General features: G+C 48.3%; 2 protein-coding genes and 1 pseudogene across 2 annotated transcripts in view; all 3 read right to left on the bottom strand.

Moving 5' to 3' along the window:
- Nucleotides 1-5,726: 5,726 nt before the first annotated feature.
- On the bottom strand, nucleotides 5,727-45,555 carry TGM5 (transglutaminase 5). The gene is made up of 13 exons (XM_031668989.1): nucleotides 45,546-45,555; nucleotides 38,505-38,684; nucleotides 38,153-38,398; nucleotides 35,346-35,464; nucleotides 32,286-32,414; nucleotides 31,540-31,717; nucleotides 14,056-14,194; nucleotides 12,376-12,479; nucleotides 12,030-12,269; nucleotides 8,621-8,989; nucleotides 7,909-8,069; nucleotides 6,696-6,829; nucleotides 5,727-6,481 (listed from the first exon to the last, which is right to left on the bottom strand). The coding sequence occupies exons 1-13, from the start codon at nucleotides 45,553-45,555 to the stop codon at nucleotides 6,328-6,330; spliced, it is 2,163 nt and encodes a 720-aa protein (XP_031524849.1). The 3' UTR covers nucleotides 5,727-6,327.
- On the bottom strand, nucleotides 44,941-47,090 carry LOC101013944 (annotated as a pseudogene).
- An 8,388-nt stretch (nucleotides 47,091-55,478) lies between these two features.
- Nucleotides 55,479-66,395, bottom strand: part of TGM7 (transglutaminase 7) — a gene marked incomplete at its 5' end in the record, with an annotated part of 15,418 nt that continues 4,501 nt past the window's right edge. The window contains 7 exons of the mRNA XM_021940298.2: nucleotides 55,479-55,822; nucleotides 56,070-56,203; nucleotides 58,300-58,460; nucleotides 58,813-59,139; nucleotides 61,084-61,326; nucleotides 61,747-61,850; nucleotides 64,028-64,166. Coding sequence (XP_021795990.2) covers nucleotides 55,663-55,822; nucleotides 56,070-56,203; nucleotides 58,300-58,460; nucleotides 58,813-59,139; nucleotides 61,084-61,326; nucleotides 61,747-61,850; nucleotides 64,028-64,166 — 1,268 coding nt within the window. The remainder of the gene's footprint in view (nucleotides 55,823-56,069; nucleotides 56,204-58,299; nucleotides 58,461-58,812; nucleotides 59,140-61,083; nucleotides 61,327-61,746; nucleotides 61,851-64,027; nucleotides 64,167-66,395) is intronic.

Genomic DNA, 66,395 nt, shown 5'->3' with positions numbered 1-66,395 from the left:
CGGGAACCGCGCTAGGTGCCGGCAGGTGCCGCCGGGAACCGCGCTAGGTGCCGGCAGGTGCCGCCGGGAACCGCGCTAGGTGCCGGCAGGTGCCGTCGGGAACTGTGTTACGTGCCGGCAGGTGCTGTCGGGAACTGTTAGGAACCGGGTTAGGTACAGCAGTAAATTAGATAGACGCGTCCCTGCCACCGAGGAGCTTCTATTCCAGCAGGGGGAGACAAACAATACTAAGCGTATACGTCATTAGCTATTTCTCTGTAGTGTGCTAAATGCTGTAAAAGAGAAGTTTGAGTGCTCTCGGACCTAGGTGTGGAAGGTCAGGGTAGGCTTCTCTTAGAAGGTGATATTTAAGCTGAGAAACTGGGAGGATAAACAAGAGTTAGCTAGGTAATAGGACAAGGGTTGGCGCCAGAGGAGAGAGAAAACAGCACGTGCACAGGCTCTAAGGCAGGAAGCAACAGAAAGCAGGTCAGTGGGCCTGCATCACAGAGAGATGGGGAGAGGTAAGGCAAGGGCTAAATCTTGCAGAGTTGAGCTGAGAATTTTGGATTTTATCCTCAGAGCAGTGAGAAGCCATTGAATGCTATTTGAAGCAAGGGAGTAACACAATCAGATTTGCATTTTTAAAATACTGGCTAATATGGGGGAAATGATTTAGAGGGGGCAAAAAGGGAAGAGAGATGACAAATAAGAGACTAGAGTAATGGCTCAGGTGAAAGATTATGGTGGTCTACTCCAGGGGGTGTTAGTAAAGCTAGACATAGGCTGGTCATGGTGGCTCACACCTGTAATCCCAGCATTTTGGGAGGCCAAGACAGGCAGATCACCTGAAGTCAGGAGTTCGAGACCAGCCTGGCCAACACAGTGAAACCCCATCTCTACTAAAAATACAAAAATTAGCTGGGTGTGGTGGCCCGTGCCTGTAATCCCAGCTACTCAGGAGGCTGAGGCAGGAGAATTGCTTGAACCTAGAAGGTGGAGGTTGCAGTGAGCCAAGATCACGCCACTGCACTCCAGCCTGGGCCACAGAGTGAGACTCCATCTCAATACAAAAAAAAAAAAAAAGAAGATAGACATGGACAGATTTGACGGAGATGTAGGTTAAATGGCTATGACGTGCTAATGGACAGAATATCAGGTGGAGGGCAGAGAAGAAAAGATATTCAACATGACTCCCAGGTGCAAATAAGTTAATTATGCTGGCACATTGCTTTACAAAGCACTTTTGCATACATTATCTTGTATGATCTGAACCTCAATCTTGTAAACTACAATAAGGGATCATTATTCCAATTTTACTGATGAGAAAATAGGTTCAGAGAGTTAACATTTATTTTGGTGAATGTTAGATCAATTAATATGCTGCCTCATTCCAGAAAGAATTTAAGACTAACAATGAAATATGGTATTGCAGAAGAGCACATTAAAATGATGCAAATGATGAAAGAACAAAGAAGGTGCCCAAACAGAGCCAAGGACGAGGCTAAAAGTGCACACTATAGCCTACCTTTGTGTTCCACACACAAGAAACTTACCTCTAAGCTCCAGAAGGGAGGGTTTCCCAACATCTCACAGCTTATCGTAAAGCCTAGACTCCAACTGAGGTCTTCCAACTCATACCCCACACATTTGATTTCACATTAGCCTTGATCCAAGCCACCGCTGAGAAGGTCTCTCTATTCAGCCTTCTTTTAAAATCTCTCAAGAATTTCTGTATCTAAATACAGCAGACTAGCTTGTTACCATCCTCTCTATTGGGAACAATTAGAAAAGTTGAATGGGCCGGGCGCGGTGGCTCAAGCCTGTAATCCCAGCACTTTGGGAGGCCGAGACGGGTGGATCACGAGGTCAGGAGATCGAGACCATCCTGGCTAGCACGGTGAAACCCCGTCTCTACTAAAAAATACAAAAAACTAGCCGGGCGAGGTGGCGGGCGCCTGTAGTCCCAGCTACTCGGGAGGCCGAGGCAGGAGAATGGCGTAAACCTGGGAGGCGGAGCTTGCAGTGAGCTGAGATCCGGCCACTGCACTCCAGCCTGGGCGACAGAGCGAGACTCCGTCTCAAAAAAAAAAAAAAAAAAAGAAAAGTTGAATGAAATGTTTAAAATATCTCTTTGAAGGCATCAAGGCAGTGAGGACTTGAGGGATCAAGATCTTGGGGAGAAGAAGAGCAGAGAGTGAACTTGACACTGGCTGCCACTCTTCCATCTGGGGCATTTGCCCATTCGTACGTCATTGGCAGATAAGAGCCTGAGAATCTGGCAGGCTAGCAGGGTTTGAGTTTGAGGGTCATCAAGGATAAGGGGCCCCAATAAACACCCCAGGCTTTCTGTTAGGACCTCAGAAGGGCTATGCCCCAGGAGTTGAGGTAAGTAGGAAATAGACTAATCCTTATAAAAGGCCGAAGTCGGCCGGGTGCGGTGGCTCACACCTGTAATCCCGGTACTTTGGGAGGCTGAGGTAGGTGGATCACCTGATGTTGGGTGTTTGAGACCACCCTGACCAACATGGAGAAACCCTGTCTCTACTAAAAAAAAAAAAAAAAAAAAATTAGCCAGGTGTGGTGGCCCATGCCTGTAATCCCAGCTACTTGGGAGGCTGAGGCAGAAGAATTGCTTGAACCCAGGAGGCAGAGGTTGTGGTGAGCCAGAGATCGCGCCATTGCACTCCAGCCTGGGCAACAAGAGAGTAACTCCGCCTCAAAAAAAAAAAAAAAAAAAAAGGCTGAAGCCTGGTTTTATATATATCTCCATTATGGCACTCTCCCACTATCCTAACGTCTTACCAGAAAGAAAATTCTCTGGAGGGTATTAGCATTATCCAGAGCCTGACATTATCTGTGATCACAGAGTTCTTTCTCACATTCCCACAGATTCATTCAGCATCCCAGCTCAGACCTTCTGCTAACATGCTATGCCAGGCACATGACCTGCTGCCCCTCAGGAAGCTCCAGGCTCTCATGGAGGCTGAAGCCAAGCCTATCCTCTGGGGTTGGAGGAAAGCTGAATATGTCTGAGATCAGCGCTCTGCAATCAAGTTCTTTTTGTCTGTACTCCTGAAAAGGCAGCAGCCCCAAAGCTGGCACCAAGTGGTTCCTGGATACTAGAAAATCGGGTCTCAGGGACAGGTAGAGAGGTGGTACCAGCTGCGCATTAGTTGGTTGAATGCTGGTCAGCGGGCAGATGGTGAGGAAGAAAAACTGAACAGTGGGGCTTGGAGGGCCAGGGACTAAAGGAGGAGCGGGCTCTGGGAAACAAAGTGTGGCTCTTGCTGCTGCCTGCCCTTTCCACACAGCCACCTCCCACCTCTCCAGTTATTCACCAGGTTGGGGTGAATAAGAGCTTCTGACACTTCCTTGAACTTCAGGCTAACGTATGACACTAACAAAGACACCTGTAGGACCCAAGTACATGCCTATGGGAGAACTGGGCAGTGTGACATGGTGGGAATTTGGAATCAGACAGACTTTGCTGTGTGGTCTTAAACTAATTACCCAATTTCTCTGAACTAGATAAAGTCCTTTTATCTCATGATTGTCCTTTGAATGCAAGCAAAGCCAAAACTAGGTTTGGTCAACTTAAAAAAACAAGAGTATGAAGGAGCTCCTAGATTGACGGGAGAGAACCAGACTCGGGAGACCAGTCTCCTAGACTCGGGACTAGGAGAAGGATGGACTCCAGGGCAGCTGGAGGGACTAGGCAGCAGGAACAGAAGCTGGTCTGTCTCTGGGTCTTTGCTGCCGAGACGGATGGACTCCAGGTTTCTCCTTTCTCTAACCCACTTCACTCTGCAGTCGAAGTCCTGGGAGAAGTGTCTGATTGTTCCAGCATAAGTCGCATGCCCACCTCTTGGCCATGGGTGGGCAGAGTTTCTTCACTGGCAGATCCACCAAGGATACACACAATAAGGAAAAAGAAATTCCTTCAAAACCCCTTTTTGCCTGGAGCTGAGCTGAATGTTGTCAGAAGAAAATTATACTGAGGGCCGGACGCAGCGGCTCACGCCTGTAATCCCAGCACTTTGGGAAGCCGAGGCGGGCAGATCACGAGGTCAGGAGAACAAGACCATCCTGGCTAACATGGTGAAACCCCATCTCTACTAAAAATACAAAAAATTAGCCGGGCGTGGTGGCAGGCGCCTGTAGTCCCAGCTACTCGGGAGGCTAAGGCACGAGAATGGTGAGAACCCGGAAGGTGGAGCTTGTAGTAAGCCTAGATGGGGCGACTGCGCTCCAGCCTGGGCGACAGAGTGAGATTCTATCAAGAAAGAAAGAGAGAGAGAGAGAGAGAGAGAGAGAGAGAGAGAGAAAGACTGAGTTCCACTAGGGGTGGGGTATGAGGGGTTGTGAGGTTGTCCATTGGGAATGGGTTGAGGAGAACCTTATTTACCCTGTTTATTGGTCTATTCCCTACACCTAGAACATTCAGCACATTAGGAACTCAAAAAATGTTAAACGAATGAACGAAAGACAACCTTTGCTGAAGGGGGCCAGCCCCCCACACCTGTGGGCGTTTCTCGTCAGGTGAGAAACGAGAGACTGAGAAAAGAAAGAGACACAGAGACAAAGTATAGAGAAAGAAAAGTGGGCCCAGGGGACCGGCGCTCAGCATACAGAGGACTGGCCCCTAGTAGAAACTCAGTAAATCTTTGTTGAATAAAAGAATTCATGAATGTGGTGTTAAAACCAGGACTCATTAAAGAGTCCTAGGGTGCAGTTCCTGAAACCTTCCATGTGCTTCAGAGGTCATTGTGTCTGTAAGATGTTGCTCTTTCTGGTGTTTTCCTTAAACTATTTCTCATGATTGTCAGGTAATAATTATAAGATGAAATAATTTTAAGTTACTTCCAGTTCCCTGCCAGTAGCTCCTGGTTCTCAGCCCACTCTCTCACAGGACTATTTCCCTACTTTCCCTAGTTCTTACCACATGCCTTTCTATCCCTCTGATTAACTACACATACCCTTTGGTTTATACATACTGGAAGTCTTTATCTTCTTTATTTACTGTGAGTGTATTTAATGGGAAGCTGTCTCAGTCACGTAGCCAGTACTGAGAGAGCAAGTGCATCATGTCTTTCTTTGTGCAGAACTTTGTGCAGTGACGCAAGAGGAGATAATGCTCAGAATTGTTTTGTGTTCAGTAGGACCCAGAAAGGGTGGAGTTTGCGTGACCACAAATACAGGCTGCAACTAATAGAAAACTCTGAGAGTATTCCATTCCCCACTCAAAGTCTACCTCATTGTGTTATTCAGCTGGTTTTATCTCCCCAGCCAACGCATGGCCATCCAGGACCACAGTGCATCGGTGAGTTTTGAGTGAATAGGCTGGTACTGTTAGGACTGAGGGACCTCTTGGATGTGATGTGGGAAAGGATTCAAAGGAAGGCCAAGGTTGAAAGGTCTCCCAGGATTTTTTCTTTTCACCAAGACACAAAGATGGTAGGTAGGTAGTATGTAGAAATACCTGTGAGTTTTTGGCTTTTCTAACTGGATCGTAGCTGATGGTATCTCACTTATTTGTTGACGTGTCCATTGTTTATCTCCGCTGCCTCCACTAGAAATGTAAGCTCCATGAGGGCAGGGACTTTGCTTTGTTTACTTTGTACCCCTACACTCAGAACCATTTCTGGCATATGCTAGGTACTTGATAAATACTTTTTTGAATGAATGAATAGGAGACTCCAGCATCCAGGGAACAGATAGGAAAGTGATGATTACATGGGGCAAAGGAGAGCAAGGTCTGAAGTTTATTCATACTAGGGAGTTAGCTATTGCAACAACACAACGACAGTGAGCTGTTCAGCCTGTCTTTTTCTTTCCTGGATATCTGGGGCAGGGGGCAGTAAGTCATGGCCAAGTCCTACCAGTATCCTCTGACCTCTGTGCCAAATCATGCTTCTGGATAGGAGACTGTGGAATCCCTGGAATCTCTGGACGGGACACAGTGGAATCCCTGGGCCCTAAAAAGAGTCCAGGGGAGCTGTGCAAATGGTCCAGGGAAATATCCATCCATAGACATTTCCTACCTGTTCTCTGGATGCTGGAGTACCCTACTCATTCATTCAAAAAATATTTATTGAGTGCCTAGCATAGCCAGAAATGGTTCTGAGTGTAGGGGCACAAGGTAAATAAAGCAAAGTCGCTGCCCTCATGGAGCTTACATTTCTAGTGGAGACAGGGGAGACAGACAATGAACACGCCATCCCCTCTGCTGCTCTCGCTGGAGCCCTGTGAAGCCTCTGTTGTGGTGGAGAATGGCGCAGCTCGCATTTGAACTTGCTCCTTTTCCTGAAGCTTGAAAGGCACACGTCCGGCGCGTTGCTCCAGAATTTATAATGCAAAGTCTACATAAACATTCCTGTAACCCTTGATGTCCTTAAACTTGTTGCTTCTCATATTAGCTTGGATCTGCCTTTGGCCACTCTTGAAGGGGACGGTCTCCAGAATGATGCTCGCTTGATGTTGGGGTTTGAGGACTCCAAGGCTGCAACAGAGAATGCAGCATGCCAGAAAACCACAGGCATGATGATGACCCCGGAGCCCTTTTCCACCCAGCTTCCTGAGTGCGAGGGAGTGCTTCCGCTTTCCCTTCCCCAGTGTCGTGAGTCTGGCCCAGGAGCCCATGTCCAGGGAGAAGGATAGTGCTAATCTCACGGAGGGGAAAACAGAAGAGAAGGCTGAGCACTTGCAGCACTTACAGGACTTTCTGCTGTTTCTTGAAGAGGCCACTTCCTTCCACGGTCAGCACACAGTCCTCAACCTGCTCCGAGAGGGGGTTTGAAAATATCACCTGTATGGAGAGTGGCTGGTTCACAATGGCTGCTCCTAGAACCTAAACAGACCAGGAGGGGAAGGAGAATTAGTTCTCATTCCCCAACTCATGAGACATTTACGAAGGGCACTGTTCTGTAAGGTGGCAGGATACGCCATCCCCGAATATGCCACTTTGGCATAAGAATTACTTTGAGCTGAAGACAATTGAGAAGAAGCAGATATAAGAAAAGCTCTCTGGTTGCCCCTTATTTGCCTAAAAGCAGGACATAAATTTACAAAGGTGTCCCCCCTCCCCTCTCTACCAAGAAGGACAAAGGCTGATCACCAGAGATGACTTCAGACCTTTATGAGCCTGGAGAGGGCACCAGAGGAATCTACACAACAGACTTCCTAACTAAGTTGTATCTACCATGAGTTTCCCATGTATTTGCCTTCCCCAAATTCGCCACCCCTTGAGATTCAAGGTCCTTTCCCTTTCTCTTGTCACTTCTCTGAAAACATATTGCTTCTTTGCTAAGATGCCATAAAAGCCCAAGTTCCAGCCAAACCTTCATGTTTCCCCACCAGAGGGGGCTCCATGGGCTTACTTAACAGGGTCTAGGAGGCTGGTTGGCCTTGGGGAGACAGCACGGGAAGGAAGGGAGCCCTTGAAATCTTCCCACTTGGAAGATCACAGAATGTCAGAGCAGGAGGGGTCCTCAGAGGCCACCTACTCTAATCCCCTCTCTGACAGTTCAAGAAGCAGAGGCCCAAGGCCTTGTCTGAGGATGCACAGTCAAAAAATGGCAAATCTGAACTGACTTTCAGACAGGGCTCTCCCCCGACCAGAGACCCTCCCATCTGTGCTCACTTTCCTTATGTTGAACCATGGGGAAGGCCAACAGCAGGAGTGGCACAAGAGGGATCTCTTCTGTTGTCCATGGCACCTGTTCAAGGACCCATCCATAGGGCCTCTAGTGGGTGGTACAAGAGGATGAAGATCTCTCAGACAAACATTTCCCTCCTGGGGCACCAGAAGAGGCAAAGGAGGGAGAGGATGCTCTCCTAAGCAGGCCCAGGCTGCCCTCTCACAGGGCTTCACCCGCTTCCCACCAGATCCAAGGGGCCCCACAAGCCATTTGCAGGACTCCTGCCTACATTAATCGTGATGCTCGGATAAGATAAGGTGATGATCTTGTTCACCAGGATTTTCTCGGGACTGCTTTTCTCTTCACCCAAGGCACTGATGCGGATCAGCTTGTCTGTTGACAGGTACTGGCTGTACTGGGAATAGGAGATTTTGCAGGGGTAGGTCTTTGCTAGAGAAAGAACACAAGGATGGGGTGAGAGAAGCTGAGAAAATCAGCCAGACCTGGGTTGGACCTGGGGTCTCTCTTCCACAGAGAAGAGAGAGTCAACAAGTACCAAGTCCCGGGGAAGCAGGTGGCAGCTTTTCAGATGAGGAAATGCGCTGGAAAGAGCCAAAATAGCTGTCCAAGGCCATTCTGCTAGGAAATGGGAGAGCTAAGGCTCCAACCAAGGTCTCAGAGACTCAAAATCTCAGGTTTTTCCTGCAAAACCGGCTACTTTTGTTGGGGTGAGAAAGGAGGAGGAAGAGAAAGGAGGCAGAGAGGAGATACTAGGAAGGAAGGAAGGAAGGAAAGAAGGAAGGAAGGAAGGAAGGAAGGAAGGGAAGAAGGAAGGAAGGAAGGAAGGAGGAAAGAAAAGAGGGAAGGAGGGGGATCATGCCAGAGGGGACAGTAGGAATCACAGTGTCTCAGGGGTCTGTCCCCAGAACCCTGTTGGCTGGCTTGACCGCACCGACGTTGCCAAAACCGACTCTGCGGACACAAACTGTGCACATGCGTACCTTCTTTAGGAGAGAGTGTGATGAACGCTGTGTCCTGCCAGAATGGGGACAGGGGACTGCCATCGTGCAGCAGAGACTGGGCACTCAGGTTCACTTTGAGGTCCTTGAACTGAGAGGACATGTTGAGGGCCAGCAGGACAAAGCATATATCTTGGCCCATGTTGGGTGGGTCGAGCAGCTTGAATTTCAGGGAGACTTGGACCACATCACTGGGTCGAAGGGAAGGTGTATGCAGGCTCCGAGGGCTGTCCCGGCTCAGTGGGGTGGGCCTGGAAGGTTGCAACTCTGCTCCTCTTCGGGAGCTATGGAACCTTCCAGCCTTCAGCTTCTGCAAAGCCTTCAGAAACACCTGCCTCTCCTGGAGGGAACCTGAAGGTGGGGAGAGCGCAGCACCAGCTGTGACTCAGGCTGACCAGGGTACACCGAGGCTGAGCACCATCCCCCACCCAGTATCTCCACCACCAACTTCAGGCCTTCACTCCCAGTAACAAGCACTCCCTCCACTCCTCATGTGCTTTCCCAGGCAGGCTCTGCTGGCCACTTCACACCCATCCTCCCGTATCAACCACAAGCAAGGTGTATTACCATTACCATTTTTCTTCTTCTTATTCTTCCATACACAGATAAAGAAAAGGAGGCTAACAGAAGTCATGTCACCTGCCCGAGTCACACAACTAGTAAGGAGCAGAGCCCAGGCGGGAGCCAAACCTGCCCAACTCTAAAACCTGTGCTTGTGACCGCTCAACTCTATCCTGATGTCCTCAAGGGAAAGACAAAGGCCCACAAACGCAGAGAAATAAACCTCTTAAAGACAGCAGGGCATGGTGTGATTTCCTGCTCCACAGCCAGATTATTGTTCAGGGATAGACTAATTCCTGGAAACTGAGAGAAAGGAGCAGCACAGTAAATAAGTAAATACGTATGAAAGGAGGTCTAGGTGTGCGGAGTTCCCAGAGTGGCCTCAGCTTCCCCGCTCTATCCCGGGGGTCCCTGTGGGCCGCATGTGCAGGAATACTTGCCCACGCCTCCCTTATAATTCCAGAAGCTGCCTTTGTTGAGTACTTACTCCCCCCAGGGACCAGTTCTACCCCTTCAATGCATTTGCCACAACATCCTGAAGCAGAGGCCACTTTTATACCCTTGCTCTGCGGGTCGTTCTAAGCCCAGTTCCAGACAAAAGAGAACCTGAAGACATTTGCTTCAGTAAGAATGGGCCCAAAGGCTGAGTGCAGTGGCTCACACCTGTAATCCCACCACTTTGGGAGGCCAAGGAGGGTTGACCACTTGAGGTCCGGAGTTTGAGACCAGCCTGACCAACATGGTGAAACCCTGTTTCTACTAAAAATTAAAAAAAAAAAAAAATTAGCCAGGCGTGGTGGCAGACACCTATAATCCCAGCTACTCGGGAGGCTGAGACAGGAGAATTGCTTGAACCCCGGAAGCGGAGGTTGCAGTGAGCCAAGATCACGCCATTGCCCTTCCAGGCTGGGCGACAAAGCAAGACTCTGTCTCAAAAATAAAATAAAATAAAATAAAATTTAAAAAGTGTGGGCCCTGATAGATGGGAATCCGATTTAGCGCATCTGCGGTCTGTGCGACCCCAGACCCTGCCAGGCTGGGTGGGAGGAGACTGAATACTGCTGGCCCAAGGAGCACCTGAGCAGGACACCCGGGCCCACCGGGGTATGGCTCCAATCCCCCTGAGTCCACAGGGGACCCTGTGGGCCTCTGTAGAAAATGCGGTCACAGCCCCGCCCATATCCCCTTGGCACTTGCCATTTCAGTGCCCACAGACCCTGCTTCTCAAATTACAGCCCCTGCAACTCTGTCTGAGTCTTTCTCTGCTACCAGAGCAGACTCAGCTCATGCATGGGGCGGGCCAGAAGTGCGAGAGAATTTACATCCCCTAGGAACAGCCCTCAACTCATGACCGACAGGAATTGATGGATAAACACCCTAGACCCTGTGCCTGTCTGGTGCGATAAATCTGCAGTGTTGTTCAGCACTTCACACCGAATCAGTGATAGGGTTGCCAGATTTAGCAAACAAAAATACAAGGCAATTTAATTTGAAACAAACAATAAAAAATTTGGGACATCTTTTTTTTTTCTTTTTCTTTTTCTTTTTCTTTTTTTTTTTTTAAGAAATGGAGTCTCACTCTATTGCCTAGACTGGAGTGCAGTGTTGCCATCATAGCTCACTGCAGCCTCAAATTCCAAGGCTAAAGCGATCCTCCCATCTCAGCCTCCCAAAGTGCTGGGATTGCAGGTGTGAGCTACAGCTCCTGGCCTGGGACATACTTACACGAAAGCATTATTTGTCCTGTATTTTTCCTGGCAACCCCACGCCCAGAGCTCCCAGCCAGCTGTCACTGTGCTTGAAAATGTACCCTTACATCCATTTCCTCCCCTTCCCTGTCTCCCTTCCTCACTCTGCTACCAGCATTTCCAGGATAGCCTCAAAAATAAACCACTTGTATTTGAATGCTTGCCTCAGGATCCATTTCTGGGGCAACCCAGCCAAGATGAGGCCAAAGGCCGCAGGGAGAGGGTGGTGATGGCACTGCTGGGCTGCGTTCAACACTCGCCCCCTACTGCGAATCCCCTTTCCAGGTGGGGAATTCTGGAGCCTCCCTGTGTCTGTCCCCGAGGCCCATGTAGACGAACCACAGACACCCACTCATCAGTACTCCCAGCAACTGCTCAGCCCTCCCTGCCGCCCTCTACCCACCCTGCCTTGCGCCTGCTCAGATCCTCCCCAGCCAGATCACGCCTCTGGCCCTCACCCCGCCTCTGGCCCTCACCCTGCCTCTGGCCCCCATGGACTGGATATTTTTGCCTGGTTCCCTGGTAGTTGAACGTAGTGGCTGGCGTTTCTCAGTTTCCCCAGGCATTCATCTATACCGGATTAACACAGCCTCCCTGTGGCCCTGCTGCCAGGGCTGTCACCTCAGAGTCAGCCTCTGGTCCTGCCAGCCCCGCAGGGAGGAGGGTGGGAGTGAACATCTGGGCTCGCCTCAGCCTGTCCTCCAAAGACTCAGTGAAACACAATGAATTAAACAATACCCTAAATAAAATAAATGAATGGCATAGTGTTTACTAAATTCCCTGCCGTCTTCAGTGGGAGGCTGATTTTGGGGCGGGAAGCAGGGGTGAAGGATTCATATTCTGTTTGGGCTCCACAGTCCATGCGAGTGCCTTGTGGCGGGAGCTCGCTGGCCTGCAGGATGTGGGGTGGGGGTGTGACGAAGAAGTGAGGCCGTGGGGCCACCCCAACTAGGGCCTCAAAACTGAACGGCTGAGGCGACCGTGGGGCTGGGTCCTGCCTCTCAGATGCTCTCTGGCTCCCCGGGGTGGGGGAAGGTGTCTGCAGGACTGGGGCTGTGAGTAGGGCTGGCTTACTTACTTACCTTCTTCGTACTTGTAGTTCTCTGTGATGTCAGCCCGCTCATCACTCTGGATGCTCTTTGTGCTGATAAAATTGCCAACAGAACTCGTGTCCTGGTGAAGTTTCTGCTCCTTCCCTCCCTGGACGAGCCAGGACATGCAGTCAGCATTCACCATCGAAAACACAAAGGGCGTATCGTAGTTCAGGTCCACTTCTCCTTCTTTGATGGCTCTGACAGAGGCAGGGCCGCAGCAGTAGACGCCTGAAGGAGAACAGGGGAGCCTCGGTGGGCCGTTTGTTGCAGGGCTGGGCAGGGGTGGGGCACTTCCCATGGGAGCGGGTCCTGCCTTTCTTCTGGAGAGCCTCACCGTTGCTCATCTCCTGAGGTGTGGCGTCCAGCACCTGCCAGCCTCCATATCCAGGGGGCAGATCCTTCCGGGCCATCCAGCACTCATTCCAGACATGGAAGTTCCTGTGCCAAACAAAGCCAAGGGAGACGTTGTACTGCTTGGTCTTTCTAGAACAAGGCAAGGGATGGATGAGCAAATGAACTGTTGGATAGAAAGAGAGACTTAGCACACACAGGGCTTGAAACCTCTGTGGATAGCCAGGCACGATGGCTCATGCCGGTAATCTTAGTAGTTTGGGAGTCTGAAGTGACAGGATTGCTTGAGCTCAGGAGTTCAAGATTAACTTGGGCAATAAAGGAAGACCTTGTCTCATTAAAAAAAAAAAAATTAACTAGGCATCGTGGCGTGTGCCTATAGTCCCAGCTACTTGGGAGACTGAGGTGGAGCCTGGGAGATCAAGGCCGCATTGACCTCGATCAGACCACTGCGCTCCAGCCTGGGCAGCAAAGCCAGACCCTGGCTCAAAAAAATGACTAATTAGTGACAGGTCTTCCTCTCGTGGACCTCTGTTTGCCTCCCAGAAAAGAGTTTCCCTCTGTGGACTCAGCTTGTGAACAGAAAGTGAAGGCTTCCAGAGTCCACTGAAGTTAAAAATCCTTCACTGTCTCATCAAACAGTCTTCGTGGCCCCTTTGTGTGTGTTGCTGACTCACAGAGGCAGTTGCCGTCTTTGTATTAGGAGGTAAGGCCGTCCTGTGGTCAGAACTGTTGGCACTCAGGAAACAATACTCCAAAATGAAGGGCTCAGAAGCAGAAGTGTTTTTTTTGGACCTTTTCCTGTCTTCCTGTCTTCCTGTCTCTCAGTCTCATTTACCCCCATGGCTAACCATAGAAATTAAAATCTCTCTTCCCCAAGGTGGGAAGGTCATGGAAACCAGAACCCCTTTTCCCCAAAGGCAGTCTTAAAACCTAAAAATATTACCCTGGCTTTCCCTCTGCCTTTGTGTATAAGAATTGGCCATAAAAATTTTATCTGACCTACCTTGTTTGACTGTAGGTCAAAAGACCCTCATTCTAGAGAGGGTTCTGCCCCATGTTGGGAAGGAAGGAACTCACGCTCAGAGAGGCCAAGCAGAATGTAGACAGACAGGGCGGGTTTCCCCGCTCAGTCTATTAGCATTAGGTCATACCATTTGTCCAAGCATATTTCTACGTGGCTGTCCATACTCTGTTAGATTAAGCATAAAGATGGACAATTTCCCCTGTATCTTTGGGTCTTCATTCTGAAGGCTCCTGTGTATACGTTAATAAATGTGTATGCCTTTTCTCCTATTGATCTGATTTTGTGAGTTGATTTTTTCTTTTGTTCAAACAAACCTTCAGAGGGCAGTGAGGAAATTTTCTCCAGGCCCCACAGAACCAGGAGGTTCTGTGAAGGAGGTGACAAAGATGAAAACCTCAACCCGGAGCAGAACGTTCTTATGATGTGAGACTTCTAAACCCCAAATGGGCTTTGTTCAGCTGTCTCCCAGCTGAAGATTGGCAAGAGGTGTGGGGGCAGCCTTGGCGTTGCGGGGGGCGGGGTGGAGGAGGTGAAGGGGAGGGAGCAGACTCACGGACATCGTCCTGCCCTTCCTCCTGCCATGGGGCTTGGCTCTGATGTGTGGCCCTAGAAATAGGTTGAGAGGTTATTTCTCACCAGATAGTATCCTTCTTCTTATTCCCCAAAATCCGGCCCGTGTTGTCATAATACTCGTCTATGATCAGGTTTCCATCTGTGTCGTGGCCAGAGTCGAAGTTGGTGATCACACGGGTGGGGATCCCCAGGCACCTCATCACTGCAAAAGGGCAGAAAAAAGTCACCTGTGAGCTGTAGATTCCAGACCTGTGTATTCCTGGACTTTGGGGCCTGGACCTGGAGAAATCTTCCATCCGTCATCTGCAGGACCGTGCTGGAGCTGTTTGGAACACTGGAATAGTGATATTTCCAACTTCCCTCCCCACTTCTGGAGCTCATGGGAGAGATTCTATGCAAAGGTCGGGATGCTGACTGCTCAGACAGGCACTGCCTGAGCCAATGAAGTCTAGCAAGCTGTGAGATCTGCTTACGCCACGAGAGTGCGACAGGCATGCCTTTCCTTTGGCAAAACTCAGAGGCCCGACTCAACTGCACTTCTCTTCTGGCCCTGAATCTCCATCTTCAAGCCACAGCTGGAATTCTATTCCTTTCTGTGATTAGGATGATTGCTCGAGACCATCAGATTCTCAAGCAAAACATTCCGTATGATTTTTCCTGGGTGTATGATCTTGGAAGCCTCTCTAGGAAAGCATCACAGATCAAGCCAACAAGGAAAGAAAACCACGTAACAAGAGCTTAGAAGAGTGAGAGTTTCTACCTCGTAGAGACATTATTGAAAGAAGGCAGAGTGCTGTCTTTATTCCTGGGGGCCATGCATTCTGTTTGCCAGCCAACTCCCTTTCTTTATCCTCTGCCGTATTTCCATTCTGTGCTTTTTTTTTTTTTGAAGTCAAAAAATCACACTCCAGCCCTAGTTCCCCAGGGAATCTCGGCTCACTGCAACCTCCGCCTCCCGGGTTCAAGTGATTCTCCTGCCTCGGCTCCCTGAGTAGCTGGGATTACAGGTGCACACCACCACACCCGGCTAATTTATTTTTATTTTTATTTTTATTTTTTTTAGTAGAGATGGGGTTTCACCATGTTGGCCAGGCTGGTCTCGAACTCCTGACCTCAAGTTATCTGCCTGCCTCGGCCTCCCAAAGTGCTGGGATTACAGGCGTGAGCCATTGCGTCTGGCTTCTGTGCTCTTTTAAGTACAAGAAAATCCCACCATGAAATGCTGTGGGGATCCCTGTCCCTTCATGTCCAGCAATGACAGCCCACTCAATTTAATAATGACAATAATAGTATCTACCAGCTGGGCATAGTGCTAAATGCTTCACACACATTATCCTCAAGACAACGCTATATGACCACTACTATTATTATCTCCATTTTGAAGACAGAGAATCAGAGGCTAAGAAAGCTTGCTACCTTGACCAAGGTCACACAGCTAAGAAGAGGCAGAGCTACCACTAACATCCTGGTTTCACTGCTAAGCTTGCAGTCAATACCGAGTCCAGCTCTCAGTAGTATGCATACAGTTCAGCATCTTAGTGTTTCCACCTAATTTTATATCCCAAGCATTTTCCTCTATTATCAAATATTTGCCCAAAGCAAGATTTTAGTGGTGATTACTTTGAAACATTTAGTTGGTTTTCAGTTTTCCCCCTGTTGTAAATACTGTGATAAATACCTTTGTAGATCAACATCTCCCTTCCTCTGGGACATATTCTAAGGGGTAAAATGACCGAGTCAAAAATATGGTTATTTCTAAGGGTTCTTCACACACACTACTGTCATTTCATAAAAACTTACAATTTTTAGTTTAAACATTTAATTGCATACAGATTTTAGCTCACCCTCTTCTTATTCTGCACTTTGACACAGAGCCTCTCCAGGCCAGGGTGGCGACAGGCCTCTGGATGGGACCAGAAAAGGGAGGGGAGAAGCCCAAAGGGAGCCTTGAGCTCGCGTGGCAGGTCTGAACAGGGCTGAAGAACTAGGGCAGGCAGTGGGTAGAGCTGACTAAGTGGGTTGTAGGTGGAGGTGACACAGGACGGCTGCAGAGGTGAGGCTGAAGGTTGAAAAGCTGTCACTGAAGGACCCTGAGACAGCAGGGAGACAAGAGAGCAGCATTGCAGAGGCACATTTATGCTAAAAGTACAGTCAGGAGGGTGGATGATGCTCACAGTAACAAGAAAATGTGCCAAGGAGGAGGGCAGGGAGGCAGAGCAGGGAGCAAGCCTCCCCCTGCCCTTCACCCGGATGGACGAGTTCATGAGTGGCCACCTGAAGGGTCAGTAGTGGTGTCAACTCCTGCTAAACATGACTTGATGAGCACTGTCCTACCCTAACACAAGCAACCGATCCTGAAGCACTTTGAAGTTCTCTGAGACCAGAGTACGAGGCTTGTGATGAACTGTTTACAAGTCTGTCTTCCTAAGGGCAGGGATTGTGTGTTATTCATCTTTCTCATTACTCAGCTATTAATAATACAGGGCAAGGCCCATTTTGCATCTTGCTGCATCTTTGCTGGATGGATGGATGGATGGATGGATGGATGGATGGATGGATGGTGTCTTGTGAATCTTTTGCCTGTTCTGGTGATTTCTGAGTTCAACACACCACTATCCTAATGGCCGTGTGATGCTTTGGGTACCAAGCTCAACTGTCCGTAGAGCATAAGCTTTGAGTGGTGATGGATTTGCACTGATCCAGTCTCACCCTTTGCTCATCATGGCTTGTGAGAGGACTTGGATGGGGAGCAGATTGTCACAGTAGAACAGAATGAAGTTACAGAGGGGCAAGAATGGTTTCTTACATAGGGGGTGAAGCGAAGGCATCAGCTTCAAGGCACTCAGATCTGTGCAGCAGAAGCTGTGCACACGCATGTTTCCAGGGGCCTTGCTCCCTCTGTCCTTCTGGTTCTGTCCTCCTACAAAGAGCTCATCCCGACTATGGCTTTCTCTCCCACTTGTGTGCCCAGGACTCTTGAATTTGAATCTTGAGCCTGTCTGGAGACCTTGCTGTCACTGAACACATCCCTCACTGAACTTACTGTCTTCCAGCCTTTCTAGTCAAGGACATCATCATCATAGGTACCAGAAATGGTGCCAAGCACAGCGCGGGGATTATCTCCCTTAGTTCTCTTCATGCCCATATGATTATCCCAACTTTAAAGATGAGACACCTGGAGCTTAGAGAGGTAAGGTCACATGGCAGAAAGAGAAAAGCCAGGGCAGGACATAAACCCACGTTTCTCTGATCTCAAAGCCTCTCATGCTTTTAACTGCAGGCCACAACACTGCAACTCCACTGGACATCCCAGCCACACCTCAGTCTCAATGCACCTTCCTCTGTGAAGTTTTCACCAATGACTCCACACCACACTCATCCCTTCTCGTGCCCTCACATAACCCTGATCACCTGTGTCACACATTTCAGCACTGGATTTGGCTGTCTGTAATTTAATGTGTCTGTCTTATCTTGTCTGCCAAATTACACATCCCCCTAGAGTTGAGCTCATATAAGACTTTTCTTGCATTTCTACATTCCTAGTACAAGGCTGGGCACAGGGTAGGTGCTCATTATATTCCTGTTAAAGTAAGGCACCTTTAACCTGTTCCTGCAGACTCTCAGTCCTGATGACTCACAGCTTGACGTGAGATTTAGGTGACCTGTCACTGATGATTTTGAGGGCTCTGAGTCCCTGAGTCCCTCGTAAAAGAGAAACCCACGTGGGGAATCTGTGCTTATGGACATGCATACACTACATGCACATGCACTGATGCAGTGACAAGTGGGCAAAGGTGAATGAGATCTCAGAGTTGGGAAGGGGCCACAGAGTTATCAAGGTATATCACTCTGCATTCTCAGCATCAGCAATTACATTTCTTCATTCAGCCATTTAGTAGTCATTCAGTGATAAGTGATGAGACCAGGTAGTCAATTAGATGAAGAGGATACAATAATGAAAGACATTCCTGCCTTCAGGGAAGATAACTCCACTTGACTGGTAGTGGACCATGTCCTAATGGTGTATTAAAATGATGAGGATGGGGCCAGGCACAGTGGCTTAGGCTGGTAATCCCAGCACTTGGAGAGGCCAAAGAGGGAGGATCGCTTGAGCCCAGGAGTTCGAGACCAGCCTGGGCAACGTAGTGAGACCTCACCTCTATAAAAATAAAAAAACATAGCTGGGTATGATGGCGCTGTGGTCCCAGCTACTCAGGAGGCTGAGGCAGGAGGATTGCTTGAGCTCAGGAAGTTGAGGCTGCAGTGAGCCATAATGGCACCACTGCACTGCAGCCTGGGTGCTCCAGCCCGGGTGACAGAGTGAGATCCTGTCTAAAATAAAATAAAATATCTAGTATGTTTCAGGATTGGCTGTAAAGTTCTTTTTGCTCCCATGTGGAAATGTGGCCCTAATTTTACAAGAAAAATTCAGTGGAAAGTTAGAGTTCAGTTTATTGAAATGCATTCAGTTAGCTTTACTGCCACAATCCCACGGCTTTTATTGAGAAATGTGGCCAAAACTTAAGCTCATAGAGCCCAAGTAATTGAGTGTAAATGTGATGACTTTTATCACCTTTTAGTTTCTCCCTGAATGCATTAAGCTTCCAAATGATAAATATATCACTTTCTGCTCTTTATCCCATGCCTTTAATCGTCCCTTATAACCAAGATGATCATATTGCTTTGGTCTTTCAGATTTGCTATCACTAGATCATATTTGAACTGTTCTCTCTCTCACCTGTAATGGGAAGGAAATGAAATCTTATTTGTTTCCTTAACAGTACCTTAAGTATGCAAAGGTATACCATCTGTTTTCCACGATAATCTCCGGTCTTCTAGCCTGCACTAAGACAAGGCCCTACCAAAATTATTTTTTGATAAGGGGTTGGAGGCAATTAAGAACTGAACCCTAGTCATCAAAGTGCAATAACCTGTTACTCAAGAAGTACAAATGAGCACTGTTTGCAGAGAAATAGGACATGGAAACAAGGATATCAACCTTGAAGGAGCAAAGCGCAGCATGTAGGACCTGGGTCATGTATTAGCTGAAAATGGCAGCGCAGAAGGTGGCAGTGGGCAGTTACCATGGAGTTGTGAGACCTGCTCTGTGGCTCTGTGGCACATTTGTAAGGGTTATCTGGGTGTGTGTGGCGGGGGGAGGGTCTTAAATGGCAAAAAAGTCCCCTTCACAGTGAGCAGTACAATCACTCCCTCCATCCTCACACAAGTCAGTCTCCTGGACCAGTAGAGAAAAGACAAAAATGTCAGCTGCTTATGCGGGGATGGACAATCAGAAGACTGCTTTAAAAGGCCTCTAGTCCAAATGTTTAATATTAATATTTTGTATCTAACTTCCAGTTGCAAAATACAAAGAACAGAGGCATAAGATGACCAACAACACAGTGAAGCCCTCAGGTAAGTCTGAAAGGTAGAGTTGTGCAGGACAACTGCCTCAGTGTCTTCAACCAAGTCACATATTGAATTAAAGTATCTCTTTGATATTAAAGGAGACACAGAGGACATTGCAACCAGGTGCGATGTTTGGTTCCTCATTAGATCCTGGTTTGGACAAACTGACTGTACAGACACAAACTGTAGCCTTGCCCCCACCACTTCATGCTGGCAAAGACTGAACCATCTCAGCCAGGCATCAAGGTCAATGTCAACCGTGATAAGTCGTATCGACGGCAGGTACCCCTGATATTATGTGAACAGGAAGCACTACTTTTGTTGTCTTCCTTCTCAAAATACATACTTCTAGTATGATCATGAGGACAATAATAGACAAATCGCAATTGAGGGACTTTCCAGAGCAGCGTCCAGGCCACCACACAGGCACGGGAAGCCCAAAAAGAACTCAGCAGTCTTATCGAGTTAACGAGATGAGATCACAATTGCGGGAAGCCTAGAGGGCTGAAATTTGCAGGGTGGAGTGTATGCAGGGGAGAGAGCTGAACAGAGAGAGTATTCCAGAGATCTGCAGAGGGGTCTTTCAAGTCTTTGGCTGAGTGGTGATCTGTGCAAGCATGGGGATGAAATTCCAGGAGGCCAGATAAAGCAATAGAGCGGAGAGGCCACATAATACATTGGGCATTTGATAAGAGTCTTCAGAAGAGGCATGACTTAGTAGTGGGGCTAAATTAAGCTTAGGGTAAAGACTGCTCTGGAGCCATTAAGACAAAGCTTAAAAGCAAACCTCAAGGAGTTCGAGACCAGCCTGGTCAACATGGTGAAACCCTGCCTCAACTAAAAGTACAAAAATTAGCTAGGCATGGTGATGGGCATCTGTAGTCCCAGCTACTCAGGAGGCTGAGGCAGGAGAATAGCTTGAACCCGGGAGTCGGAGTTTGCAGTGAGCCGAGAGTGCGCCACTGCACTCCAGCCTGGGCGACAACAGAGAGACTCTGTCTCAAAAACAAAAAACAAAAAACAAAAAGCAAAAAAACCTTCAAAGGCTCAAATTAATCTGCAAGGAATTTATTATTGCTGTACCACACAAAGTCCTTTAAAGGAATAAAACAAAATTCAGTTCTTAACAGCATAACACAATAAAAAATGGGTAAGCATGCAAAGAAACAGGAAAATATGACCCATATAGCCTGTAAAAAAAATTAATCAATAGAACCAGATTCAGAAATGCCAGAGATCATGAAATTAGCACAAAGTGATGAATCATTCATACTCCACACCTCAGCATCATGTAATATACCCACATAACAAACCTGCACAGGTGCCCCCTGAATCTAAAATTAAAGTTGAAATTATTGTTTAAAAAGCTGATCTCAAAAAAAAGGAGACAAGGACCTCAAAGAGCTATTTTATATATTATAAATATGCTCAAAGTGCTCGAGAGGAGTTATAGAAAAACAAGAACATAACGAGAAGAGAAATGGGAGGTAAAAAAAAAGACTCAGTCAGATAAAAAATACACTGGCCTGAAAAAATAAATAAAAGTAAAACTATATACATATGTATATAAAAGACAAATACAATACATGAAACCAGCACCATACTGAATTAAATACTGCACAAAGATAATAATATGTTCTTTTGTGAAAACACATCCAACTACAGTGCTACATATTAAACACATGAAAATGTTTCCCTATCATGCAGAGAGGCGAATAGAAGTGGGCTATGAGAAAAAAGGGGGAAATTAATTAATTAATTTTAATAAGAAGGGCCTTTTACAAAGAGGGGCCTGAGCAGACCAATTATGGTAAGTGCCATGAAATGAGGAATATAGTTAACTCTAAACGTTCCAAGGAAGAAAGGAAATAAAAGGGGAAAAAAGTAGGAGAGAGGGGAACTGAAGTTTCAGGGATAGCTAGAAACAACTTATTTATTTATTTTTATTTTTATTTTTGAGACAGAGTCTGGCTCTGTTGCCCAGGCTAGAGTACAGTGGTGTGATCTTGGCTCACTACAAGCTCCGCCTCCCGGGTTCACGCCATTCTCCTGCCTCAGCCTCCCGAGTAGCTGGGACTACAGGCGCCCGCCACCACGCCTGGCTAATTTTTTGTATTTTTAGTAGAGACAGGGTTTCACCGTGTTAGCCAAGTTGGTCTCGATCTCCTGACCTTGCGATCCACCCACTTCGGCCTCCCAAAGGGCTGGGATTACAGGCGTGAGCCACCGTGCCAGGCTGAAACAACTTTTGAATAAGACCCCGCCAAACCCCTGGAGCCCAAGAGGCAGAGATTAAAACAGTACCAGACTAATTATAATAGCTAACATTTAGATAAAACTATGTGCCAGACATCTTTCTATCTAGTCTCCATGTATTAGTCAACAACCTTACGAGGGAACATTCCATGCTATCTTATGTCAATGGAAATCAATGGAAAATAAGGCAGGTTTGTGTTTAGTCCAGGGCATTGCACAAAAGAGTTTGAACTGGGATCTAAGAAAAGGTTGCGGTAAAATAATGCACCAGGGCCTTGGCTGCGGTTCCTTCTTTAAGATGTAAGGGTAAAAACAATAAGAACAAGAGTTACTGTGTTGAAATGAAGATGAGATACTTTATAAAGGCCCCTACATAATTGAGTTAGAAAAATCTTAGATAATATCTAGCTCAGGGGTTTTCAAAAAAGCATTAAGCAGAGGACCCTATATGCAAGCCTATCATAAGTGAGGATTTGATATATCAAAGACATGCAAGTTGGGTTGCTTTAGTTTAAGAGGAGGGCCCAGTCACAGTCCCAACCAGGCAGCCTCCCATCTCCCACACCCTTTCCCACCTCCCCTTCCCCTTACAGCCCCTGGGACCTTGGACCCTATTTTACAGAAGAGGGATGGTGCTGTACATCCGCTTACAGTCATACATTAGTACCTCCCAACCCTCAGCCCAAGTCATTGCTCTCCCCTACCCCACTTCCAAACCCACGCAGTTATGGGCGAGAATAGACCAGGCATATCCCAGGATGCCTGGCTTCTTCTCAAACAACTTTCTTGAGATACAATTTGCATGCCGTAAAATTCACCCTTGTAAAGTGTACAGTTCAGTGGTTTGTAATATAGTCACAGGTTGTGCAACAATCTCTACTGTCTAACTCCAAAACATTTTCACCTCAGAAGGAAACCTCATTACATTAGCAGTCACTCCCAACTATCCCCTCCTCCCAGCCCTAAGCAACCACACTCTACTTTCTATCTCTATGAATTTGCCTGCTCTGGACATTTCATACGTATGAAATTATACACTAGGTGGCTTTTTCACACCTGGTTTTTGGGGAGTTTTCAGGTAACAAAACATCACTGTTCCCTCTGTTCTCTTGCTATCGTGCAAGGCATGCAGGCTACTTCCCAGACCTCAGCCAAGGGCTGAGGGTTCTAACTTTGTCAGAGAGTGAACGGCCAGAACGGGAAGAGCCTGAGAGCCTAGAGCTCTAGGGTGCCCGGCCCTGGGTACAGGAAGGGTAGGCCAGGGAGTTCTCTAAAATTCTCAAGTAACAGGCAACTAAATGGATGCCAAGGACACAGCACATCCCCAAAAATTATAACCTCATCTTTGATGCATACAAAGCCTCCTTTTGTGGTTTTTCTATGGGAAGTTGAAGTCAATGTGTCAACACGTAGAAAGGCCACCCGGGGAGGCAGGGTCAGATGTGAGATGCACATCTGAGTCAGACCAGAGTCCCCAGGTCTTTAAGCCTGCTTCCTCATCTGTGAAAACGGCTATAATGATGCTGACTTTGCAGGTGGAGGTCAGATTAGTAAAGCAGAAGCGCCCAGTGTTCCTGCGGACTTAGTGCTGGATTAATGGCAGCTACAGCGGGGCCGCTCATGAGTAAGGCCTGATGGTTAGTGTTTGGAGAAGGAAAGCGGACAAGATGGAGGAAGGTGAATCGCGATGGAGCAGTCCCTGTTTCCGGGTTCTTCATCACAGATTTTCCCGCCACTCGAAAAGAACCAAATCAACTGAACATGCAGAATGACGCTGCCGGGGACACCGAAATTCAAGAAGCCACTCCTACATACACACACGCCCCAAACTTCCTCCCCCTTCCAGCTCCTGTAAGCATAAAGTCCACTCGGGCCGGGTAGGGCCGGGCGTGGACTTCTGCCCCTCAGATTTGTGGACCGAGAACATCACCCGAGCCACTTCCTGGCCCCCACACCTGAGGACCAGTGAACCTCGCCTGAGAGTGTATGCATATTTGCAATAAAAGACTGCCACTTTCTTAATGCATTCTTTGGCCTCATGTTTAATTACTTAGTTTCTAAATTAAGTTACATTACATTAAATTAAAACAGTTGGTGCCGGAAACCCCACCTGGGAGGACACCCTTCAACATCCCCTGGGGTCTGAGGAACCTCCTCCCAGCCAACCGCTCCCAACCCAACCAGCCACCAACAACAAGTGTTCCGCTTTCCACTGGTGCCGCCTGAGAATTTCTTCTTCGGTGAGTACTCCCTTTGTTAACAACTATCTCCAAGCCCGCTTCGTGTCCTGGCCTAGAGTCGCTACCAAGGACGAGCTACCCTGTGGAGGTGGTGCCTCAACCCGGAGACGCCCCGGGCTCCTGAAGTCCTCACCTCCGTTAGGTGGCCCAGGAGCCTCGGTTCCCAGCAGCGCAAAGGACGCTTTGCCACTGCGTGAGGTCGGTTTTACTTGGTGGTTAAACAACAATTTCACAACTAAAATCCCTAGGAACACCCCCTTTAGGGTGTCTCCTCCAAAACTTGGAAGCCTTTGCATTTAGCCCAAGATTTAAACTAAAGCGCTAATTTCTCTCTTCCACTGTGGCATGGCCAGAGTATAAATTAGACAACCAATCTCAATGGCCACCACATGGCACACTTCTGATCATAAATATTCCACAGATCTTCTAATTTCTGCCAAAGGCTTGGAAAGTGGTCAGGAGATTATCTATGTCCAAGGCTTTGGGACTTGCGCCTGCACCTTGTGCCCAGTGTTCAATGGCCTGTGGTCTTGTGCCAAAACCCAGCCCCTCGCCTCCACACCACAAGCAGAGGGAAGATTCTTCTTCCATCTCAGACGAGGCCGACGGCGGGGCACCTCCCTCCCAACCTACTAAAACTTCTCCCTTATGCTCCTCCTACCGCCTCTCCCTCAGCCACTCCTTCTTACCTCTCCCCATTTCCCCACATTCGCTTCCAACTGACCATGGTATGCCCCCACTAGTCAGCCCTCTACCAGTCAGCCTGCCCTAACCCCACCGTCAGCCTGCCTCAATCCTACCCGACTGGTCAGTCTGTTTCAACCTCCCCTGTTAGTTTGTTAGCTCCCCTCCCAGAGGCTGAGCTTCTGCATCAGTTAGAGTCCATGTCCCTTTTCCTTGACAGGACCTTTCCAAGATTGAAAACGGCTCGGCCATTTCTCTGCTAACCCCACCCTGTATTCCAAGGAGTTTCGGCTACCTATGCCAGGTATATGATCTAACCCTGGGTATGACTTATAGTCATTTTGTCCTCCCTCCCTAAACTCCAGAGGAAAGAGAGCGATTCTGTGCTCGGCCAGGCAACATGATCAATGGTGACGCAACTGGATTTCTCACTGTCCTGTTAGGGAGAGATGGCTGTCCCGTCCATAGAACCAGATTGGGACTACTAACCACAGCAGCCTGCTCATAGGAGAGACATTATGGTTCAAACGTCTCTTGGGTCGGGTATGCAGGCAGCCTCTAACAAAGTGGTCAATTTTGATAAACTAAAGGAAATTATCCAGCACTCAGATGAGAATCCGGCTTCCTTCCTAAATCGCCTTACAGAGGCACTAGCCCAATTTACTCGGCTAGATCCCACCTCCCCAGCCGGAGCAGCTGTCCTAGCCTCCTATTTTATCTCCCAGTCAGCCTCAGATATTCGAAAAAAGCTAAAAAAGGTTGAAGATGGGCCTCAAACCCCCATACAGGACTTAGTAAAATTGGCCTTTAAAGTTTTTAACTCCAGAGAAGAAACAGCTGAGGCCGCAGAGCTAGACAAGGAGAAAAGAAGGGCTGTGCTTCAGGCACAAGCTCTAGTGGCTGCCCTCCAACCAGCGTTGCCCACTCTGCCGGCAGGGAAGACACAGGGCAAGTCTCCTAAGGGCGCTTGCTTCAGATGTGGAGACTCCAAGCATTGGGCTAATAAGTGCCCTCAGGCAAAGGGGAGTCTACCGTCCAATCCTTGTTTCAAGTGTGGCACAACTGGGCATTGGGCCAGTAAGTGCCCAAATCCTCGCTCGCCTACCACGCCATGTCCGGTATGCCATCAGGAAGGGCATTGGAAGTCTGATTGCCCCACTGTCAGGACGGGCCCTGCGCCTCAACGTGGTGCCTCTCCTCAAAGGTCGGAAGGCTCCTTCCAGCTCCTACACCTCGACGACGAATGACGGTGCCCTCACTCGGAGACCCCAGTCACCCTCGCCGAGCCCAGGGTAACGCTACAGGTAGCGGGTAAGCCAATTTCTTTTCTCATCGATACGGGGGCTACCTACTCAGTTTTGCCATCCTATGGTGGACCTAGCCAACCCTCCACTATTTCAGTAGTGGGGGTAGACGGTAAGCCATCTAACCCTCGCCAGACCCCAATGTTAAACTGTTGCCTGGATTATGCATATTTTGCCCACTCTTTCCTCATCATGCCCTCCTGTCCCACCCCCCTCTTAGGACGAGACATCTTAACCAAGCTCAAGGCTTCCATTAACCTGCCCTCTCATCCCCTCCCCAGCTCCAACATTCTGAGAGGTCACTTCCCCACCCTACACAAGGAAATTCGGAAGCCCCCTCAGCCCTTTCACCAGGCGACCAGGTTTTACTCAAGGACCTGCACGCAAAAGGCCTTACCCCTAAGTGGAAAGGTCCATACACAGTAATCCTTACCACTTCCACAGCAGCCAAACTCTTAGGCCACAGTTCTTGGGTCCACCTTACTCAACTAAAAAGAGCCCCGCCCCCTCAGACTCAGTGGCAGTCCACTGAACTGTCACCCACCCGTCTGAGAATAACCAGACTTAATACAAATTAAATGAGCTACGCTTTTCTGAAATTCTCCCGCTTTCTCACTATTCTCCATCTCAACTTAACTGAATTTCCCCTCATAGACCCTCTAGAAACCTTCCTTCCCGACCCTTCCCCTGACCAGTAGGTTTCCCAACTTTTTACTCTCATAGAAGACCTAGCTCGGTAAGGTGCCCTTTATGATTTCAGCAGTGTTAAACCTACCCTCTACACCTTTGTTACCACTATTATGGTTCACCCTAATTATTCCTGCTAGCCTTACTAATCCTAAATTTGTATGGAGATTTTCTATAACTGAAACCTGGTCTACTGGCAACCAGGCTCACTCACAAACGCAAGGTACTGCAGATTGCTCCCCCCAGGGCTGTCAAGATGCCCTCCTCCTTAACTTTCACCTGAGTTCTGTCGGCAACTATGACCACCCAGTCATATGTTTCTTGTATGACCAAACAGAGTATAACTGTAAGAACTACTGGCAAGAAACCAACCTGGGGTGTCCATACAACTATTGCAACATGCATGAGATAGGTTTAATGTGTGCAAATGGCATTTGCACCCCCAATGATCGACCTTTTGTAAGAAATAGAACATCAGGAGGATATATTCTTACTATTAAGGATCCCTGGGACCCCCGGTGGGCTCAGGGAGTTAAAGGTGGACTATATGCAACATCTTGGTCCTCATATCCCACCGCAACCCTCCAAATAAAGAGAGTATACGTGCAACAAGTACCCGCCCCTAAGAGTAAACAAGTAGATCCTCCTAAGAGTGTACAGGCCCTACAAAATTTAACCTCAGTTGTAAAATCTCATGAACAGAAAATACAGAAGCTGTTAAGCCCCCCAAACTCCCCTAACAATGAGGACCCATTCTCATGGCTAACACTTATTCGCCAGGGACTTAACTTAACCCAGGCTGCTGGAGTAAGGAACCTCTCCCACTGCTTCCTTTGTGCTGCACTCGGAAAAGCTCCCTTAGTGGCAGTCCCACTACCAACCGCTTTCAATATCACCACTGACTCTACCAGCTCTTCTCAAGCAACATCCTTGCCTCAAGTCCCATTATACCGTAATCCACAGAGTCAAACCCTTCCTTTTTGCTATTCTACTCCAAACTCTTCGTGGTGTGATCGCACACAAGCTCCCAGCAGGACCCAGACGGCCCCCGTTGGTGGCTACTTTTGGTGTAACCAAACTCTATCTAAAACTCTTAACCATGCCTCCATCACCCAGTCCCTTTGTGTTCCGGTATCTTTAGTGCCTAGCTTAACCCTATATAGCGAAGGAGAATTAGCTGAACTAGCTTCCCAGCTCAGCTCCAGCAATAACATCCAAAAGCGGGCTGTTTTTCTTCCCTTAATTATTGGGGTTTCCCTAGCATCGTCCCTAGTAGCCTCAGGACTTGGAACAGGGGCCCTCACCCACTCAATTCAATCCACACAGACCCTCTCCACTCAGGTCCAGGCAGCCATAGAGGCTTCAGCTGAAAGCTTAGCCTCTTTACAACGTCAAATCACCTCAGTGGCCCAGGTAGCAGCACAAAATAGACGGGCATTAGATCTTCTTACTGCTGAAAAAGGAGGAACGTGCCTTTTCCTAGGAGAGGAGTGTTGCTACTATGTAAATGAATCAGGCCTGGTTGACACCAATGTCAAAACATTAAACAAAATCAAAAAGGAGCTTCAACAATTTAACGCCCCCTTAACCCCCGGACCACCGGTATGGCTGCTGCCTGTAGTACAGCAGATGCTTCCATTCCTAATTCCCATACTAATCCTCTGTCTTATGTTATGTCTTGCTCCCATTCTAATAAAATTTCTCCGAGCCAGGGTCCAAGAGATCACCCGAGTCACCTTCAACCAAATGCTCCTGCATCCCTACACCCAACTGCCAACCTCAGACCCTAACTACGCCCCTTAACAGCAGGAAGCAGCCAGACAGACCACGGCGCCCTAAATTCTTATAATCAATAAGAGGTTGGACTGTTTGGGTGAAGGAAAAGGGACAAGATGGAGGAAGGTGAACAAGATGGAGCAGTCCCTGTTTCCGGGTTCTTCATCACAGATTTTCCCGCGCCCGGGAAAAGAACCAAATCAACTGAACATGCGCAGAATGACGTCAAGCCGGGGACACCGAAATTCAAGAAGCCACTCCTACATACACGCCCCAAACTCCTCCCCTTCCAGCTCCCAGGCATAAAAGTCCACCGCCGGCAGGAGCCGGCGTGACTTCTTCGGCCCCCCGCATTTGTGGACCGGAGAACATCACCCGAGAGCGCCAGCGCGACTTCCCTGGCCCCCCACACCTGAGGACCAGTGAACCTCGTCTGAGAGTGTATGCATATTTGCAATAAAAGACTGCCACTTTCTTACGTACTTTGGCCTCATGTTTAATTACTTAGCTCTCCTAAATTAAGTTACATTACATTAAATTAAAACAGTTAGCACATGGCTTGAAGAGCCAGCCAGACTCGGGTATGAGACCGACTCCGCCACTCAATCTCCTCTTCTGAAAAATGGAGATGGTAGGTCCCATCTCATAAGGTCATTTAGGTGATCAGACAAGATGACCCTAACTGATGCTTCCTGAGCACTCACTATAGCCGGGCACTATTCTAAGCACTCTCCAGTATGAAGTCACTCAATCCCTTCAATAATCCTGTGAGGTAGGTACCATTACTTTCCCCACCGTACATCTGAGGAAACCGAGGCACAAGTTAAATGACTTGACCAAGGTTACTCAGCCGATTAATGGTAGTGCTGGTATGCAACCTCACGCATCTTGCCTCCAGAGTCCACATGCTTCTCTGCTACCCTAGGCCATCAGGGTTTTAGCACAGTGTCTGCTGACACAAAGGAAGTCCCCAGTAAACATTAGTTACTGTGGCTATGAAATAATAACATATATATTTTCAAAAAACATGCTTTGGGAACTGTTTGAGGTTAAGGAGTTTGACTAAATCTTTAATTTTAACTTTAGTTGAAGACAGAAGCTGGGTCTTACCCATCTTATATCCAAGAGCTCTTGGAACACAGTGAGTCCCTGGTGTAGAATAAGGACTCAATAAGTATTGCTGGATGAAGGAATGAGTTTTTCAAACTGCTGTATTTATTCATATATAACATGGTAACTCTTTTGGGGAAGGTTGGTGCTGATTGAGCTACAGGTGACCGGGCCACGTTTGACCTACTTTGACCAACCCTTTGTTTTCCAGGCCACTAAAGGGCCATGATTCTCACAAACATGTTAATTGGTCTACTGTCATTGCATAATCTCCATTCACTGGCTCCACTTCTCTCATCAAGCAGTTCCAGACAACCACACCCGACCAAACCTGGCTCACTCCTTCTACACACACATACCTGGCCCATTAGATGTTAGGCTTTTCCACACACTGGAAGGTTCCCTCTCTATCTTATACAAGATCTAGTCTCTACTTGTCAGTCTTGTGCCTGCTTCCTGAAGGACTCAGACCTCTCACTTCACCAAAATCTTCATGACTTGGAGTTTCAAAGCTGTGGAATTCCTTGTTTCTTACACCTGGGCACTCAACTCATCCAACTCAACTCAATCAACTCAAGAGCTGGCTCTGCAGCTGCAGAGGAGTAAGCTTGGGACTTACTGATCATTCTCATCAACTGTGCAAAGTCACTCTCTCTCGGTGGCAAAGCCTCCTCGTGCCCTTGGACAGATGCCTGGGGCTCTCTGAGCTTCCTTCAGGGAAGTTGCATTCTTCCAACAGCCCAGAGATGAGCCCAGTACATACAAGCACACAAAATGCACTAAACCTTGTCACACACGAAATTCCACCCGGAAGGCCTGAGCCCCCAATAAACACCAAGTTATGGGCAGATCTGGCACTCCTGGATCCCCCTAAAGAGTCCTGTGAGTGAAAACCTTGCTTGGCCTCTCTCCCCAGCTTAACACAACAAATAACCTTCTGATTGCCACCCTAATCAGGATGCACAAGCCAAGAGGCCAAGAGCTGGCCTGGGTGTGGGGCAGGGCAAGGGTGAGGACCCGGAGCAAGCACTTGGCCCTGGGTGAGGCAGAAGGCCTCCTCCTTTCACCTCCAGTGTGTGACTCATTTCCAAGTATCACCCACCTCATGATTTCCTCCTTATCTCCTCCTCTTGTCACCCACAAACCAACTTCCATTTGCCGTCTTTTCCCCGTATGTATTTTTCAGTTTTTCCTCTACTAATGTAGTATCCATTCCTTATCTGAAAAGCTGACCTCACATTTTCTCCCTTCCCCTAACCCTCCGACCGGAGTAAGGCTATCAGGCCCTCAACAACTCCAAATTCAAGGTCATTGCTTGGGCTGCCCTCTTGCTCTGGCCCCATGGCCCACACCACAGCCCTGACTCATGTTTCCCTTCCATGTACACGTCTTCATTGAGCCCATTCTCTGTGCTCAGAAAGGACACTAATCAGTTTGTAGTTTCCCAATTACTTAGCCTCTCATCTCATTTCTGTCTTGAACCTAGACCGTTCCCAGCCAGGCTCTTAGGAATATGCTGGTAGGTTGCCTAAGCTCAGAAGAAGCAAGGGTGTCAGGCATCCTGGGACGTGTGACTGTCACTTCAGAACCATGGTCTGACATAAGCCCAGATATGTGCAGTCTGAGGTCCGTGATGAGACATTTTATTTTTTATTTTGTTTATTTATTTTTTGATAGGGAGTCTCACTTTTGTCACCCAGGCTGCAGTGCAGTGGCATGATCTTGGCTCATTGCAACCTCCGCCCCCTGGGTTCAAGCAATTCTCCTGCCTCAGCCTCCCGAGTAGCTGGGATTACAGGTGCCTGCCACCGTGCCCTGCTAATTTTTGTATTTTTAGTAGAGATGGGGTTTCACCATCTTGGCCAGGCTGGTCTTGAACTCCTGACCTTGGGATCCACCTGCCTCAGGCTCCCAAAGTGCTGGGATTACAGGTGTGAGCCACCGTGCCTGGCTGACACATTTCAGAGGGGGAAATGTCCCTTGGTGTGAACCGTGTGGGACTGGGATGGGAATGGTTCAGAAGGCTCATACATGACCTGCTATACCTCTGACCTTTTCATGGGGTCCTTTCTACCTCCTACCTGTGCACATGACAGCAGCAAAGACCCAGCACTGCCCATAGCGCACAGGCTGGCAGCCTGTGGCATACCACTGCTTCAGGATGGCCACGCTGCCCGTCCACTCCGCAGGGTTGGCACCATCTGTGTAATTCTCACTCCAGTTTCCATTGAGCACCCCATTGTCATCATTGCTGTTGATCTGAAGAAAAGCCATATAGAGAAGTGTTAGAAGCATCCATTTCCTCAACACGTCACGTGTAGTCTGCCTTGGAAGAGCCATGGGCCTGAGAAACAGAGGAGACACTTTAACAGCATTTTGCTGCGGACTTACAGACTTGCTGGGGAGGACTAAGGATGGGTGTTGACTCTTCTGACTTTTGCTCCACTGTGAATTAGTTTATTATTATGTTCCTATCCACCCCTTACCCGTGTCCTCCCATCCCCTGCAAAGCTGGAGCCTACCTGTGAGACCTTTAAAAAACACTTCAGAAAAGAGGAAATTTAGAAACAAGAAGACCGTTTCGCAAACCAGAACTACACTCACCCTTTCTCAAAACAGGTAATTTGGAATTCATAGAGGTGAGGACCTACACCCAGCTATTTCAGAGCTCGGTTGAGAAAAGTTGTCACCCACATTCTGGCGTCAGTCTCATCCAAGATGGCTTTGCCAGAGGGTCCCTCTTTCACCCACTGCAGGGGACAACTGTGGGTGGGCAGGGCTCCCGCTGCACAGCTTCACCCCTCCCCGGGCACACCAGGGACCTCACCATGGCACACACCACTCTGCTGACGTAGACGGGGCTTCCCCGCAGGGCACAGTCTGTGGCTGGGTCAGTCTGGAAGTGCAGGCTCTTGTCCAGCAGCTTCAGGCAGATGTCTATGATTTTCTCTTCAAACTTCAGGGGGAGAAGCCGAGAGGGAAGGCACCCATGCTTGTCACATGGGAATATGTAAAAAGTAATGACTTCCCCCCTCAACCCCAGTGGAATATAAACTCCTTGGAAGGTAACTGTGTCAAACAGAACAGCCATGAATCTCCTCCCATTCAGGTGTGGGGTTTCAAAGCTCTAGGGTCACAATTCAGCTGGCGTGTATGCCCTGCACACCAAATCCCTCCTCTTCACTCCAGATGACTGTTGCTACTCCTGGGTTTTTCTGGGGTTTTCCCCAGTAAGTCTGACCGATTGAAAAGGCTCCGCCACTCCTCTCAATCCCCACACTCCTAGAGCCCCAGGGGGTGTTCTTACCAAAACCAAATCCCCCTGCTTCCACACTCACCTGCTGACCCAGCTTAGCACTGGCAGCTGCTGCTGAAGTGAGGGTGCCAACCTGCCATGGCACCCGTGATTCACTGGGGCTCTAGGCTGACTAATTACATGTGAGTTAGGGAATTTCCCACCCAAGGTAGGCTGGCTCCTCCTGGTCCTTCAGACTTGGTGTGAATGCCACTCTGTTTGAGGCCTTCCCTGAGCCTGAGCCTGCTTTAGCTCCACAGCCCTGGGTATGTCCCCTCCCCTCATGAGACTCGGCTATGTGATATAGTCAAGTCTGTCTTTTCCTGCCTGAGTCTCGGCACTGTTCCAGTCCAGTTCCCTTCACAGCTCTGGACCTTAGGCCTGGCACGGTGCGCAGCACATTACAGGAACTCTGTACCTCCTTGTAGAACGCGTGTAAAAGAGTGCATTCACTCCCGTGCAACACTGGGCAACACGCAGAATTAGGAGGCTTCTCTGATCAATCTTCCCCAGAGGATAGTCTGATCAGCTCGCTTTTCTGTTTTACAATTTTCAAAGGCCCCCTACAGCTTAGAGAATCAAAGCTCTGACCTCCTTCAGTAGGCACATAAGTTCCTCCCAGACCTGGCCCCAACCTATCTCTCCAGCCTCAGGTCTCAATAATCGCCGTCCCCACCCCCTCCATCCCCACCATTATTTCTTCAGCAACACCAAATTCCTGCACTGGGCCGAACCGTTTCCCACCCTCATGTCTTTGCTCATGCCTTCCCTCTGTCTGGGATGTTTTTCCCACCATCCTTCACTTGGCTACCTCAGTTCAAACATCTCCTCTCCCAGGAAGAGTCCATGATACTCCCATGCCCAACCAAGAGCTCTTCCCTTGGCTCTCAGAACACTGTGCCCCTATCTCTCAGTCTTTATATATTCCACTGTGTGATAAGCGACCTGTTTATGTGTCTGAGTCCCCGTTACACTGTAAGATCAGGGACAATGTTGTATTCATTTTCATATATCTAGCACTTAGCACCCTGCCTGACACTGAGCAGGCAACCAATATACACTTAATGAAGAAGAAAGACAGAAATAGGCCGGGTGCGATGGCACACACCTGTAATCCCAACACTTTGGGAGGCCGAGACGGGAGGATCACTTGAGCCCGGGAGTTTGAGACCAGCCTGGGCAATATAGTGAGACCTCGTCTCTGCAAAAACTAAAAATATTAGCCAGGCGTAGTGGGGCATGCCTTTAGTCCCAGCTACTCAGGAGGCTGAGGTAGGAGAATCACTTGAGTCCAGGAGGTCAAGGCTGCAACGACCTATGATGTCGCCACTGACCTCCAGCCTGGGTGACAGAGCAAGATGATGTCTCAAAAACAAAAACAAGACAACAACAAAAAAAGAAAGACAGCAACAGAGGGACCCAGGGCTGAGAGAGCAGCAACCCCTCACTTCTGTTTCTCACAGATGGCAGCCAACTCCTGTCCAGGTCTCTCCATGATGCCCAATCTGCCCATGTTGAGTGAGGACCGGGGGTGTGAGTTGGGGCCAGTTGGGACCGCTATCTCTCGTCTTGGCTATAGCCAACCCTGGGCCCAGGCTGGGGCTGGAAGGACACATGTGTTGGAGTTCTATTTGGGCAGGTCCAGGGGAGAAATTCATATCAAGCTGAGACAAGGCTCCATGAGGATCCCCAGGGTTTCCCAGCTGACAGCCTTCCGAGTGGCCGAGAGCTGATCCCTCCCTCCCACAGTGCTCTTGGCGTGGGGCTCAGCCTCGAGAGCCCTCTTCCTTGCCTGGCGCTGGACTTCCTGAAGCCCCTGCTGCAGGCTGAATTTGAAAAGAGAGGCAGGCTTTTAGAAAGGCTGAAGGTGCAGAGCATTGCAATTAATATGATGTTATTTTTACATATAAAGTAGCATTTTAGAATGTGTGTAGAAAACAAAATGTAGAGGAACATACACCAAGCTGGTGACAGTGCTTGGGATGACCTTCATGTATCCATTTTTGTAATGTCTCTTTGCAAAGCTTTTTAAACAGTCATGTATTAGCTTTCATAATTAAAAAGATATCTCATCAAAAAGACACATAAATAGAGAGACAATAGCCACGGGGAGGGAGATGCATTGCTGCTCATCAGTCCTGCTTCTGGCTGAAACATTCAAGGGCAAGTTGTCCTTGGTGTGACAGAATTGATGCTAGGGTCAGTCACCAGGGGTTGTGAGGATGAAGTGAGAGAGTGGAAAATGGGACCCCAAAGGAAAAACAGTTTAATGAACCCAAATGCCATCATCACTGACGTGGTGCTTATCATGCCCTCCGTCCTCACTCTCATGCTCAGTAGAATTCCTGGGTAAGGGGCCTTTAACTGCCCTTTCCCTTAGCTCCTGTTCTCCAAATCAGACATGATCAGCAAAGGACAGACCCTCCCACTCCCTGTGGCTGCTCCTTGGGCAACCTGGGCTCACAACACACATCTTCCTCGTGCCATTTAGTGAGCGTTGGTCAGCAGTTCTAGGTGAACCTCACGTGCGCCTTGCTCCCTCTCCCCACAAGCTCAGGGCCGGGATGGGCCATAAGCAGGGCTGAGACTCACCTGTCCGTAGTTCCAGGGACACGGGCGGATCCAGTTCTTGCTGCCTTGGTAGATGAAGCCATAATCATTCATGACATACTCCTGCCTCTGGGGCTCACTGTCCAAGTAGACAGCATCCTCTAGGAACCAGAGTGGGAGGGCACGAAGCAGAAAAGTCACCTTTCCCTTCCTGCCCTATTCTCATCCCCATAGTCCCAGAGGAAACGGCTCTGGAGCAAGCGCCCCTGGCGACACCAAGAGGGGCACGAGGCGGTGGGTCTTAGGGAGTCCACGCTCCCAACACCACGAACAGGCTCAATATGAACACGAGGTGGAATAACAAAAATTCACCTTTGGTGGAATTTCTTGGTTTACAAAGCACATTTACATCCTATCCCCATTTTAAGGTTGAGGAAACAGGCTCAGAGTGATTAAGTAAATTGCCCAAATCACACATCAGTACAGAGCTGGAAATTGAACACAGCCCGCTGGTTCCATATTCTGTACTCTTTCTGCTACACTAATCTTGGTTGGAAGAGAGCAAACCAGACCTTAAGGGTTGGCCTTGACCTCATTATTCTTTTTGTAGGTATTTAATCTGGGCAAAGCATTTCATATGTGCACAAAGATTTAGACACTAAGCTGTTTGTCTGAGTGCTGTTTGTGCTACTGCAAAGCTGGAAACCACCCACCGCCCTATTCTTGGGGAGTAGTTAGTTAGCTTTGGTACAGCTCCACCGCGGAATTCCATACCGTAGAGACGTAAGGCAGCAAAATCGTGTACATGGACGTGGAAATCTGTATGTGATACATGAAGTCTCTACAGACTATGAACCATGTTTACAGCACGAATGTATATATATACACATACATACACATGCTGCCCATATGAACATGTGTTTGAAGCCGATTCAAAACTATCTTAATATTAGGTTGGTGCAAAAGTAATTGCGATTTTTGCCATTGAAAGTAATGGGGCCTATCTGAGGGTGGAGGGTGGGAGGAAGGTAAGGATTGAAAAACTACCTGTTAGGTAATATGCTGATTACCTGGGTAACAAAATAATGCGCACATCAAACCAAACCTCTGTGATGTGCAGTTTACCTACATAACAAACCTGTACATGTACCCCGAACCTAAAATAAAAGTTTAAAATTATCTTTTTAAAGTTAAGAACAAACAAAAGGCCATGGGCGCAGACGTCCTCCTCACAGGGTTCTGGAACTGTCTGGAAGTTCTGCCTGACCCTGAGGGAAAGGTGCCCTCCTCAGAGGCAGCCTCAGACACAGCCTGATAGGAGGCTGGTGCAGGAGGCCTCATTGCTGAGATGTATTTTATTGAGGGTTTGGGCCAGTGTGGCGAGAAGCTGCAGGTTTATGCTTGAGACCACACAGCCCCCTCCTCTCAGCCAGGGCCAGCAGTGGCTTGAGCTATAGGGTGAGGCTTCCCAGCCAATACCCTCCCGTCCTGCAGCACCAGAGGGCACTTCAGCCCCCGCCAACCCTAGGCCCAGTGTTGGGTCTCCCCAGGGCCTGGCACAAGCTCAAGAGAGAAGGCCCCACCATTAACGCTTTTCTCCCCACTGCTCAGAAGGCCCTCAGAGAGAGAGAGAGAGAGAGAGAGAGAGAGAGAGACAGAGACAGAGACAGAGACAGAGACAGGGAAAACAGTCGACTGGCCCTCCTGGATCCCATGGCAGGGTCTCTCCACCTGGCTGATGGGTGAGCATTCTGAGCCATTCAGGGACAGGGAAATGGGAAGTGGTTAGAGGCGTTAGAACCCAGCCAGGCTCTGGGTCCTGATGTGACCCAGGAGGCCTCCTTGGGATAAGGCTGGGGGAGAAGGTAGAAAGAGAGGGAAGATGGGAAGGGGATCGTCCCCGAAGTCAGAAGCCAGACTTGGGAGTCTGGCCTCTGCTCAAAGGCACAGCAGATCCATTCTCTACCCCTGATCCCTTCTGCCCACATCGTGTCCTTGTGTCTGCCTAGGTATCTAGCCCTGTCCCCAACAAGATTTAGAGGTCAGGGCTTGAGAGACAGGTAGTTTGAGAGATTCACTGTGACTTTGTTTATAGAAGAAGAAGAAGAAGAAGAAAAAAAAAAACTGGAAACAGCCAAAATGCACATAGAGGACTAGTTAAAAATATCTAGTGCATCCAAACAGTGGAATAATTGTAGCTGTTAAGAAGAATGCTCCGATAGGAAAATGTGCCCAAAGTTGAATTGTTAAATTAAAAAAAAAGAAGCTGGAGAATGGTATGTATTACGTAATCTCACTTACACTGTGTGTTGTAGAATCACACACACACAGAGGCGTACGTATTCGATTAAGCACAGAACACTTTGGTAAAACTACAAAAGAGAATGTTAAAGGTGAATGGAATCTGGAAGAATAGAACTGCTGTTGAATGGAACTTAGAGACTGGGAGGCTTTACTTTTTACTTTATACTTTTCTTTCTTTTCTTTAAACCCTTTCCTTCATTCCATAAATACTTAATGCAGTGCATTCATTACTTTTATAATGAGGAAAAAAACTCTAGTTAACTTAAAAATATATGATGAAGGTAGATGTTATTCATGATCAAACTTAATTGTAACAGTTTTTCTGTTTAAGCAAAAATGATTTGGTTTATAACTTGAAAATTCTAAATAAGTAAATGAATAGCAAGGTTCCGCCCTAATTGGTGGTGGTTGGGGCGGATGCTGAGTGCAGGGAATTTGGGAGGCTCTGGGTGGCCCGGGAGCCGGGTCTAGAAATCCCTGAGTCTGTCTCTCTGGCAGCACTGACAGAAGAGAAAGGAGGGCCCCGCATGGGCACCCTGCCTTACCCGGGCACCAGGGATTGAAGAGCAGGATGAACTCCCCGAGCTGGTAGGCCGTCACAGACCCCTGGAAGGAGTCGATGTGGATTTTCAAGAGGTACCGACCCACGGCCGCCGTGGGAGGAGCGCACAAGCTCACTTCTGTGGAGGTGGCCCCATTGGTCTCCAGCCAGGCGATCCAGGGACTGGGGCTGTGATGGCGTGCCAGGCTGAACACAGCCCGAGTCCCCAAGGCCAGGTCTGGCAGTGGTCCTAGGAGGGAAGTAGAGCTGAGGCCCTCTATGGCGACCTCCAAACCCCCGAAAATCCCCTCCCAGACACACACAGTTAGCCCCTGCGAGCCAGCTGGGGTTCTTACCAGTCTCAACCACGAAGATGATGTTGTCCAGGCCTGGCTGGAAGCCCCGGTTCCTGAAGTACAGGGTGAGGTTGAAGGCCTGGCCCCGGCGAACAAGGAGGTGGTCAACAGTGATCTCTTCCGTGTGATGCCGCACATTATTTCTGGAGCTCTGGAGGTCTGTGAGGGCCACTTCTAGCCCTGCAATGGGGCAGCCAGGGTTAGACAAAAGAGTGGGGTTGTGGAGCCAATCCTACCTACCACTTACTAGTTCTGCAAACTTGAGAAAGTAACTTAGCCTGAGTCTCAGTTTCCACATCAGTAAAATAGAGTCCGTAAGATCAGCCTGCCAGGGTGAGGATGAGGATTTAATGAGGTTCCAGGCACGCACATTTCTCTTTCTTCCTTCCTCTCCTCTCTCTCTGACCCTCTATCTTCTTCTCCCTTACACACTCCGGAGGGGCGTGGTTTTCTGCCTCTGTCCAAGTCCTTCTGTAGACCTGGCCAAGTCTGATTGCTCCCTTCAGCCTCACATGGCTTCAGATTCACCCCAGCATCCACTTTCTTGGACTCAAGTTAACAGTCTCACTTGCCCCTGTACTAGCCTCCAGGTCTGGGGAGCTACTCCTTGGTTTAACTGCCCTGGGGTTAACTTTCCTTGGACTAGCTGCTCTTCTTTTTTTTTTTTTTTTTCTTTTTTGAGACGGAGTCTCACACCATCGCCCAGGCTGGAGTGCAGTGGTGCGATCTCAGCTCACTGCAAGCTCCGCCTCCCGGGTTCACGCCATTCTCCTCCTGCCTCAGCCTCCCGAGTAGCTGGGACTACAGGCGCCCGCCACCTCGCCTGGCTAGTTTTTTGTATTTTTTTAGTAGAGACAGGGTTTCACCGTGTTAGCCAGGATGGTCTCAATCTCCTGACCTCGTGAACAGCCCATCTCAGCCTCCCAAAGTGCTGAGATTACAGGCTTGAGCCACCATCGATCTGCTGGCTCTCTGACCACCACAGGCTGTGTGCTCAGTGCCCTGGGAGCTTGGATGCTGATGACAGTCAAAGAAAGTTCCATTCCTAACCTTCTGGAGACTCTGCTAAAACACAGACTGACCTCACTAGTCTCTGCCAGAAGGGTCTGTGTTTGATTTTTCCATGTTTAACCATGGTTCTGCCACGGTCCCAGTCACCTGGTGGGCTCACAGCCTTTAAATCACCATTGGCTCACCCATCTCCTTCTCAGCCTATGCCCATTCACATGTCACTAACTCTCTTCATGCCTGCCATTAAAATATCTCTGGTGTCTATCCATCCCTTTCCACATTCACATAATTCCAATGTCTTCTCATACCTAGTGACAGTAATAGCCTCCATGAGGTCTCCTGCGTCCTGTCTCTCTCCCCATCTCCCATCTCTTAATGCATTATCAGATCACCTTTCCTCAAGACAATTTAATCATGCCATTCTTTTGCTTTACAAGTTCTGAGATCTCCTACAGTCTGTCATATAAAAGGCTCATTCCTTAACTTGACACGACTTTTCATACTTGGCCTTAGCTTATTCTTGCATTCTCACTTCTCATCATTCCCAGCATTGGCCCTCTCCTCTAGCCAATCTATCACCAAGCAAATCCCTGTCTTTGTATTTGCTGTTATAGCCCCAACTCAGAATGGCCCCTTACTCTCTAACCAAATTCCAACTCTCCTCCGATACCCACCTGCTCTATGAAGCCTGCCTCAATTGGCCAACCCTTCTTTCCATCACCTACTGAGCTATACACTTAACTGAATCGCTCACTTGCTTAATTGATAAGTTAATTTACATGCCAGGCTCATGTGTTCATTTATATAAACATGTAAGGATTAGGATGAGGTGTTCAGATGTTTTTCTTTTCTTTTTTTTTTTGAGACAGAGTCTCACTCTGCCGCCCAAGGTGGAGTACTGTGGCATGATGTCGGCTGACTGCAAGCTCCGCCTCCCAGGTTCACGCCATTCTCCTGCCTCAGTCTCCCGAGTAGGTGGAACTACAGGTGCCCACCACCACACCTGGATAATTTTTTTGTATTTTTTAGTAGAGACAGGGTTTCACCATGTTAGCCAGGATGGTTTCGATCTCCTCACCTTGTGATCCACCTGCCTCGCCCTCCCAAAGTGCTGGGATTATAGGCATGAGCCACCACACCTGGCCCCAGATGTTTTTCTTAGCTACTTTTTTATGTGTCTGTCTTTTGCCTCTAGATATAAGCCAATAAGTACAGAGACTTAGCTGCTTTGTCTTGGTTGTATTTAGACTTTTTAAAAGTGAACCAATGCATTCAACAGAATCCAACATTCTTTCATGATAAAAATACTCAACAAACTAAGAATAGAAGGGGACTCCCAGCTAGGCGCAGTGGCTCACGCCTGTAATTCCAGCACTTTGGGAGGCCGAGGCGGGTGGATCACAAGGTCAGGAGTTCAAGACCAGCCTGGCTAAGATGGTGAAACCCCATCTCTACTAAAAATACAACAATTAGCTGGGAGTGGTGGTGGGTCCCTGTAATCCCAGCTACTCGGGAGGCTGAAGCAGAGAATTGCTTGAACCCGGGAGGTGGAGATTACAGTGAGCCAAGATCGCACCACTGCACTCCAAAGCCCACAGCCAATACCATACTTAATAGTAAAAGACTGGATGCTTTCTTGCTAAGATAAGGAACAAGACAAGAATGTCTGCTGTTGTCACATCTATTTAACATTCTACTAGAGGTTCTAGCTAGGGCTATTAGGCAAAAAGGAAAAAAAAAAGAAAGAAAGAAAGAAAGAAAAGGAAAAGAAATCAAAGACAAACAGATTGGAAAGAAGTAAAATTGTTTCTATTTACATGTGACATAATCTTGTATATAGAAAATCCTAAGGAACCCACCAAAAAAAAAAATAGAATTAATAAATGAATTCAGCAAGGTTGTAGGACACAATATCAATATACAAAAACCGATTGTATTTTTATACATTTGCAAAGAGTAACCTGAAAATAAAATTAAGAAAACAATTCCATTTATAACAGCATCAAAAAGAATGACTTAGTAAATGTAACAAAAGAAGGGCAAAACCTATACCACAAAACATCATCGAAAGAAATTAAAGAAGACCTAAATAAATAAAAAGACATTCCATCTTCATGGATTGGAAGGCAATATCATTAAAATAACAAGTTTTTCTACAGATTCAACACAACCCCTAACAAAATCCCAACAGCCATTTTGTAGAAATTGACAAGTGGATCCTAAAATTCATATGGAAATACAAGGGATCCATACTATCCAGACAATGCTGAAAAGTGAAAACAAAATTAGAGGAGTGGTACTTCTTGATCAAGGCAATGTGGTAGTGGCATAAGGATAGACATATAGATCAGTGGAATAGAACTGAGAGTCTAGCAAGACACTCACATTTACAGGCAATTGATCTTTGACAAGGGTGCCAAGACAATTCAATGGGGGAAAGAATGCTCTTTTCAAAAAGTGGTGCTGGGACAAGTGGATATCCACATGCAAAAGAATGAAGTTGGATGCATAACTCACACCATTTATTAAAAATTAACTCACAATGGATCAAAGACCTAAACATAAAAGCTAGAGCTATGAAACTCCTAGAAGAAAACATAGATGTAAGTCTTCGTGATCTTAGACTAGGCAACAGTTTCTCAGATATGACAGCAGAAGTACAAGCAGTGAGAGAAAAACCAAATGAAGTGGACCTCATCAAAATAACAATTGTTTGTCTTCGAGAACATTGTCAAGAAAGTGAAAAGAACACCCACAGAATGTTAGGAAATATTTGTAAATCATATATCTGGTAAGGGACTTATATCCAGAATACTTTTTAAAAAATCATATAACTCTACAATAAAAAAGACAACTCAAATTTAAAATGGGCAACGGACCTAAACACACATTTCTCCAAAGGAGATACGCAAAAGGCTAATAAGTACGTGAAAAGATGCTCAACATCATTAGTCCTAGGGAAATACAAATGAGATACCATCTTGCCTCCACTAGGATGACTATAATAACAAGTGTTAGTGGAGATGCAGAGAAAGTGGAATCCTCATACATTGCTGATAGGGTTGTAAAATGGTGCAGCACTTCGGAAAACAGTCTGGAAGTTCCTCAAGACATTCAACAAAGAGTTACCATATGACCTAACAATTCCATCCCCAGGTATATACCCAAGACAAATGAAAACACGTTCACATGATACCTGAATAATGATAGCAGTATTATTCATAATAGCCAAAAAGTAGAAACAACTCAATTGTCCATCAACTGAAGAACAGATAAAAAAAATGATATGTCATACAAAGGAATGTTATCTGGCTGTAAAAAAAGAATGCTTAACATACCAAATATGGATGAACCTTGAAAATACTGTGCTAAGTGAAAGAAATCAGTCAGACATAAAAAGACACATATTATATGATTATATTTATATGAAATGTCCAGAATAGGCAAATTCATAGAGACAGAAAGTAGATTCGGGTTTGCTAGGGGCTAAAGAAAGGTGGAATGGGATGTGACTGCCAATGTGTATGGGATTTCTTTTTGAGGTAACAGAATGTTCTGGAACTAGATAGTGGCGATGCTTGCAAAACTTTGTGAGTATATGAAAAACCACTGAATTGTGGACTTTATAAAGGTGAACTTGATGGTATATGAATTATATCTCAATAAAGTTGTTATAAACAAATATGAACCAAATTGTACCAAAATACCCTAAGTATTAAACTTTGTCTTAAGTCTCTTTGAGTGTTTTTGATTACTTTAACACACATCTTTTTCATAAACTAGTTTTTCATTATAAAGAAATTAAGCATAATGATCAGCATATTGTAGGTACTCAGATTTGCTAGGTTGAATAGAATTCTCTATCTTTTGCAAAATCACCCTGTACTTATTTCAGATTTCAGATTTAATCAACATCTTATTGAGGGCCTATCTACTATGTGCCAGGCACTGTGCCAGGTATGCTAGGACAGTTATCTCATTTAATCTTCATCGCATCCTTGGAGGGACAAAATGTCATGTCATCCACACTTGGAGATGAGAAAACTAAGGTTCAGGTGGGTTAAATATCTTGCCTACGGTTAAACCAGATTCCTGAGCCCAGTCCAGTGCTCTTCCCATCACCCAACAGCTGTTGCCCACTGTTGACTTTCACTCATGATCAAAAAAATGTCCACACCCACTGCCAGCTAAGAAAGCACTTGGCTTTTACCTAATAGTGGAAAAAGAAGCTCACCCCTTTTGGAGACCAATTGATTAGACAGCACTAACTGGCTGCAGTTCAGGTTGGGCACATGACTCAGGCTACTCAGCAGGCATGGCAGCATCTGCCTGGCAGCAAGTGCTGGGGCAGAATTCCATCCTCTAGAGACATCCTGGGCCATGTTAATCTCTGCCTAAGACAGGGATGACTCTTCAGCCCAGGTGCCATCTATTCAAATAGGAGGTTCATTGGCTACTGGGCATATGTGTTTTCCTTGAGGTGAGAAGAGAATTGGGTGAAATGATCAGGAAATAAACAGAGATTGTAGAAAAACTTTTTAAAGTAAGTGATCTTCGTAGTTATCCTAGAAAGACACTCCCACATGAGCACACAGAGGCATGGATAAGGATGTTCCTTGCAATATTGCTCGTGTAACTGGAAAATTGAAAGCAACCTAAATGCCCATCAATAGGGGACTGGATTAGAAATTACTTGCACTGATACTATGGGAAAAGTTGAGGTAGATCTATAGGTACTGACTGGTATGGACAGAGCTCCCAGACATACTGTGTAGTGAAATAAATCAAGTTGCAGAAATATACATACAACATGATGATACCATGGATATACCAAAAAAGACCACACATGCTAATCCTATGTATTACATTGAGTAAATATATGTCTGAATGTAAATGTGCAGACAAAAGACAGGTAACAGTGTTCACTCTGGAGATGAGGTTGCCATTGGGGATGGCAGGCAGAGGACTATAGTCTATAGTCTATAGATAGACTATATCTATAATTATTGATTTATTTTACTCCAACTATGTATTCCCATCTTTGTTGTGCAGTTAAAAGTTATGAAAATTTTAAAACAAAAATTTAAACACTAGAAGTAATAAATATGGGGCCAGGTGCAGTGGCTCACGCCTGTAATCCCAGCACTTTGGGAGGCCGAGGCAGGAGGACCACAAGGTCAGGAGTTTGAGACCAGCCTGACAAACATGATGAAACCCCGTCTCTACTAAAAATGCAAAAATTAGCTGGGCGGGGTGACGCGCGCCTGTAATCCCAGCTACTCAGGAGGCTGAGGCAGGAGAATCGCTTGAACCTGGGAGGCGGAGGTTGCAGTGAGCTGAGATCACGCTACTGCACTCCAGCCTGGACGACAGAGTGAGACTCCATCTCAAAAAAAAAAAAAAAAAAAGTAATAAATAAAGGTAAGGCTGTTACAGTTGTAGAGGAAGTTGAAAGCTTATTCCTCTGAATGATTTCAACTGATGATTTAATCTTCATAGCAGCTCTTTCCAGAGAGACGGGGATGATATAGCGAGAAGGCTGGCGATGGGAAGATTAGCTAAGATAAGAAATAGACCCTCGGAAATGGAGGAGAAAGAGAAGATATGAAGATTCAGAGAACTTAAGAGCTGGAAGACAATTTCAAGATTGTCTGATCCAATCTCTCCTTTTTCAGGCAAGGGGGTTGGAAACTAGAGGCAAAGTGACCGTCCGATGTCAAAGGGTCAGCTAGTAGCTGAGAAGGACAGAAACCCTGACCCCCTCATCCCTGGTCCTGCCCTGTCCCACCTGGCTATGGAGGCAGGCATGTTAGCATGCAGCTGTGTGGCTGTGTTTACCTGTCAACCTCTATGCTGGTGGTTCTCAAGCCACCGATGAATACTGAGGTTTCTGCGGTTCTTGCTTTTCCTGACTCAGTTCTGTATTTACTTCTTTATTTCTCTGAATACACCCTCCACCCCTTGACTTCCTACAGTCTCTCTCTGTCCTCTTTATCCCTGAACTCCAGTGGCCACAGGGGCTTTCCCTACCTTGGGCCATGGTGGCTGCCTCCGGTTCCTGGGATGCTCCCCACAGAACAGCTGGGCGGTCTGGAGCTTCAGCAAACTGGTGCCAGAGTGTCTGCTTCCCCTTCCATTGGAAGACTCCAGGAGAACCGAAGGCGGGGCTGGACTGCTGCACTGCCACCTGATTACCAAGCAGATCACAACTGGTTTGCTCACTTGCCCTCGCGTTTTTCTTGGCGGTGTTGCTGGATTGAGAGGAGGTGTGGAAGCTGGTGAACTGTCACAGCCTTGTGCCATGTAGGCCTTTGATAGCTCTTGAGCAATAGGGCATTCCCAGGCAGGTGCTGTGCTGTGGTGGAGAAGTCAGGAGGGAGAAGCGAGCTGATGGGCCTGCCAGAGGGATGCAGGGGGCTGCTGGAAGTAGCATCAGGGTCCCAAGACTCTGCTCACACCGTAAAGCACCTCACTGAGCTGAGAACCCTGCTAGGTAACCAAGGCCTTTCTCTTATCCTGAAAAGTCACTTCCTGAACATTAAATGCAAACAGAACCACTCTGTCTGGATCTCCTTTAATATGATTTCACTGTACTTAGCTTCGGCAGTGGCATTGTCTTGTGTGAGACCTGGCAGGTCCAGGACAAATCACAAACAAAAGCAAATAATTACAAATAAAATAGAGGAAGAAAAATTGGGAAAATTTGTGGAGGAGGTTTGGAAATAGGTGAGAGGGCGGGAATGCAGGTGAGCAAGGGCCTTGATCCTAGGAAGAAAGGCACAAGCCCTTTCGTAGGGAGAAAAGCGCAGGTGGAAGGAGAGAGAGGACAGGAGAGGGAAGGGCTCTGCCTGTGGAGTGGGTGGGACCCCCGTGCCCACCCTGTCTTTCTGTGCCCTGGGCACTTCTCCCCACATCCCCTGCTTTGTGGGTCCTTCTCTCTTGGGAACCTCATTCACCAGCATTGTCCTCCCTTCTGTATTTTCAATTCTCTCTGTCTCCACTCAGCTTTTTTAAAAAAAATTATATAATTATTTTTATTTTTAATGTCCAGAATGTGTAATATAAGGGCCAGAGCTTCTTCCTGGACTTAATTTTATAAATTCTTGATTGGTTGGTGAGACCAATAGGGATACTTTTTCTTGTCTAATTTGGTGTCTGGGAAAGCTTCATTCAAGTCCTTAGTGGACTGATCAAATGGAATTAAGTTCCTCATCTTCTCCAGCTGTTTCTCATACTCTCCAACCCTGCCTTTGAGAGAGACACCCACTCAGCACAAGTTTTCCCATCTTCTTTTTCTTCAGCATCCACCTGGGCAGTATATTTATGCTCTGGTACAGGAAACTTCAGGGCATTAAGCTTCTTCTCAAAGTCATCCACCAAGCCTGCTTTGGCCACATTGGCCTTATAGTAAGCCCAGTCAATAGCTGGTGGATTCTCAGGTAAAGTAGCCAGCCTGGAGGTGAAGGTCTCATTCCAGGATTTCAGGGAATTTGCAGTGGCCTTTTGGTTTCGGGGTATCGTCTCTGCAAAAGCTACCCAGTCAATGGTTTTTAGAGCAAGTTTTCACCCAGCCATCCTGGTATCCTTCACCGACCCTGGCAGCCCATGGTCCACACTCCACTCACCTCTTATAGCTTATAGGGTATATGTGCCCAAATGCAGTTCACTATTTTAACACAGCACATCCACCTTCAACTCTCATCCCCAGTTCCCTGGCAGCCCCTGCCCTTTCTCTCAACTCCACTTCTTGGCCAAGCTCCTTGCCCACTGCTTTGCCTCCCACCACCCCTCACCCGCTGCGGGCTGCCTTCTGTCTCACGGCTGCCTCGACACCACACTCATCTCCCCGCTCTGAAGGCTGGGCACTGGGCGCCTTTCCTGCTCTTACATTGCAAGGCCTCCTGCAGCCCTGCCGGTACTGACCACTCCTCCTGGGCTGAGGAGACTTCTCTCCCTTGGTTGTCTGCCTGTCTCCCCATCCACACTGTCCTCTTCCTCTCAGTCCCCGTCACAGCTTTCCTTCCTCGAACTGGTGCCTCCCAGGGATCTGTCCCCATCTCCTCTCTTCTCACTCTACTGGCTCCCGCGTGACACTGGGGACCCCCAGAACTGTGTACTGCAGAGGCACCTTCTGCTGGACAGCTCTGCTGGGGGAACCTTGGACACTTCACAGGTGAGCAGCCCAAATGGAACTCCTCCCCTTGCTCCTTCCTCTCAAAATACCTGCCCTTCCTCTTGCAAGTCTAGTCTTGGTGAGTGAGGACACTGTCCATCCATCACTCCAGGGGACACCTGCATGCCACCTTGTACTTCCCTGCTTCCTGACCTCCCTTTAGCCCATCAGTCCAGCCCAATTCCTGATGCTGTCCTGAAACTATGCCCCTTGCTCTGCCTTCATGGAAGCCCCTGCTTACCTGGACAACTCCTAACCAGTTTCCCATTCACCCTTTCTCCAAATGAGTCACCAGTGATTTTTCTGAAGTGCCAATTCCATCAGGTTGCTCCCCTGCTTAAGATCCCACAGTGGGTAGAGTCCAGACTTCTCAGCACCACCCTCAAGGCCTGGAGGGTCTTCTCCTGCCCACCTGGAGGCCAAGCAGGCTGACCCCCTCTCTCCCGCACCTCCCTCTCTCTTGCATGTATCAGCTTCTCTCTTTCTGAAATGTCCTCCTCTCACTTGTCTATTTTCTCCAGTACCCAGGCTCAAGCATCCCCCCTTCAGGAAGTCTTCCTGACACCCTTCCTCTGCTGCACCTGCATTTCCTATTAGCCACCTCATGCCTCAACATTATAAATACTTATCTGTCTTTCCCCCAATCACCCTGGAGGGCATGGACTGTGTGTTATTAACAGTGTTCCCAGGCCGGGCGCAGTGGCTCAAGCCTGTAATCCCAGCACTCTGGGAGGCCGAGACGGGCAGATCACGAGGTCAGGAGATCAAGACCATCCTGGCTAACATGGTGAAACCCCGTCTCTACTAAAAAATACAAAAACTAGCCAAGGGAGGTGGCGAGTACCTGTAGTCCCAGCTACTCGGGAGGCTGGGAGGCAAGAGAATGGCTGAACCCAGAGGCGGAGCTTGCAGTGAGTTGAGATCCAGCCACTGCACCCAGCCTGGGCGACGACAGAGTGGGACTGCCTCAAAAAAAAAAAAAAAAAACAAAGCGTTCCCAGAGCTTAATAATGACAGTGGCTAATAGTAGCAGAACGACTAATACAACCAGCAGTAACTTTTAATACCGGATACTATTTTGAGGTATTTATATGCATGACCCCACTTGGTCTTACAACATCCCTATAGTTAGTTACTGTTATTGTTCCTACATTACAGATGAGGAAATTGAGGCTTAAAGACATTAAATAAATCATTCACAAAGAACTGGTAGAGCCAGATTTTGAATGCAACTGTCAGACTCCAGAGCCTGGGTGCTTCATAAGTGCTTGCCTGCTGCAATATCTGGAACATAGTTGGTTTTCCAGTTTCTATTTATTGCCTGATAGAGTGAATGAATTAAAAAATGATCCCTGGCCGGGAACGGTGGCTCAAGCCTGTAATCCTAGCACTTTGGGAGGCCGAGACGGGTGGATCACGAGGTCAGGAGATCGAGACCATCCTGGCTACCGTGAAAACCTGCCTCTACTAAAAATACAAAAACTAGCCGGGCTGGTGGCGAGCCTGTAGTCCCAGCTACTGGAGGCTGAGCCGAGAATGGCGTAAACCCGAAGGCCGGAGCTTGTGAGCAGAGATCCAGCCACTGCACTCCAGCCTGGGTGACAGAGCGAGACTCAAAAAAAAAAAAAAAAAAAAAAGATCCCTACATAGACAAATGGATGAATGCCTGAACCCACATGCTGAGATGGGTTAGCTGGGAAGGAGGAAGAGGCATAGGCAGGAGAGTGTAAGTGTGAGGGGAACAGGAAGGTAAGTGCAGCTGGGGTAACTGTGGTGGCCAAAGGAGAAAGTGCCCAATGACCAGCTGGACATCAGCCTGTTTTGTGGTGCCCTGAGGCCAGTCCAAAGCAGCTGGGAACAGTTGAGAGAATTTGGGATCAATAAGGCAGTTACTCTGAGTAAAGTCCCTTGAGTTGTGCCAGCCTGAGTGGCTGGAATGCTTGGCAGCTCTGCCCACGCCCCAACCTTGAGGAGAGGGTAGGGAACTCACACCCATCTTGGAGGGCCTGGGCCTCCCCCAGAGGACCTCGCATGGTCAGGCGCACTTAGAGCAGACTTGTTTAAGGTAGCCACTGGACGGGAGAGAGGAGGCAGAAGCACCACAGGAGCACGAAGCCCATGCGCGGGGCCAGGAATACCCCAGCCAGCTCCTCTGCCTGGACCCTGGGGCTGAATGCGACCTGGGCTCTGGGCCTAGGGAGCTATGTGTAGGTTTAGCCCCTCATTCGATTCCTGTGAGCCATTAGTCAGAGGGCAAGTGGGTGAGGGTGCTGGGGAGAGGGAGGCAGCTCCGATGCGGCAGCTTGTTCCTCAGCCCAGGGGAGGGGACAGGGAGAGACAGGGAGGCTGAGCAGAGTGGATGAGCACCTTCCTGTCTGGAAGTAAGCAGGGCTGTGCCCACAGGGGAGGGACACCTGAACAGAGAAGTGAGGACACACCTGCCATCCGCATGGGGCAGGCCAGTACTCACTGGGTGGGGGTGGAGAACCTCCAGAACCTCCTTTTATTCTCTAATTTTACAGATGCGGTCAGACCTTTCTAAGAGCCAGAGAGACTTGGGTGCTGATTCTGGCCCTGCCATGAATTTCCATTGTGCCCCTGAGCAGGTGACAGTTTCTTTGCCTGTAGAATCAGAGCCCATGACGGGCTGGGTGCCCGGGTCTGAGGGAGGGTGAGGAGGTGCCCCACAGATGACTGCACAGGGAAGCCGCAGCTGGCAGACGCCAGTGGATTCCTCTCTCCCCTTCCTTTTCCACCCCTAGAAACAGAGACAGTCACCCTGGAGAAGGGGTTAAACTGGTAGAGGGCCTCTGTGAGTGTGCTTCACAATTTACAAAGCACTTCAATTTAAAAAAAATTTTTTTAAACTTTTATTTCAGGTTCGGAGGTACATGTGCAGATTTGTCACATAAGTAAACTCGTGTCAAGGGGATTTGTTGTACTGATTATTTCACCACTGAATACTAAGCCTAGTACCCAATAGTTCTTTTTTCTGCTCCTCTCCCTCCTCCCACCCTCTCCACTCTCAAGTAGACCCCAGTGTCTGTTGTTTCCTTCTTTGTGTTCTTAAGTTCTCACCATTTAGTTCCAACTTCTAAGTGAGAACATGAGATATTTGGTTTTCTGTTCCTGTGTTAGTTTGCTGAAGATAATGGGCTCCAGCTCCATCCATATTCCTGCAAAAGACACGATCTCATTCTTTTTTATGGCTGCATAGTATTCCGTGGCATATATGTACCACATTTTCTTAATCCAATGTGTCATTGATGGGCATTTAGTTGATTCCAGGTCTTCACTATTGTGAATAGTGCTGCAATGAATATTTGCATGCATTTGTCTTTATGATAGAATGATTTATATTCATCTGGGTATATACCCAGTAATAGGATTGCTGGGTCAAATGGTAGTTCTGTTTTGAGCTCTTTGAGGAATCACCATACTGCTTTCCACAATGGTTGAACTAATTTACACTCCCACTAACAGTGTATATATGTTCCCTTTTCTCCACAGCCTCGCCAGCATCTGTTGTTTTTTTACTTTTTAGTAATAGCCATTCTAACTAGTATAAGATGGTATCTCATTGTGGTTTTGATTTACATTTTTCTAATGATCAGTGATATTGAACTTTCATTCACATGCTTCTTGGCCACATGTATGTCTTCTTTTGAAAAGTGTCTGTTCATGTCTTTTGCCCACTTTTTAATGAGGTTGTTTTTCTCTTATAAATTTGTTTAAGTTCCTTATAGAGACTGGATATTAGATCTTTGTCAGATGCATAGTTTGCAAACATTTCCTCCCATTCTGTAGGTTGTCTGTTTACTCTGTTGATAGTTTCTTTTGCTGTACAGAAGCATTTAAGTTTAATTAGATCCCATTTGTCAATTTTTGCTTTTGTTGTGATTGCTTTCAGCATCTTCATCATGAAATCTTTGCCCAATACTATGTCTAGGATGGTATTGCCTAGATTGTCTTCCAGGGTTTTTATAGTTTTGCGTTTTACATTTAAGTCTTTAATCCATCTCGAGTTGATTTCTGTATACAATGTAAAGAAGGGGTCCAGTATCAATCTTCTGGATATGGTTAGCCAGTTATCCCAGCACCATATACCCATATAGGGAGTCCTTTCCCCATTGGTTGTTTTTGTCAGTGTTGTTGAAAATCAGATGGTTGTAGCTGTGGGGCCTTATTTCTGGGCTCTCTATTCTGTTCCATTGGTCTATAGGCCTGTTTTTGTACCAGTACCATGCTGTTTTGGTTATTGTTGCCCTGTAGTATAGTTTGAAGTTAAATAATGTGATGACTCCAGCTTACAAATACTTTATATTTATTTTTATGTAAACTAAATATACATACTTATTTATGTATACTTTATATATACAAATACTTTATATCTATTTATAAATAAATATATAAATATTTAATTTATATATTTTGTAATATAATACAATTTATATACAATTTTTTGTATATAATTTTTTTGTGTATAATTTTTTGGCTAAGTTTTTGTATTTCAAAGGTGGGGTTTCACCATGTTGGCCAGGCTGGTCTCTAACTCCTGACCTCAGGTGATCCCCCCACTTTGGCCTCCCAAAGTGCTAGGATTACAGGAGTGAGCCACCATGCCCAGCCACAAAGCAGTTTAGAATACATTTCCTCATTTGATCTTCACAGCAACCCTATGAGGGAAGGTTGGGCTGACACTCTTATTGTTATGTTATCATTTTACCCCTGGGGGAACCAGGGTCACACCATGAGGGAGTCCACGGCTCTTTGCTTTGTATCACACAATTACGCTGGGTGTCATGAACCCCAAAACCATCAGCCACAAGGACCTGAAGATGACAGATTCTGTGCACACTGTAGGGTGACGGGAAGACCAGGAGTCAGGAGCCAAGGGTGCTGCCTGTCTGGTGCTGCTTCCTTGCTCCACAGTGGGACATTTCTTTTGTCACAGTTTGTCTGCAGGAGCTACTGCCTGGCCTGGGTGGCCAGCCTCACTGTGTTGTGAGGTCAGGGGAGGCTTGCTTAGAAGCTGGCCTCAGGGGGTACTATAGCAGCAGGCATGAAGGAATTCCAGTGTCCCAGGGCCTGGGGGATGTCCAGCTGGACAGGAGCTTTGAGATGATCTAGTTTATTCAACTGAGGTGGAAAAAGAAAGCCAGACAGGCTTACATAAGTGAAACAAAGAAGAAGGAGGAGGAGGAGGAGGAGGAGGAGGAGGGGAAGGGGTGGGGGGAAGATACAGAGTATAATTTTTTTTTTCTTTTTGAGACGGAGTTTCACTTTTGTTCCCCAGGCTGGAGTGCAATGGTGGGATCTCAGCTCACTGCAAACTCTGCCTCCTGGGTTCAAGTGATTCTCCTGCCTCAGCCTCCAGAGTAGCTGGGATTACAGGTGCCACAAGCACGCCCAGCTAATTTTTGTATTTTTAGTAGAGATGGGGCTTCGCCATGTTGGCTGGGCTGGTCTCAAACTCCTGACCTCAGGTGATCAGCCTGCCTCAGCCTCCCAATGTGCTGGGATAACAGGCGTGAGCCACCACGCTTGGCCCAGAGTATAATAATTTTTAAAGCCAATTTTTAGTTGGGGACAGGAAAAATAATTTGAAAGGTAGGCTGGAAAGACAGAAATGACCAACATCCACATCCCCCTGGGAGACCTTTCCCAGGCCAGTAGGAAGCCTGCTTGCTGTTCTTCTCCAGTGACACAGCCAGGGACAGGGAAGGACGGCCATGACTAAACATGAGGACCCAGTGCTTGGCAGACAAGCGAGGTTTACATTCCTGCAAGGGCAACTCAGGTGGCCCTCTCCTGATGGCAGGGAGCCACCTGGAACACAGCATGACAGGGCAGTGACAGGGCAGTGACAGGGCAGTGACAGGGCACCATGGAAATGCCCAACGGCTCCTCACAGGGACGGGTGCAGCTGACACACGGGGCGGAGTGAGGACGTGCAGGCTCCTACCCTTCCTGACCCAAGCAGCTGCGTGCAGGCAGGGCTGGGGGCCACCCCAAGAGGAAAAATAAGCCGGGTGCGGTGGCTCATGCCTGTAATCCCAGCACTTTGAGAGGCGAGGCGGGCAGATCACAAGGTCAGGAGTTTGAGACCAGCCTGGCCAACACAGTGGAACCCCGTCTCTACTAAAAATCCAAAAAAAATAAAAAATAAAAAATTAGCTGGGCATGGTGGCAGGCACCTGTAATCCCAGCTACTTGGGAAGCTGAAGCAGGAGAATCGCTTGAACCCGGGAGGCGGAGCTGCCGTGAGCCGAGATCGCACCAGTGCACTCCAGCCTGGGCGACAGTGAGAGACCCTGTCTCAAAAAAAAAAAAAAAAAAAAGAGAGAGAGAGAGAGAGACAGAGACAGAGAGAGAAAATAGAAGGGGGAAGGAGGACTTGGGGCATACAAAGAAAAAAATACATGAAGGGGGAAGAGGGGGGAGGGAGAGCAGGAAGAGGGAGGAAAAGGGAGAAGAGGAGCTAGAGGGAGAGTAGGAGGGGAAGGTAAGGGAAGATGGAAAGGAGTCAAAACTGTCGAGTGGCGGAGCAGGTGAGGCGTGCACGTGCCTGCGGACCTACAGAAAGACGTTCTCCTCTCCTGTGTTTCTGAATGTTCTAAATTATCTATGACGGAGACGTATCCATTTGTAATGCTGACTTTTCAACAACATAATAAAAGGGGAAAAAGGGAATTTGGATGGTGTGTCCAGCCACCAGAGTCCCAGGCTGAAAGCTAGAATGATCTCTTGAGAAATGTTAGCAAAGATTTTCTCTGGGATGGGGGAGCTATTGGTGATTTTTCTTTAGTTTTTTATTTTTATTTTTTCACTTTCCAAATCATCTAGAATGAGCGGGAATAATATTGGTAACCACAGGAGAAAGAAATACAAAAGAGTGACTCCCTCTGTCCTTAAAATAACAAAAACAAAAGACAAAGGAGGCCGGGTGCGGTGGCTCACGCCTGTAATCCCAGCGCTTTGGGAGGCCAAGGTGGGTGGATCACCTGAGGTCAGGAGGTCGAGACCAGCCTGGCCAACATAGGGAAAAACCGTCTCTACTAAAAATACAAAAAAATTAGCCAAGCATGGTGGCGTGTCTGTAATCCCAGCTACTCGGGAGGCTGAGGCAGGAGAATGGCTTGAACCCGGGAGGTGGAGATTGCAATGAGCCAAGATTGCGCCATTGCACTCCAGCCTGGGCAACAGGAGGGAAACTGTCTAAAAAAAAAAAAGAGAGAGAGAGAGAGAGAGCGCACACACACACACACCACACACACAAAGGAAGAGAGGCTGAGAGTTGGGATGATGGGGAAGAACGCGAGATGAGGGTGAGGGAGCGAGAGGCGAAGGCGGGGACAGGAATAGCAGGTGAGGCTGTTGCTAGACAGCAGCCAGCTATGCAGTGCTTCCCAGTCATCCTGTCTGTCAACGAACGTGTGTGGAAAGGTGGCTGCCTGTGCCTCCCAGGATACTCTAGACTGGGGGCAGAGTAGTCCTGCTGGGCAGCTTCTGGCCAGTTGGCGCAGGGTTGCTGTCCTCCAGCACATCCAAGCTGCCCTCCCCAGGCCTCCCTCCATCATCTGCCTGCAGGCTCACCAAGACAGTGTAAATGGAGAGACCTGGGATCCTTAATTCCAGAGAGGCTGCTTTAGAGGGGATGGTGGTGGGCTTATTTTGTGGTTGAGGCTCTTAAGGGAGGAGAGAAAGGACAGGAGGGGAAGGGAGGGTTCAGCCACAGAGCTGGCAGCCAGGCCAAGAGGATCAGCCAGGAGCAATAAGTGGCTTGAGAATGCTGGTGATAAATAAAGACGTCTTTATTGTCTCTTCCCAAAGCACACGATGTTTCTAACAGAGCTTCATTCACTCCCAGGCAGGCTGGAGAGAGGACAGAGGTGGAGCCAAGATGACATAGTCAGGAGTAGAAAGGAGTCAGGTGGAGCAGAGGTGCCAGGGAGGGCAGCTGGAGGGCGGGACTCAGGGAGCTCCAGCCGCAGTGACGAAGATGTCCTTGTAGCCTTTGATCTCCTTGACCTCGTTGCTGCTGATGAGAACCTGGAGCTGGCGGGGTCCAGCTTTGGTCGGGTAGAGGTCCAGTTGAATTTGGAGGGTATGTCCGGCCACCAGAGTCCCAAGGCTGAAAGTCAGAAAGGGCCTGTGAGAGCCTCAAGGAGTCCCTGCTGGCAGGAGGGGTGATCTGGTTCCCCTCTGGGTGGGTGAGAAGCTCCCACTCGCCACCACCACTGAACTCAGCCTTTCCTGAGGAGGGTGAGAAAGTGGGGGGAGAGAGGCACCGCACAGGAGACTGAGGAGGGTCCTGTGATGCCATGGGGCACCCCTTTTCTGAGACCAGCAAGGGGGAGGTAGGCAGAAGCATCACTTACTCCTTTGTTATCTGCCCATTGACGAGGCCGCTTCCCTCCAGCACCATCGTGCAGCTGCTCAGAGCCACCATCAAGGTGTTGGTGAGGGTGACGTGGACTCTCAGTGCCTTGCCCACCTCAGCCCTCTCAGACACCTGTGTGGAGAGAGGTCAGTGATCCCACGGGCAACTGGCCTCGCTTCTGCACTCTGATTCAGTTATCCCCACCCCCAGGTCCCTGGCCACCACCACGAACTGCAGCTTAGAGCTAACGTGCTATAGTGGGGAGGGAGGAATGTGAGCTGAGAGTACTTGAGATTAACACATATACAGGCCTGTCTTAGGTCACAATACTCCAAGGAGCCACCACCAATCAGCAATTGCCACCAAGCTGAAACCCGTTTCCCTCCCCACCATCTAGTTCAGGATGTCCACAAGATTTCAATGGGAGTGCCAGCTCCAGTGGGTGGCTACCAGGAAGGCTGGGTTAAAAAGGATCCTGAGGACAAAGGATCCCAATTGATTCCTATCTAACACAGGTGGGGGATAAGGAAGCGGTGTCATGTGTGCCACCCAAGTGCCATCAGTGATGTCATCCTGCCCTTACACTCATCACCGAGGAAACCATGAGGCCAAGGCCCCATGATGTGTTAATGGCAGAGCCAGGACCTGACCCGGGTGTCCCAGCCCAGGATCTTTCCCCATACTGCTGTGTCTTCACAAACATCAGCAGGGCATGCACTCGAGTTCTTCCAGGTGTGCTCAGTGCTGTGTCATGGGGCAGCACAGCCGTGGCCTGTGAGTGGGAGGCAGGCATCCTTCCTACTCATTTCTGGAGCCCCTGTTCCTAGAACAGTGCCGGCCAGATGATGGACATCAGTAAGCACGTGGTGAACTGAAATGAGCTCTGACCACCCAGATCATACTAGGGGCTTGTTCTGGCTGGGCCAGAGACCAGGGAAAAGGAAGAACACACCTGACTTACCTGGGATCCAAACAAAAATACCAAGTCCCTTGTACCTTCATGAGGGTGTCAAAGTAGAACAGGTTAAAATAACTGTGGAATCATCTGTGGGTCCCTTACTGATGGGGACCAATTAGCAACCTACTTGGCATTTGCCATGTTTGCCTCAGGTACACGGCAGGGCCCTGGCCGCAGCCCCCGGCTTTTGTCTGCACTTGCAATTCTGCCCGCGGTTTGCCCCAGCACAGAGGCTGCTTGGCGTCAGCCGGCCTGACAGCCTGACAGTGTGCCTGGATGAAAACCCTGGGGTAGGCCAGCGGATACATGGTCTGGAGCTGCCCAGTTCTCATTTGGGGTGGGGAGGGGCGTACTGTTGGAGAAGCCTCCAGGTAAAGAGCCAGGTTTAGACTAGGCAGTGGGCAAGTCTTTTCGAGTGGGAGGGGCAGGTGGGAAAACGAGGCTTCAGGGAAGGAAAACCCTGGTAGAGGAGATGGGGAACGCACCCACTTCTTCCATTCACCCTTCCTTCGCCTGAAACTCCTTCTTTGTGCAGTGGCCTCACTGGCCCCTCAGGCATCTCAAGTTCACTTTTCATTTGTTTCCCTCTTTGTCACCTCAATCTTGTCAATACTCACCTTTTGTTTTTTGTTTTGTTTTGTTTGAGACAAGGTCTAACTCTGCTGTCCAGGCTGGAGTGCAGTGGCACGATCTCAGTTCACTGCGGGCTTGATTTCCCCGGACTCCCACCTCAGCCTCCCGAGTATCTGGGACTAGAGGCATGCACCACCACACCAGCTAACTTCTGAAAAACTTTTAAGTAGCGACAAGGTCTGGCTATGTTTCCCAGATTGGTCTTGAACTCCTGGGCTCAAGCGATCCTCCCACCTTGGCCTCCCAAAGCACTGGGATTACAGGCGTGAGCCACCATGCTTAGCCAGTGGTCATCATTTGAATTTGACTTTGTGGAGTCTCTAAATCTGTCTTCTCTACTTCATCTCCTAGTCACTGCCTTTCCTGTCTCTTTGCCTTTGCAAAATGATTTCCTTACTTAAAATGCCTTCACAGCCATCTCATTTCTCTATACAGTTTCCTATGCATCCTCTGAAAAATAGTACCTCCTTTGAGAAGCCTTCATGCCCTTCCCCCCCACTCACTGGTCAGAGCACAAGACCACACCATACTGTGCTGGAGCCATCAGTGTGGGATGAGGTGGGAACAGTGTCTTGTTGGCTGCTGCACCCCAGCCCCTGGATTGGGTGAGTCAGAGAACCTCAGAGCCCCCACCTACCTCGATAGACAAGTGGGGAGGCTCCAGAGAGATATCTTTTAGGACCAGCATGGACCTCCCTGTCTCTTCAACCTCGGCAATGCCAGACACACGGATGAGCTTTTCGTCCGTTAGCTTGCTTCTGTAATTGCTGTAGGGCAGGAGGAGTGGCCACTGTGTCTCTAAGGACATACAAAAGATACCTTGAGTCCAGGACATGGACCAGAGAGAGAGGGGGGACATGTAGATGTGAGAGAGGAAAAATTAGAATTTTTCACGTGAGAGGTAAAACTGTGTGTGTGAGAGACAGACAGACAGTGTCCCACCACGCACACACTGCCCCCAGGGCTCACTGCTGCGTCTTGCCTGGTGGGGTGGCATCAGAGGTGCAGCAGCTGGCAGCTTCACTGCCCGGAAGGTGTATGTGTCGGAGGAAGGGGTCTCTGTGTGATCTGGCTGGGCCCGCCCCACTGTGTTCACGGCCCCACAGCTCCCCTCCCCGGAGGTGCCTTCTTACGCCTGCCTCACACTCACCCTTCCCAAAGTCCAGGTTCACCCGTACCGTGTGCCTCCAGAGGGGCTTCCGGGTGCCACCCCCATGCAGCAGGGCCTGTGCACAGAAGCGCACCACCAGTCCGATGGGCCCCTGAGGGTGGGTGCTGTCTGGCACCCTCCGGATACGCAGCAGCAGCTGCAGGTCCTGGCCCCACTCCGGTATCCTGGCCAGGTGAAGCTGCAGCTGCGCTGGCTCATCCCTAAGACCCCCGGACTCCAGGAGATCCAGGAAGGGCGAAGAAGCTCTTTGGGGGCCTAGCATTTTCCGAGAAGCCTTCATGAAGACAGCTCTCTCCTCAGGGGATCCTGCAGAAGGGAGAGGCGGGGGAGACATGCATGGGGAGGGGTGGAGAGGACCGGTGACTTTCCCGGGGCACCAAGGCACAGGAATAGCAGCACAGGGAGGTGGTGCGGCTCAGGTGCCACTTGCTGGGTTCAAATCCTTGCTCTGTCACAGTGCTTTAATCTCTCAGTGTTCTGTTCTGTCATCTGTAACCTGGGGATGATATCTGCTTTCCTTATAAGGGATCCCAAAAACGTCAGGCTAAGTGAGTTGCTAGCTGCAAGCACTCAGCACTGTTCTCTGCCATCACTACGAACACCAAGCATCACTATCATCATCGTCATGAAGCCAGAGGCTTCTCTCCCCAACCAGCATCTCTCCAGCTAAAATATATGCTCAAAACTTATAAAAAAAAGAGGTTCGCTCAGGCACGGTGGCTCATGCCTGTAATCCCAGCAATTTGGGATGCCGAGGTGGGTGGATCACCTGAGGTCAGGAGTTTGAGACCAGCCTGACCAACATGGTGAAACTCATCTCTACTAAAAATACAAAAATTAGCTGGGCATGGTGATGGGTGCCTGTAATCCCCGCTATTCAGGAGGGTGAGGCAGGGGAATCACTTGAACCCAGGAGGCAGAAGTTGTGGTGAGCCGAGATTTGCCTTTACACTCCAGCCTGGGCAACAAAAGCGAAACTCCATCTTAAAAAAAAAAAAAAAAAAAGAGCTTCATCTCTTGCCCGTGGGGGCTACTCAACATGGAGGCTTAATGTGGCTGACTGCCGCTGCTACCGCTTGAGACCATCATTACCACAGTTACAACTGTTACTACTTGAGACCATCATTACCACAGTTACAACTGTTACTACTTGAGACCATCATTACAAGACTGAAGTAAGGGATGAACGTAGAAATGGTAAAAAACAAAAGAAACTGTGTTAAAGAAAGGCTAGCCTGGGGAAGAAGAAAAGGAGAGAAGAAAAGAAGAAAAGAGCTCCCTGCTTCTAGTGAGCAAAGGCAGCCGCTGAGCGTCTACCGCCCTTCATATTTATTTGGGTAGCAAGAGCAAGGAGGAGGAGGTAACGATTGGTCAGCTGCTTAATTGATCACAGGTTCAGATTGTTACTGACAGGCTTCAATTATCATAAGAAACATTTGTGTGGCCTCCAACAGCTTAACCCACACTTACTCCCACCTGTGGACTTCTCTGGCGCAGTTACTACGTCCCAGAGGCACGGTTCCCAGTGCTTTCTGTGGACACTCATTTAACCCTCTCAACAGCCGTCCAGGGGACTGTTATCCCATTTTACAGATGAGGAAATGGAGGCACAGGGGTGGTAAACTGTGTCCAGTCTTACACAGGGCACGGGAGAGCCCTGTTCAGTACTCAGGCAGCCTGACTCCACACACGCGCCCTCCGTGGGGGTGTCCACCCCATCCACAGGCCCAGGGGCCCATCCCCCCAACTCCACCTATCTCCTTGTTACAACCCCTCCTGCCATGGACATAGGGAGACAGTGGCACCACTCTGGGTGTAGTTAAAATACAGGACATCCAACTACATTTGAATTCCAGATAAACAACAAATGATTTTTAGTACAGTATGTTCCATGTATTATTTGGAACATACTTATACATTAAAAATCATACCCAGTTTGAATTTCAGATAAACAGTGAATACTTTTTAGAATAAGTATGTCCCAAATGCTGTATGTCCCATACTTACACAAATAAAATATTTGTTTACTTGGATCTATCTGGAATTCATATTTAACTGGGCATCCTATATTTTTATTTGCTGGTAACCCTACTTAAGGTCACATGCCTGGGATCCAGGAAGGACCCCTAGGAGTTTGCCATGAGGATAAAGGTGATTAGATGCTGACGATTTCAACTTGGAACCACCCCAGCTAGGGAGCATCACAAAGAAGCTTAAACCAGCCCTCTCCCCAAATACCCAGCCCGGCACCTTCTGGGTACTTGTAGGAGCTGGTGATGCTCTGGTGCTGGTCTGACCCCACCATCTTGGTGCTGATCTCTTTCCCGATGGAACTGGTGTTGTGGGCCAGGATTTCCTGGGCCTGGCCATCCCTGAGGAGCCAAATGACTTCATCGGCATTCACCTCGGCATACACGAAAGGGGTGTCATAGGCCAGGTGGACATCCCCTTCCTTGATGGCCTTCACAGAGGCAGGGCCACAGCAGAACAGCCCTGTGGAGGCAACAGGCTACTGACGTGGGGGCAAGGGGCAGCTGGCTGTGGCTGTGGGAGGTGGAGATGGGACAGGCAGTGGTACCGCTGACTCTCACCCATGGGATATCTTCCAGTTTACCAAGCACTTTTGTTCCCATTAATTCATCTGACCCTCACAGCCACCCTGTGAAGTGGCAATGCTCATCATCAGCTTTTCCACGTTACAGGTAAGGACACAGCTGAGGCCCAGTGACCCATCCAGGTGACCCCGCTGTCCACGGTAGAGTTAGATTCCTGATCTGAAGCTGTGTCAGCTGGGACCTCGGGAAGAGGGTGCCGTGGAAAACGCTGCTCCTCCCTGGTCTCCTGCTCCCACGGTCAGTCACCCTAATCTGCCTCCCCACAGAGCCAGAGCCTGTTGCAGTGGTCCTCACTCACCACTGCTGGTCTGCTGGGGAGTGGGGTCCAGAACCTGCCACCCGTTGTATCCTGGTGGGAGATCTTTCCGGATCATCCAGCACTCATTCCAGACATGGAAGTTCCTGCAGGAGGGAGTAAGGAGAAAAGGACTCACGTTAGCTGAGGTTTTGCCAGATACCAGGCACTATACGGAGTGATTTATATCATTGTTTCTTTTTCTTACTTTTTGTTAGGAAGTAATTTCATACTAAAAGTCACAAGAATAGTACAGGCCGGGCGCGGTGGCTCACGCCCTAATCCCAGCACTTTGGGAGGCCGAGGAGGGTGGATCACGAGGTCAGGAGATCGAGACCATCCTGGCTAACATGGTGAAACCCCGTCTCTACTAAAAATACAAAAAACTAGCCGGGCGTGGTGGCGGGCGCCTGTAGTCCCAGCTACTCAGGAGGCTGAGACAGGAGAATGGCGTAAACCCGGGAGGCGGAGCTTGCAGTGAGCTGAGATCGCGCCACTGCACTCCAGCCTGGGTGACGGAGCGAGACTCTGTCTCAAAAAAACGAAAACAAAAAGAATAGTACAAAGAACACCCATCTACCCAAGTCATCTGTTGTTAACATTTTGCCCCATTTGCTTTCTTTCAGTGTGGACATGAATAGATATCCACACATATACACTTCAGTGTGTATTTCCTAAGAATAGGGATCGTATAGTTTATCAACCCTAGCACATTGGGTATTGATATGATGCCTTTATCTAATTTACTGTCTATATTTTAATGTTGTCAGTTGCTCTAACGATGTTGTTTAGAGCCTTCTTCTCCCACGCGGTACGCAGCGCCATCTGTGGTCACACACTGCATTCAGCTACGCAGCGTGTTGTCTGCTTTGACCTTGGAACGGTTCCTCCACCTTTCTTTCTTTTGTTACATTGGGATTTGAAAAGAGTCTCTCTCTCTCTCTCTCTCTCTCTCTCTCTCTCTCTCTCTCTCATAAATTTAAGGTGTACAAATGTAGTTTTGTTTCATGGAGATATCGCCTAGTGGTGAAGTCTGGGCTTTTAATGAAAACAGTCTTTATGTTATTTATCTATTTTTTAAAACCAGAGTAGCGCCCATTTTGGGCTTGCCTGATGTTTTCTCATTATTAGACTCAAGATATGCATTCAAAGACAGAACTGTACCTAAGTTACATATCCTCAGATACACCACTGCTTCCTGAATCAGAGACGATTCAGACCTCTAGGAGTCTATCTGTGGATTCCAGGCTGAAAAGCCCTCCTTACCAGCATTGATCTCATCTCACCCTAGCAACCCTGTGAAGTAGACGTTATCTTCATTTTACAGACAAGAAAATCGAAGCTCAGAGAGGGAGGGGGCTCCTAGGACAGCAGGTAGTTCTCACACAACTCAGAGTCTTACCTGGAGGCCAGCTGCGGTGGCTCAGGCCTGTAACCCCAGCACTTTGGGAGGCCGAGGCGAGTGGATCACCTGAGGTCAAGAGTTCGAGGCCAACATGGCGAAACCCCATCTCTACTAAAAATACAAAAATTAGCCGGGCATCATGGTACATGTCTGTAGTCCCGTCTACTCCTGCCTCCTGAGGCAGGAGAATCATTTGAACCCAGGAGGTGGAGGTTATAGTGAGCTGAGGTCGCACCATTGCACTCCAGGCTGGGCAACAGAGTGAGACTCCATCTCAAAAAAAAAAAAATAGAGTCTTATCTAGAAACTGGCTAGAAAAGGAAAAACAGGAAACCAGTTTTGAGGGTAGAGCTGAGAAGAACAAAGGAACCAGGAAAAGAAACCAGAGAGACACAAGTAAAGGGATGCACAGAGATACACACACACACACACACACACGCACACATGTACGCAGACAGGGAGTGGGGTGGGGAGAGGAAGAAGTCAAGAGAGACAAGAAGAGGTCTAGAGAAGCAGTCAGTCCAAGTTCTGTCTGACTTCTGGGAAAACAGAATGGTACAAACAGAGACTCAGAGAAGGAAGAAGAAGATGAATAAAGACTTTTGAGGTCAGTGTTCAGAAGATGCCCAGCTAGTCATGTGGTTGAGGCCTCAGAATGTTATCCCATTGTTTTCTATCTCTGAAATGAGTTAAATGTGATGACCTAATTAGCCAGAACAGTCTCCTGGGTTGGGGAATTCTTCTCTTCTTCTCTGAGCAGTAGCAGCAATGTTCAGGGCAATCTTGCAACATTGCCTCAAGAGCCAGGGAGAACCAGGTCAAAGTTTTCCTGCCCTCCCTGGGACAGAGCAGAGAGCGGTTCAAGACAGTGCCTCTCACCATATTTTGTCTCGTTTCTGAGTTGACAGCATCTCTGCATTTTGGTCATAGTACGTATCGATGGTCAAGTTCCTATCCACGTTGTGCGCAGAACGGAAATTGGAAACAACACGGGTTGGAACACCTAAGCATCTCATTACTAAAGAGAAAAATATAGAGAATCGCTCAGTTCATCTCAGGCAAAATTATTGGTTTTCCATGCATAATTTGTAACTTTCAAGCTGGAGGAGAGAAAGCCAAGACACTTAGGGAACCACACCAGTAACTCCTTTATTCCCAGAGCCCCACACCCAGTCCCTGAGCCCTGCTGCCCCATCAGTGGTCAACATCCCACAAGGAGAAAGGAATCATTTGAGGATCACTTAAAACAACAGTTAACAATAATCCAATTTATCATTCAGGAGTCTTTCCACTCAGCAACTTTCCAAGTTAAAAACAGAGGGCCAGGCGCGGTGGCTCACACCTGTCATCCCAGCACTTTGGGAGGCAGAGGCGGATCACGAGGTCAGGGGTTTGAGACCAGCCTGGCCAGCCTGGCCAACACGGTGAAAACCCATCTCTACTAAAAATACAAAAAAAATTAGCTGGGTGTGGTGGCACATGCCTGTAGTCCCGGCTACTCAGGAGGCTGAAAATTTAGTTCTGACAATTTTTTTAACTTTTATTTTAGGTTTGAGGGTACACGTGAAGGTTTGTTACATAGGTAAACACGTCTCAAGGGATTGTTGTACAGATTATTTTATCGCCCTCCTCCCACCCTAGTTCTGAAATTTGGGATCTGGAATTCTACTTAAAGACAAGAGGTAGGGGGAGGTATGAAAGAAATTAGAGAATGGATAGAGGGACAAGATAGACTTCTAGAGACGGTGGAAACCGTCAGCAGAGACAAAGGGAAACCACAGAATCAGAAACCGTCTTTAATAAGGTAGCAGCTCCCTCTTGTGGCTTCTCGTGATACTGCTACAAAGGCTTTTAAAAGCTGAGTTATGATTTTGCAAATCTAGTCACACAGTGTAGACATTACCCCCAAAACACACACACACACACACACACACACACCCCTGCCTGCCCAGAGCCAGATGAAGTCAAGCCAAGAGCCAGCAAGAGCCAGGTGTGACCTTGAAGGGACGTGGGTCCTGATATCTGCCGGCACGGCGAGGAGTTCAGAGAGGTTTATCCCACTCCTCTCCCTCCCAGAAGGGGCAGGCAGTGCCTACTGAGGCTGCCAGGAGGATTACACAGCTTCGAAAAGTAAAAGGACTAATGAGAGCGACCAATCCTTTTGTTTTGGTTCACTGAAGAGCCCCCAAGAGGGCCGCCTGTCCACCGTCACCTGCCCACTCACAGCACAGCTCCTGGCTTGTCACAGATCCTTAGCAGGCGTGGGAGCTACACCCGGGCTGGAAGCGGCCAGGGGAAGCTTGGCAGGGGCAGCTCCCCCAGTGTGCAGTGGCCCCATAACTCAAGGGCCTGGGAGTGGGGAGAGGCTTGGAAATGGAGCACGGTGGTGGACCTTGTCCTTCTCCTGCTCATCCCAGGCCTCCTCCACAACACCTACCTAGCCACAGTCTGGGGACGTCCCAGCCCACGGAACAACCGAGAATACTGAGTGCCAGAGTAGCCCTAGCCTCATTTCACACCTGAGCAAAGTGAGGTCACCGGATTTCACACCTCAGCAAAGTGAGGTCACTGGATTCAAACACTCAGATTTAAACCTCCTCTGTGTCTGCAGCACCTGCATATAACTGCCAGCCTCTGCTGCCCCTCTCCAAAAAGCCTCTGCCCTTGTCTTTGGCTCCTGTCTCTGTCCTCCTTATTCTCTGCTTCTCCTTTCTCCAACTCAGAGTCACCCTGTTAGTTCAGCAAACGTTTATCAAGCTCCATCATGTAGCAGGACAGGCCTGTGTAAGGTATTCTGGCCTTGCAAGGGTGAGACAAGTACTCTCCGTCTTTCTCTCATCTTCACAGATGATCTGCTCAACGACTTTGCACTGAATTGTAAATAACTGATACTGCATAAAACACTGATGTTCTTTAAGGGTAGTCAGCAAAGTGGTAAGTCTATAATGATAACTGCTCAAGGATCTCTCAGTGAAGCATTTGGGAGCTGCTAGCTCTGCCTATGGGCGAGGTCAGCTATCTCACACCATCTACTTCCACTTGCCCCTCCGTGCCAGGCTCATCTCGAGCTGAGATGCCTGAGCTGGTGGCAGAAAGAAGCCACTGGATTTCTGTTTCGGGACCACAAGCTGTCTATCCAGACGACAGTTATAACAGTCTGACTGACCCATCAAGGATACTGTGAGGTGATTGCCACAGGTCAACCCCCCTCTCACATAAATGCACAGGATCCCTTGAGACTGTATGG

Source organism: Papio anubis, chromosome 7, assembly GCF_008728515.1.
Source record: "Papio anubis isolate 15944 chromosome 7, Panubis1.0, whole genome shotgun sequence".
Classification (NCBI taxonomy): domain Eukaryota; kingdom Metazoa; phylum Chordata; class Mammalia; order Primates; family Cercopithecidae; genus Papio; species Papio anubis.
The sequence above is the reverse complement of the archived record's forward strand: the minus strand, read 5'-3'. Positions and strand labels throughout refer to the sequence as shown.

What these genes read in the sequence shown, in the direction of transcription:
- TGM5 (XM_031668989.1), bottom strand. An exon ending in TGCTGCTGTCATGTGCACAG is followed by an intron (nt 14,195 to 31,539) that starts GTAGGAGGTAGA and finishes GCCCTTTTGCAG; the next exon opens with TGATGAGGTGCCTGGGGATC. An exon ending in ATCCGAGCATCACGATTAAT is followed by an intron (nt 6,830 to 7,908) that starts GTAGGCAGGAGT and finishes TGGTCTGTTTAG; the next exon opens with GTTCTAGGAGCAGCCATTGT.